This window comes from Dermacentor variabilis, chromosome 2 (assembly GCF_050947875.1).
Source record: "Dermacentor variabilis isolate Ectoservices chromosome 2, ASM5094787v1, whole genome shotgun sequence".
Taxonomy (NCBI): Eukaryota; Metazoa; Arthropoda; class Arachnida; order Ixodida; family Ixodidae; genus Dermacentor; species Dermacentor variabilis.
Window position 1 is genome coordinate 131,234,902 of NC_134569.1, and position 72,089 is coordinate 131,306,990.

General features: G+C 43.5%; 2 protein-coding genes across 2 annotated transcripts in view; one reads left to right on the forward strand and one right to left on the reverse strand.

The window, feature by feature from the left end:
* Positions 1 to 16,102: 16,102 nt before the first annotated feature.
* Positions 16,103 to 55,502, forward strand: Cog3 (conserved oligomeric Golgi complex subunit 3). Its single transcript, XM_075681984.1, has 20 exons — positions 16,103 to 16,290; positions 16,807 to 16,938; positions 17,020 to 17,081; positions 17,821 to 17,986; positions 18,072 to 18,146; positions 18,243 to 18,335; positions 19,126 to 19,373; positions 20,714 to 20,932; positions 22,573 to 22,678; positions 22,793 to 22,826; positions 23,343 to 23,503; positions 26,362 to 26,623; positions 28,996 to 29,081; positions 34,356 to 34,445; positions 37,324 to 37,444; positions 43,092 to 43,174; positions 45,122 to 45,256; positions 48,443 to 48,649; positions 52,094 to 52,192; positions 55,136 to 55,502. The coding sequence occupies exons 1-20, from the start codon at positions 16,117 to 16,119 to the stop codon at positions 55,169 to 55,171; spliced, it is 2,589 nt and encodes an 862-aa protein (XP_075538099.1). The 5' UTR covers positions 16,103 to 16,116; the 3' UTR covers positions 55,172 to 55,502.
* Positions 55,503 to 67,094: 11,592 nt separating this feature from the next.
* The window catches only part of LOC142572688 (small ribosomal subunit protein mS26-like), a 6,209-nt gene continuing 1,214 nt past the window's right edge, over positions 67,095 to 72,089 (reverse strand). The window contains exons 3-4 of the mRNA XM_075681985.1: positions 70,797 to 70,920; positions 67,095 to 67,356 (exon numbers count right to left, since the gene is read on the reverse strand). Of these exons, the coding sequence (XP_075538100.1) occupies positions 67,165 to 67,356; positions 70,797 to 70,920 (316 nt within the window). The 3' untranslated portion in view covers positions 67,095 to 67,164. The remainder of the gene's footprint in view (positions 67,357 to 70,796; positions 70,921 to 72,089) is intronic.

Below are 72,089 nucleotides of genomic sequence, written 5' to 3' on the forward strand. Positions count from 1 at the left end.
TTCTTTTGTGGGCACAAGTTCGCCAAATAAAAAGTTAGTTTTGTCATTTACAGTTTTGCCGCTGTATTATTCACCGTCACTACTACGTGACATCTGGTGGAGGTGCCAGTGCGTTCATGTGGGTTCATGTGCGTTTATGTTCATGTTCAAGGTCGCGAAGAAGGACGTATATCCCCTCCCACGGATAGACGACGCGTTGGATCGACTCTGCAACGCTAAATATACTGCTCGTCGATGGGTCTCAAGACTCGCTGCTGGCAAATATAGTCAACGAGAGGAATCGCGAAAAGACCGCCTTCGTCACACAGGACGGCTTCGACGAGTGCAGGGTCATGCCATTCGGACTGTGCTCACTGCTCGGTGTTCGGTACTATTCGGTGCCATTCGGTGCTCGGTGTGCTCATGGGCACGGTGTTAGCAGGATTGAAGAGGCAGACCTGTCTTCTTTACTTGGATGACGTCATCGTCTTCGCTGAAAATTTCGACGATCACCTTAGGCGGCTTGCGACAGTACTAGAGGCCATCAAGTCATCAGGGCTCACTTTGAAGCCGGAAAAGTGCCACTTCGCTTACGACGAGCTGCGGTTCTTGGGTCACGTCATCAGCAAATCTAGTGTCCGCCCCGACCCTCAGAAGACAGCTGCCATCGCAACGTTCCAGCAGCCCGTCGACAAGAAGGCAGTGCGTAGATTCCTTGGTCTATGTGCCTACTGCTTGCGCTTTGTCAAGGACTTTTCACTCATCGCTGAGCCGCTGACACATCTAACTAAATGTGAAGTCGAGTTCAAGTGGGAAACGCCACAGGCCGACGCATTTCAAGAACTCAAACGACGTATGCAGCTTCTGCGACGTATGCAGTCGCCGCCGGAACTTGCACACTTTGACGGGGACGCCCATACAGAAATCCACACTAACGCCAGTAGCCTAGTTCTCGGTGCCGCCCTAGTCCAGAGGAAAGACGGACTTGAACGGATGATAGCTTATTCTAGCCGGTCGTTGTCAAAAGCGGAAGGCAATTATTCTACGACCGAAAGAAAGGTCTCGACATCATTTGGGCTACAGCGAAATTCCACCCTTTCCTATATGACAGGCCGTTCAAAGTCGTCAGCAACCATCACGCGTTTTGTTGGCTAGTGAACTTAAAGGACCCTTCAGGACGCCTAGCGTGGTGGAGCATCAGACTGCAAGAATATGACCTGGTGTTAACAGCGCAAAACGTAGACGGGACACGAGACTAGAAGACGACACTGCAAGCGCTGACTTTCAACAACGTTTGTTTGAAAGAAACACGGCTTCTTATATATTCGCCCACACGTCACAGACACGTCCTTGCACATCATGTGAAACGGCATGCCTCATAACCGGAGCGTGGTTTTTGCACGTAAAACCCCATGATTTAATTTAATTTAGTAGTGGTATTTACCGAACCGGCTATACCTTTCACTTATCGCGCCGTTTCTTAACAGAATAACAGTCATAAATAGTTAGCCGAGTGCTGCGCTTCTCTCCTACACCGCCACGTGCCACATGTACACTTTCTTTTCTCGGAAAGGTTCGAACGCATTTGCAGCCTTGCGCATCGATGTTATGTACACGTATATCGGGCCACTTCTCTCATGCACCGTGGATCTGCAGTGAATGGACTGTGCTTTACCGTCGTGTAGTCCGGGGTCGATCGAAGATACCCGCCTCCCGACTCCGGAAGTGGTCGCAGCCAGCGAAAATGCAAATGCTCAACTGTTTGTCCAGCCCCAAGTGGACTCGCTGCTTGTCGGTCTATCCTATGCATTAATTAGCATTCGACCACCCCGGGCTTCAGATCGGGGCTGGGAGGGAGGGATGTTTCGGAACTACTATAAGCTTTCACACGTGAGAGAAAATTTGCGCGTGCCCGAGCCCGACGGCTCGAGCGATGCAGACCTCTGCGGTCATAGCACACCCCCGCCGGACTTCACAGAGCGCGAGCCGCCGACGTATACGGCTCTGTATGGTCGATAGCGGCGTGCGAGGCCTGAATAATCGACGACTTCGGAGGCTCGGAAGTGGAATATTTAGGGGCGAAATGCCCGAAGTAGACGAAGAAGTTTGCGCGAGCGAATAATTAACTTAGAAGCGAGCGCGTTTGCATTGTTTGGTAATTCACGGCACAACGACACGGCGCGGATATAGGAAGGTGTATATAGCCAATAAGAAAGCGAAAACGTTGGTTCAAATGGGATGAATGCAAATCCGAAGAAACGGCGAGGTGGTACAGAGCTCAAGTAAGGCCCGTAAAGGTGACGTTATTTACTACAAGCAGTAGGGGCAGTACGCGTGCGAAGCTGTTCCTAAGCTTGTACAGCTCGCCGACGCAAAGTTTGGCATCTTGCTCGCAAACGCTTACTCTACACATATAACGGCAGGCAGGCTGCAGAGCTTGATATGGACGCGTTACACCAGCATTGAAGTGCGTATAGGCTGCCTACGCAGCTGTTCAATAGGGCTGAAGGAGTTATTCGTCGAAAAGTTACGCATATACGTGGCATCTAAGGCGAAGTAGTTCAATCCGGGGGTGTAACCAAAGGGTAACCTACGCAGCCGGCGCCCAGCTATCTCTTCACTTTCCAACCTACCTAGCTATTCGTATAAATCCTAACTTCAAACACACTCTTTACGTCCCAGTGCAAGATGTGCAGCCTCTTCAGCACAAGGAATTCGTAACATGCAGTTCTTTTATACGCTACTGCAGGCCTCATGTGGTTCAAGCAGGATGGGAAAAACTAAAACATTCAATATTCGGAACGCCAAGAAACAGTACTGCAACTCAATAAAATACGGGCATGATCACTAACATCAGACAGGCACAATATGGAGAACATGAATAGAAGGACACGACTATACAATGTTGGCAACGGCACTTCCAAAATTTTAATTTTCAAACACTTCTTCTGCTAATGAATTGCATTCCGTGATTGTTCGCGGGAAATATGAATATTTATATTCGTTTGTTTGTGCAAAGTAGGGTGCTAAGGTGTATTTGTGCTTGTGGTGGGTATTCCGTGTAACTTAGTGCGTGACGGAATGGTCTGGAGAGATTCCAGGTTCCCTATGAAGCAGTGAATGAAGAAAGTTTAATCGAGAAATTTTTAGCCTTACGTGGAGGGGCTGAATTCAATTAGCAACCATTAGAGCAGAGGGAGAGTCAGTATGTCGATACTGGTTGTAAATGAAATGCACCGCACGTCTCTGCACTTTTTCCAGTTCTGGAATGGCGTGTGGGTCCCAGACTATTTCTGCATATTCGGGTTTCGGCCTAATGAGAGATATATATGCCATTTTCTTAACGCTCCTTGGTGTTCCTTAAAGTTTGTGCCTCACGAGGCATAGGTTTAGTTTTGCAGATGACGTGATATAGTTAATGCGGCCAGCCCAACTAAGCTGGGAAATAATCATCATAACACCTAAGTATCGCAACATGTAACATCAAAAATATGTATCTTATTAAGGGAGTAGTCAAACTTCAGTGGCTTTCCCCATTTGTCGCACCAGTTCATAACATCGTTCAGCGCAGTATTAAGTAAGGTTTGATCAGAAGGTGAGTGTATCGGTTTATAAGGCATGAAATCATCTGCAAACCAATTAATAGCAACACTGGGATCAATAGCAGGCACTGTATTGTTCACATTCGTGCACAAAATAAAAGTATGGGGCCAAGTGCACTTCCCTGAGGAACACCTGAGGAGACAGGAAGAACTGAGGAACAAGCGCCATTAACTTCTACAAATTGTTTACGGTGTTTCAAATAGGCGGAAATCCAGTTAATGAGGGCTACAGGGCTACAGAGTGGCAAGTTTTGTTGTGAAACTTAATAAGAGGTACAAAATGAAGGTTGTACAGGTCTACACCCCTACATCCAGTCATGATAACCAGGAAGTCGAAAGCTTCTATGAAGACGTGGAATCGGCGATGGGTAGAGTGAAAACGAAATACACTATACTCATGGGCGACTTCAATGCCATGGTAGGCAACAAGCAGGCTGGAGACAAGGCAGTGGGGGAATATGTCATAGGCACTAGGAATAGCAGGGGAGAGTTATTAGTAGAGTTTGCGGAACAGAATAATATGCGGATAATGAATACTTCTTCTGCAAGCGGGATAGCCGAAAGTGGACGTGGAGGAGCCCGAATGACGAGACTAGACATGAAATAGACTTCATGCTCTGCGCTAACCCTGGCGTCATACAAGATGTGGAGGTGCTCAGCAAGGTGCGCTGCAGTGACCATAGGATGGTAAGGACTCGAATTAGCCTAGTCTTGAGGAGGGAACGGAAGAAACTGGTACATAAGAAGCCAATCAATGAGTTAGCGGTAAGACGGAAAATAGAGAAGTTCCAGATCAAGCTACAGAACAGGTATTCGGCTTTAACTAAGGAAGAGGAACTTAGTGTTGAAGCAATGAACTACAATCTTGTGGGCATCATTAAGGAGTGTGCAATAGAAGTCGGTGGTAACTCGGTTAGACAGGATACCAGTAAGCTATCGCAGGAGACGAAAGATCTGATCCAGAAACGCCAATGTATGAAAGCCTCTAACCCTACAGCTAGAATAGAACTGGCAGAACTTTCGAAGTTAATCGACAAGCGCAAGACAGCTGACATAAGGAAGTATAATATGGATAGAATTGAGCATGCTCTCAAGAACTGAGGAAGCCTAAAAGCAGTGAAGAAGAAACTAGGAATTGGCAAGAATCAGATATATGCGTTAAGAGACAAAGCCGGCAATATAATTTCTAATATGGATGAGATAGTTCATGTGGCTGAGGAGTTCTATAGAGATTTGTACAGTACCAGTGGCACCCACGACGATAATGGAAGAGAGAATAGTCCAGAGGAATTCGAAATTCCACAGGTAACGCCGGAAGAAGTAAAGAAAGCCTTGGGAGCTATGCAAAGGGGGAAGGCAGCTGGGGAGGATCAGGTAACAGCACATTTGTTAAAGGATGGTGGGCAGATTGTTCTAGAGAAACTGGCCACCCTGTTTACGCAATGCCTCATGACCTCGAGCGTACCGGAATCTTGAAAAAACGCTAACATAATCCTAATCCATAAGAAAAGGGACGCCAAGGACTTGAAAACTTATAGACCGATTAGCTTACTGTCAGTTGCCTACAAACTATTTACTAAGGTAATCGCAAATAGAACCAGGAACACCTTAGACTTTTGTCAAGCAAAGGACCAGGCAGGATTCCGTAAAGGCTACTCAACAATAGACCATATTCACACTATCAATCAGGTGATAGAGAAATGTGCTGAATATAACCAACCCTTATATATAGCTTTCATTGATTACGAGAAAGCGTTTGATTCTGTCGAAACCTCAGCAGTCATGGAGGCATTGCGGAATCAGGGTGTAGACGAGCCGTATGTAAAAATACTGAAAGATATCTATAGCGGCTCCACAGCAACCATAGTCCTCCATAAAGAAAGCAACAAAATCGCAATAAAGAAAGGCGTCAGGAAGGGAGACACGATCTCTCCAATGCTATTCACAGCGTGTTTACAGGAGGTATTCAGAGACCTGGATTGGGAAGAATTGGGGATAAATGTTAATGGAGAATACCTTAGTAACTTGCGATTCGCTGATGATATTGCCTTGCTTAGTAACTCAGGGGACCAACTGCAATGCATGCTCACTGACCTGGAGAGGCAAAGCAGAAGAGTGGGTCTAAAGATTAACCTGCAGAAAAATAAAGTAATGTTTAACAGTCTCGGAAGAGAACAGCAGTTTACGATAGGTAGCGAGGCACTGGAAGTGGCAAGGGAATACATCTACTTAGGACAGGTAGTGACTGCGGATCCGGATCGTGAGACTGAAATGATCAGAAGAATAAGAATGGGCTGGGGTGCGTTTGGCAGGCATTCTCAGATCATGAACAGCAGGTTGCCATTATCCCTAAAGAGAAAAGTGTATAATAGCTGTACCTTACCGGTACTCACCTACGGGGCAGAAACCTGGAGGCTTACGAAAAGGGTTCTACTTAAATTGAGGACGACGCAACGAGCTGTGAAAAGAAGAATGATGGGTGTAACGTTAAGGGATAAGAAAAGAGCAGATTGGAACGGACTGGATTTCAAGGGAAGGGAAGCGTAGCAGGGGGCGGCAGAAAGTTAGGTGGGCGGATGAGATTAAGAAGTTTGCATGGACGACATGGCCACAATTAGTACATGACCGGGGTTGTTGGAGAAGTATGGGAGAGGCCTTTGCCCTGCAGTGGGCGTAAATAGGCTGATGATGATGATGACAGGGACACCAATTGTCTTAAGCTTGAGAATCAATTTATTGTGCGGAGCCTTGTTAAACGTCTTACTAAAATCAAGAGAAATTGTGTCTACCTCTCATGTAGTTACCTAAAGTACAGCTGAAATGATGAATGGCCGTAACTAATTGTGTGATAGTGGAAAACCTTCCTCTGCAACCATGCTGGTAGGGGCTCAAAGCTGCGTTGGTGTTTGATATCTGAATAATGTGTCCAGTGACAATGCGCTAAACAATGCGCTCAAGCGCATTGTCACATAACAATCGAATGTAAGAAAAATGGGACGATAGTTTCTGACAGAGAACAGGTCTCGTTTCTTATAAACAGGAACAACTTCCCCTGTAAGCCTGTCAGAAGGCAACGAAAAACATGAGAATGAGACATGAAAAATTATAGTTAAAAATGTACAAGAGACTGTGCACAGCGGCGCAAGAATGCATTTGGGACATTGTCAGGACCAACAGAACATTTGAGGTCTAACTTAAGCCGCATTTCAACCTCACCTTCATAGGATACAAAGAATCCATCATCAACCGATGGATCGCATTGGATCTCAGGATAATCATCTTTAGAAAACACGGAACGAAAGTAACTACATAAAATGTTCAGCAATAGATTTATGACATGTGACAACATTTCCGTTTACAGAAACCTAATCTAGGCTTATGGGAATTTCGAATGTCACTCCAAAATTTCTGCGGGTCATTTTTTTATAAATAGTTGCGTGTACTTTCTGCCCGTATGGTTTCAGCGAATTACATGAAAGTTTCGATGAACAGCAGCACTGATGGCGTGCGACATCCTGTAATCTTGTGGAATTGAGAAAAACTACTAGGGCAAACTCTGGTTCTGCGATCTGCCACTGGAATAATGGCTGTACCACATATGGCTTTGACCAATCTACATGCTTGTTGCTTCGGACATTGTTGTGACGTTCTTTATCACGCTTTACATTTCTCAATATTCAAGCGATCATGGCCTTCTAAGCACAGCAAACCAATTGGTTTATGTGTTGAGGCAGAACCCTTGCGAATTGTTGCATATATAAGATATCCATTTCTTTTATCTCTAACATCTTTCTAAGTACCCTGTGGCATGCAGCACAATCCTACTTCTTGAAGTGGATTATTCTCAGAGGCAGGCATTATATACTCGAGAAATCAAAATAAATATTTGGCTAATTAACGAATTAAGGCTTTGAAAAAATTTTGTTTATGTAGCACCTATAGAGCAACAAAAGGACGGCTCGTGAATTTTTAGTAATGACCAACAATTTGCTGATTGACAATATTGCTCTGATTGAAGCATTCGAGAATTTAATTAATCAATAATAACTAATTACGCGATCAGGCCAAGTACAAACAATAGTCTGATTGGCTCCAAACGACGGAAAATAACATTACTTGGGTTCTGTCCAGCTACGTGGCGTTTGCTTATTTTTAAGTCTTGGTGCATGGTCGTTGGGACACCATGTATGTATGTATGTATGTATGTATGTATGTATGTATGTATGTATGTATGTATGTATGTATGTATGTATGTATGTATGTATGTATGTATGTATGTATGTATGTATGTATGTATGTATGTATGTATGTATGTATGTATGTATGTATGTATGTATGTATGTATGTATGTATGTATGTATGTATGTATGTATGTATGTATGTATGTATGTATGTATGTATGTATGTATGTATGTGGGATAAGAAAAGAGCAGATTGGGTGAGAGAACAAACGCGAGTTAATGACATCTTAGTTGCAATCAAGAAAAAGAAATGGGCATGGGCAGGACATGTAATGAGGACGGAAGATAACCGATGGTCATTAAGGGTTATGGACTGGATTCCAAGGGAAGGGAAGCGTAGCAGGGGACGGCCGAAAGTTAGGTGGGTGGATAAGATCAAGTAGTTTGCAGGGACAACATGGCCACAATTAGTACATGACAGGGGTAGTTGGAGAAGTATGGGAGAGGCCTTTGCCCTGCAGTTGGTTTAACTGAGCTGCTGCTGCTGCTGCTGCTGCTGCTGCTGCTGCTGCTGCTGCTGCTGCTGCTGCTGCTGCTGCTGCTGCTGCTGCTGCTGCAGATGATGATGATGATGACGATGATGATGATGATGTACGTACCAACGTACATCATAAAATAAATAATAAATAAATAAAATAAATAAAAAATAAATAAAATAAATAAAAAATAAATAAATGGCAATGAAAGTTGACGAAAAAACAACTTGCCACAGGTGGGATACGATCCTACGTCTTCGCAGCGTGCGATGCTCTTACCAAATGAGCTTCCGTGGCGCCGTTTTTAGATCCATTTTCTGGAGTGTTTATGTTTTACTACTGGAACTAACCCTGGAAGTGTTAGCCAGCGCCACCACTCAAAAACCTTAGCGGTGGATGTGGAACATCCTTTCTGCCCCAGGTGAGACGAGTACGTGATCTATACGAGTTACGGCAACTGGTCAATAAACCCACACATATGCTACCTGAAGGCAGGCACGCACGCAGAATTATTTTTCGGGGGGGGGGGGCAACTCAAGGTAACTTTTCTATGCAAATGAGGGAGAGGGTACTTTTACTAGTACAAATGTGAATAATGCCCACCATTCGCCATAAAGACGCATAAACCCGCAAAATAGAATAGAAATAACGTGTATCTCACAAGTACGCCTGCGAGATCATTCACAGAACGCTCATAGCGTTCAGTGAATGATCTCTGGAAGAATTATAGCGAAATGTATATTTGCGGAACAACCACAGTTCTTTTGGATCCCTCCTTTACTGTTCTACCAAATGCCAAAACCGACTCGTATTGTTACTTGAGAAGTTGCGTAACGATGCCTGGTCACCAGTCTCGTACAACCGCGTAGAGCGCAGGACGCTCCGGTTCTAGACGTACTGCGCCCACCACGGAAGGTTAGAAAAACACCCCCATTAGCACAGCAGGGAAGTGGCTCCGTCAGGCGGCTCGAATGATAACTGTAGAAGAGCTCATTCAAAACACACGGAATTATTCTCCACATCCGGCAGCGTTTTCTCTACTTCCTTTTTAAACAAAAAGATGTTGATCCATAAGTATTTTCACGAACAATTTTCGCTTTTCCTCCCTGTTTGGCTGTTGCCTTGGCATTCTCCCTTAGTAGATCGCTTAATTTCTCATCTCCTTGCGACTCTTGTTTCCAGTTGCCAATTTTGCACGAAAGGAGCTGTACAATTAGGGAAAACAAGACAAGGTAAGGGGTGACAGTCATATTGCTTATTGGTTGAACGGTTATTCCAGGGTCTGATGATGGACGCTGTTTCGCAATATATTATTTTCCACCTTATCTAACCCGTATCGCGGATATATGGTTCCGAGGATCTGCCGGCGTAGCGGGGAGCCATTACTCGACGAAATAATGAAGCAAAAGGAAAAGTTAAACGCAACTGGCGTTTTCTCCGGCCGAAACTCGTTCCATGAGCATACACACCAGCTCACTATGAACCCAGTTTCTTTCCTGGCCCCTGGATCAGTCTAAACAAAGAAGGTTGGACTAACGAAGCAACAGCGATGCGCGTGATCGTTGAATAGATGGTGACATAAAATTGTGTTGGGCATTATAAATAAAATAAAATATTATAATTAAAACAATACTACGCCCTGACTGCTGCCATAGATGGTGACAGCTGAATTCATCTTGAGTTAATCGCGCGGGCACCGAATCGATGAGAAAACTGGCCTCCGCACCCCAGGAGATGCCGATAACTACCGCCATTCAAAAGGAGTGAAAAACTCGACAGCCGTTCGACTCTGTGAAGACGGAATGGCATCGGAAGCTGACGACAGTCAAAGCTCATAAACGAAAAGCAAAGTGCTTCACCTCCGTTGCGGGTCGGCCTGAAGATTGTGTAATATCGGGCCAACCCACGGCGGAGGTGAAGCAGGCATTAAGAACTACCCATACGTAGGCCGATCCCGGAAGCCCACCCGCGGCGGAAATGAAGCAGGCGTTAAGCATCCCCCTTACGTGGGCCGCTCCCGAAAATAGTGCAACACCGGGCCGGCCCTCGGCGGAGGTGAAGCAGGCATTAAGAACTCCCCATACGTAGGCCGATCCCGAAGATATTGCAATACCGGGCCCACCCGCGGCGGAGCTGAAGCAGGCGTTAAGCACTACCCATACGTGGGCCCATCCCGAAGATTCCGAAGTACGCGTTGTAGGTTCCCGAGTCCCCAGGCGTATGTGCCATTTATCTTGGACCCCTTTTGCACGATCACCAGGATCGGCCCACATTATGATTTTTTTCTGTTAACGGACGCCGAAAAAAACTACGGAAGTTAGCCATACACTGCTTTCGCTTTAAAAGGCTGTAGAATGTTGACCCCCAAGTAGATGAATTTGTCGGCGCTTTATGAATCTGTGTGAGGAGTGGTCGCGTGGGCGGATGGGGGGGGGAGGTATGTCACTTAATTTCGGGGGGGGGGGGGGGGGTTGCCCGGGCCTCCCCTCTGGGTACGTACCTGCCTGAAGGCATCGATGTTGCCGGATTCGAGACCCTTTTTATGTAATGAAATTGAAGAAAGGGAACCGAAGGGCCCGATTTTCATTACCTATATCATAGGAACACAACAAACAATATATATATATATATATATATATATATATATATATATATATATATATATATATATATATATATATATATATATATATATATACCGTCGCTCGTTTCGTTTACAAACGCTTTCAATAGCGCGATTCTTCACCTGTATTCACTTGGAATCGCTGTCCGACAAAAGAAAAACCGTTCGATTAAGTTTCTTGGTTGGCCATCTTATTATCTTTCGTGACCTTTGTATATTTTGTATGTTCACTTTTTCGGCTTTGTGTATAGTAATGTGGGTGTAGCACTTCTCTGTGCACACACCTGCCACCGCCATTTTTTTTTTTTTTTCTCTCGACTTGCGTCGTACAACGTCTTACGTCCTCGTGACATCGTTGGGTATTTCTCACGCCGTGCATCCGCCTGATTTGGTGTTCTCATTTCCGCATATTTTATACACGCATCTTGACTAAAGCTTCGTTTCCCATGCACTCGAACATATGCGCCGGATCTGGAGAATTTTTCTTTTTCTTTTTTTTTTTCTTTGCTTAAGCCGACATTGCCGCGAGTGTGACGTCATTCTATACTCGGTCGTTATGCGATGCGAATTCGGAAGGTATGCGCCGTATTGAAATGAACCAGAGACATTAGTACAGTCCTTAGAGCATTTGAGTGCACTGCAATATCTCACCTAAGTCATGTCAAGTATTCAGGCCATTCTAATCAATCATTGTTGTGTGACGTACGGGTGAAAACAAATGCGAACAGACAGAAAACATATTTGGTGACATTTTTTTTTTTTTGGTATCCGCAGCGTCCAATTGAAACATAAATATTGACAGTTTCAGCCCAGGGCAAAGTACTGACCGCGATAGCAAGGTTAAGCGTAGTGCTTGAACTTCTCGGACGATGTTCTAATTGTACGCAGGTCCTCCAAACGATGTTCCAAATATACACGGGTCCGACTAACGCGGACGCGACATAGGCGGGTGCGGCAAAACTTCTGGCACCCTATAAAAGCTTCAACGTCCCGTGTAGGGCCTGTAACGACCTCGCACAGGCGCCAATACGCTGCCCGTGAAGAGCCGCGCCAGTAATATCGCATCACTTTCAAATTTGAGCAGTGGCATCGTCCTGCACTTTTGGTATTTAATACTCGGAGAAGATTGATGATAAAGAAAGCAAGCGCTGTGAATGTTATGCTTCATGACATTTGCTTGTGGGCTGCCATTCTCAAAATTCTGAGGAATAATTTAGTCAAGAACGTAAGACCTGATATGAGCAACTGTAGTGATTGATTAGTACACGTACCAATATATGCAATCCGCGTACGCTATATAGATAAGCGTACAGCATGAATATACCAAAATATATGCGGATCCCCACAATGTCGCTGATGGTGAAGGTTTGCTTGGAGTGTCCACAGAATTCTTATGGCAGTAAAGAAAAGATAACATTTTCAATGTTTATAGGATGTGTTATGCAGCGCGCAGACAAATCTCTTCTTTTATTTATGCAGACACTTCTTTTGTTGTGTGCCAGAGAACTTGCTGCACTCTGCCATTAACATTCAATAACGTGTTTCATCCCAGCGTAATGCGCACAATCCGCTGTCGCGAATCGAGCTTGCAATGTAGGGTGCCATGTACGCATGCACTTGCTCTTCTCATGAAGCATGAGCACGTGACCCCTTGAGGCTTGTAAACAGCGTTACTTCCACCCGCAGATGCATGCAGCATGTGTGCTCGATAAGAAGCGGGTTGAAATAGCCTAAGAGAAGCCTTTGCTAATTAAGGAAACTGTACAAAGGGTGTAATCGTGCAATTGCACCGTAGATCAGCCTGACAAACAAATAAAATTATCTTCGCAACCGAACTGTACAAAGAATGCCTGTGAGTACGGCTATCAACACTTTTTGTTGTCTTCCCATATATATCTGAAGTTCACAATTAAAGATTTAGTTGACAGTTAGACAATCTGTCACGTTCTTCTTCTGTGCATGAAGTTTAGGCTGTGTTATAAATCCTACAAATATTTTGTCTATTTTTTGGCCTTCTTCTAACTACTGAAAAAAACGAGTTCAGAATAAAAAGGTAGCGAAAGTACCAACTCTTGATGCTCGTCCAAGAATAAATACACTAACTAAAGCGGAAAAGCAAGGACCTATCGTAGGTTTCGCGCTCAAGTTTCAGTGGGTTCTATGTCACATCGGACACTGGTGAAAATGATGCGCTTACAGCATTCTGACATTCTCACTCCACAAAAGCTAAGGCTCGAAAGAGCCATCAAGTCACCAAGTCCAACATCCGTGGCCACTTTCAGTCTCTTTGCATCCCGTCGCATGAAGTCGGTGATGTGACGAAGCGGTTTCGTCGAGAGGCAGCCCGAGTGCTACATCGTATAAGGACAGGATCTGCATACACGACAGCGCAGATATACATTACGGGGTATATTACCTCAGGCCAACATCTCCGCGTTTTCTCAGTAAGTTCTCCTGTCTCGCTTTCTCCCCTTTCTGTTGTGTGTTCTTAATGTCATGCAGAATGCAGTAAACATTGAACGCTTCCTTTGGTTGTGCCCATGATGCTGGGCTGAAGTGGTGATACGCTTCTTGAGAGTACAAAAGAAAACAATTTCACGTGCGTGCTTGCAACGCCTGTACCGCCCAGAACGATCCTTCGTAGATAGCAAGGAAGTTTTGAGTTTCCCCTTTGCATTCCTTAGTGATACCGGTTTGTGGCAGACCAAACAAGACAAGTGGTCAAAGAAGATGGTGAGTTGAAGTGATTAACAGTGGCCGGGCGATAGATGTCGCTCGCGCTATCCTTGGCTCCAGCGACGTCCCTTGTTCGTACCACTGTCTTTTAAAAGTTTGTTGGCATGCTTCAGGCACACTGCAAGATACACTCGGGCATGGAAATTGCCGGCCTCGATCGCCAGGCTAGACCGCCTGTAGCTACCACCAACATCTTAGGTTTTTTTTTTTTTCTTCACACAGCAGTCCTAACAAATATTGCTTTCTGAGGCGTGAAGTATATATCATAAGAAGCCAACAAACAAAGACACCAAGGTCAACACAGGGGAAATCACCTGTACTGACTAATTGAGATAAAGAAATTATAAATTAATGGAATTGAAAGTGGATGAAAAAACAACTTGCCGCAGGTAGGGAAGGATCCTACGTCTTCGCATTACGCGTGCGTTGCTCTAACCAACTGAGATACCGCGGCACCGTTTTCCCATCCACTTTCTTGGGTATTTATGTGTTACTACTAGTACTAACCTTGGGAGTGTTAGCCAGCGCTACCACTCACAAACGTTAGCGGCGGATGTGGAACATCCTTTCTGCCACAGGCGTCACGAGTGCGTGATCTTTCTGGGTGAAGGCAACTGGTCAATAAGCCCACACATGCTACAAGGTAAATATACCTGGTAGCGAAGCTTCCATAGGAGCCCATACGTTCAAAACATGGCGGTCCATCGGTGGTCCATGGGGCTTAGCGCCATCTGTATGTGGTGGGAACACTTCCGGCGGAAGAAAAAATAATGTGACGCCATGTCCGTTAAAAGCACAAGTGACGTCATTTTGTTTTCGAAGGCGCGAAATTTGTTTTGTTGTTCTTCCTTTGGAGCTATATATTCAAATGCCCCGCCATTCGACTTGATGAGCGTTTCGAGCTTTCAGCGTTGAAAGCGATGCAGGAAAAGGCCAGCCGTACGCTTGTCGAAATCGCATCCCTGCACAGAACATACTTTCTTTGGAGGCCGACGAAAGCTTTAGGTGTACAGTGCTGATCCTATTGCTGGATGCCAAGCCCGTCGGGCAGCGCAGTCGCACGAAAACAACTACACAATTATCTGGCGGTCGTAACTCACTACTTTTGACTGAACAGATTAAGAAGCAATGAAGCTACCCGCGTCACCAAATTCAGACAAACTTCGACAAGCAAGAAAGCACAAACTGTGAGGGGGGCGTATTTCAACAGCTGATACGAGTGCGCCTTTCTGCCCATTTGAATACGTGCATGGCATTGCGAGTGATAGTGGCGTCAACGCCCCCTGTAGCGATGGGCGCTGAAAAGAAATGCATTTATTAATAATAATAAAATTAAAATTGTATTTTCTTAACTCGTCACGAATATATAAAATTGACTAGGAACTTTATTTTCCTTGAATGAATCCAACTGTGTCTCGTTTGAATTAAAAAACGCGTTTTTCTTTCCCAATGTTTGTTCCCTCCAAACCTAGTCGCGCTTCAATCGCTGCTCCCATAACCCCCCATGCTGATGTCGGTGACAATCTGTACTGAACCGCTTTTCGCCCGAAGCTTCGCGACCTATTTGAATCGACCTTGCATGCTATCTGAGACATCAATGTTGCCAGATTCGAGACCCTCGTTATGTAATGAACGAGAAGAAAGGGGCTTAACCAAGGGTCCCGATTTTTATTAATCATATAAGAAACGAACAAACAAAGACGCCAAGGACAAAGTAGGGGAAATTGCTTGTACTTACTAATTTAACTAAAGAATTGCGAAGACGCAATGCGAAGACGTCGGATCGTTCCCCACCTGCGGCAAGTTGTTTTTTCATCCATTTTCAATTCCATTAATTTATAATTTCTTTATTTCAATTAGTCAGTACAAGTGATTTCCCCTGTGTTGTCCTTGATGTCTTTGTTTGTTGGTTTCTTATAATATGATTAATAAAAATCGGGCCCCTCGGTTAACCCCTACCCACCGTGGTTGCTTAGTGGCTGTGGTGTTGGGCTGCTAAGCACGAGGTCGCGGGATCGAATCCCGGCCACGGCAGCCGCATTTCGATGGGGGCGAAATGCAAAAACACCCGTGTGCTTAGATTTAGGTGCACGTTAAAGAACCCCAGGTATTCCAAATTTGGTGTTCCAAAATAATCAGATTGTACTTTTGACACATAAAACCCCGCAATTTAATTTTTTTCGGTTAGCCTCCTTTCTTCTCGTTCATTGGCACAAGTAACAGCTTTAAATCTCGCGCTGTAAACGTGATGGCAGTGGTGCTGCCATCTCACGACATATGAAACAAATTCACTAGAGCACTTTAGTTTTTAGACAAATTGTTTACAGTTTGCTCACGTCTACGCCTATTTGAGCTTATGACTTTTTATAAAAATGTTTTTTTGTAGCAACAAGATCTGTATTCTACATTTAGAACCCATCGCCACGCCCCCATCTCTAACCAGAACCATAGTTGCCGTAATGCATACATGTGGCAACATGGCATCCGCGATGCATGTAAACATGAAGGAAATCAAGGATAACTTAGAAAACTGGGAGCACCCGTCTGAACCTCTGGCACCCATCACCGAAAAACAAGCTGAAGGCGTATCTCAGCTTATGGCCCATGTTACAGAGCGTCCTATGCCCGTTGGTGTAAGTACGTTTTTTTTTTCAGTCTAATTATGCGATGAAATGATGTCGTACGATGTTACTCTGCTGGTGCAGAGTCGTTTCTACGTTTTTCGACAGCATTAGACGCCTACAGAATCGCGATAATCAATGCGTCACGTGTAGCTAAGGAATCCTTGTATTGCAAAGAATGTTTGTCAACATACGCAGCTGGCACTTCAAAGAGCTCACTGCAAATAGCTACGCACTCCAAGAAGCGCGATCAAATGTTTTCAGACCCTTCTTTCGCTTCTGTGTTTTATCTCTCCTGTTATAAAGTCCTTTTACAACTCCTTATAGGAAGGATGTGTCGATCGCGCAAATAAATAACGTAGGCATTCTGAGTTAAGTGTACTACACCGATTCCTTGTCACTTGGGCTGCTGCCACTACGTCAGTATAGTTGGCCGATCGTTGCTCAATACCTTCACAAATCTTTCATTTTATTGCTTTTGAATCGTGACGTTTCTGTTCGTAATTGCATATAACAAAAAAATTACAGATGCCACCGAAGTTGTCAATGACGCCAGACCACAAACGCAAAGCAATGCCACTTGTTCCAGAGCTATCCGAGCTTCCAGAATGCTTGCAAAATGTTCTGAAAGGAGACGTGGTGATCACAAATGCACAGCAGGTATGCGGATAACCGCTTCAACGTTGTCACACCTCGTGATTGCACGCCACATTGTGTGTCACATTAAATATTTTCTTCTAGTTCCTGACCTGGTTCTCGGAGGTGGAAGAAAAAATGATGGAGGAGAGTGACTGGGAATACACGTACGGATTCGCTCGTTTCTGCTCTTGAATTTTTTTCTCTCGGACGACATATTTTACCGCGAATTTTGTTCCTCGACTAGAGGCTTCACTTTGTCCCTTTCATGGATGGGATACATGGTTGTTTAGTTAATTAGGCACAAGGTCACATTTTTCTTGAGTAGAATATATCTGACGTCACATCTAATCGACCAAAAGAGATGTGCACGAAGCTATAGAGTTTCCTACAACGATTATTAGAGGGAACTGGCGTTGCCGACCTTCTGCTGCCATGAGAATTACTGGTGGTTAGTAAATAGGCTTGTCTCTATGTAATCCTTGTGCTGTGGCTTCAGTCATTTTTGTGACATTATTTATTGCTCCTTAGATTTTTAAATTTCCAGCACTCACAGTTTTCTAAACACAGGAAGGCAACTAGTCTCTGCGAACATGTATAGTCATGGCAAATAGTGGCATTCATAACATAATACCGTGTTGAAAAACAACAATTTAAAAATTCACAAATGTATTTGAGGCCAGTAGGATGTAATTTAAGCAAATTTATTTGCTGACCATCATCACTATGCTGCCTTAACTGCCATAATTGTGGCTCCCAAAGACACTAGCACCACAGTTCCTCTAGTAGTTTTTCTAGGAAATACCATGCAGCAAAGAAACATTACTCCAAATCGACTAGTGAAATTCACAGTTAGCTTTTACAATGTCCAGACATGAAGTTGTATTTACTTGTGGTTCTGAACAGGAACTACATCGACGTGGTGGCATCGTACCGGGAAAAATGTTGCGAACTCCTGCGGGAGATTGATGCGTCGATGGCGCAACTGAGGTTGCTGCAAGAGGAGTATGAGTTTGTGTCCAACAAGACAAATGCACTACATGAAGCCTGCGAGCACCTACTGGATGAACAGGTACCTTAAGACAATTCTATTATCTTCTGTTTCGTCTACACTAGCTTGTCCATTATTAATGGCATCTTGTCAATTTGTTTTTCAGTCAAAACTGATGAACGCTGTTGAAACCATTGCTGAAAAACTGCGGTACTTTACAGAATTGGACTCATTATCTCAAGTAAGACCCAAAGGTTCCTTTCTTTTTTTTTAGAGCGAATAACCATTACCTTACTGTACTGTGTCTTCTCTCTTTTTCCATATCTTCTTGATTCAGAAAATGGCATCCCCGGATATTTCCGTCCTGAGTGAAACTTTCATACCTATGTTGACAAGACTGGATGAGTGCATCGGCTATCTCGAATCAAATGTAAGTGTGCCATGTCATCTTGTCATTTACATGCTTTATGTGTTATACAGATCCAGTAGTTATGAACATAAAATGTAGTGTATTTATGTCTGTAGCCTTTGAGGCATTCATCAGGGTTCGCCATAATGGTCAAGGGTTACTCTCTTTCCGTTGTTGGGACATCTGTTTCTGTTGCTCCTTTCACAAAGCAACACTTGAAACACAGAGAAGTCATTGTTTTGTTCCCCACTATTGGCAGGTTTTCTTTTATTCTACCCTTCTTTGCAGTGTAAACTTCAGAAAAATACAATCACGCTTCTTGCTTATCTCAAAACTCTGCAGTACTTCCATGCCTTCTGTGTTGTCAATGGTGGCTGGCCTTTTTAGTAGAATTCACCTAGGCAATGCAAGCAGTGCACTAATTGAAAAACGTGCCTTTCATGACTGATTAGTTGGTCTTAGTGTCCAAAAGTTCAACCTGGGTATGAGGGATGCTCTATTGGGATGCCGTGGATCAAGTTTGATTATACAGCGTTCTTCAGTGTGGGACAGTTTCGGAGTATGATTGAGCAGAATGTGTTCGATGGAGCCCATAATTGAACAAGTAACCTCATGCTCTATAGTACGACGACGACGTAACTACCGACCTACCCATTAGAAACCATCCCACACCGCCCATTCGAAGCATTTTGTTCTTGCCTCATTTCGGAGACATGTGCTTTTCCCTCTGTTTGGCCTGCAATTAAACACTTGAAGAGACCTTGATTTACATTAGGCTCTTAAAAACTGCTGCTGGTTTCTGCTCTTTCAGCCACAATACAAAGAGGCAGGAACCTACTTGGTCAAGTTCAAGCACATGCAGTGGCAAGCGCTAGAGATGATTCGTTCGTATGTGACAAGCACTCTGGAGCACACGACACATCAAGTCTTGTCCCGCAAGGACCCGCTGTGCTCTACCGACAATTCTTTTGCTCTCCTGTATGGCAAGTTTAGGACTCATGCACCAAGAATTCACTCTCTGGTGGGCCAGATTGAAGAACGTGTGGAACGAAATGCTGAGTGAGTGTCCAACTTCCTTCTTTTTTTTGTATCGCCTACTCTTGAAAAATATAATGTTGCCAGAGGTTGCTAGTTTTAATCAGCTCACTTACTACAGAGGAAAAATTTGTCAATTTAGGCTGATGTATCACTGTTTCAAAGAGGTGTACGTAGTATTTGGCTCAAAAAGGTTGACCACTAGCGAAGAAAATGAAGGTTGATCGTCCCTTCTTTGAATTTCATGTACGAACCCGCAGTGTCACCAACATCATTAGCTTGTCATGAATTGTTAAATTTCACACATTGGAGTATTTGTTCTACAGGGAAAGTCCCCATCAGTTGTGAGATTAAGTTTTTGTCAGCCCATAGATGATCTGTGATTCTATTTTTCTTATTATTAATGATCATATAGCCAGCCACTCTCACATGAGGTAATAACGTACATCATCACAGAGTAGTGAAGTGCAAATTTCAATATGGCAGTGCGATCTGTGTTTTGTCTTTGCACCCTTTCTTACACACCTAGCCTCTGCTCTGGTAAGATGGCTGTCAAGTTCACCATTTCAAAATTGTAAGTTCTTGGTGTAGCTTCTCTAAGCCTTTCTAAAAATCCATGCTCACAACACATGTGAGCTGTAAGAGACCCTGCAGCGAGAGAGGCCCCAGGTAAATTTTAGTTACCTATGGTCATTTAACGTGCGCATAAATATAAATTCACAAGTCTTTTTGCATTATGATCCCATTAAAACGCAACTCTCATGACTGGAAATCGAGCCTGTGACCTCGTGTTCAGCAAGTAAAATGCTGTAGCTACTGAGTCATCAGGGCAGGCAACATATAAGGCAAATCTGAGTACCTTTGTATTGTCACTTTCATCAAATGAGTACTGTATAAACTCGATTAAGGCCTACACTCATGAAAGATCTGCACGCCCAACTTGGCCGCCCCACATTTGAAAAAAAAAAAAGAAAGAACATTTGTTTGCTCTTGGATTCTGATTGCAGGGCATGTTGTGGCTTCGGGCATGGTAGGTAAAAAGCTTGAAAGTCAGGGGCATGTGTAATGCTATAGATGGCACAAGGACGACTATAATTCACAAGTGCACTTCCAAAGCAAGCCTTAGCAGCAGTGATAGTGTCAACGGTGAGAACTGTAATAGGTGGGCACCAGCTAAATGCCATGCATGCATAAATAAATGCTCATATTCGCAATGTAAATATTAGCACTTGCTCTTTTGGTACACAGGTATTGTGTCTATGTGGCTTGACCCCATCTAAGGGCCGCACCTTGTCGAGATCATGAAAAAAAATAAGCTAGGTCCTTGCACGAGTATATTCAGCATATGTCTTGTACGCATCCAGGTATCGAGAGCTGCTGGATGCTTGCCATACCTGCTATTTTGGGCAGCGAGAGACTTTGCTCGGGCCTAGTGTGTCGACAGCCATGAAAGAGCTTGCAGCTGCTCACCAGCGCGACCACTGTGCTCTAGTCAGGAGCGGGTGTGCCTTCTTGGTGCACCTCTGTGAAGACGAGCACCAGTTGTACATGCAGTTCTTCACCAAGGCCTCTTCCCTCTTGGAGTAAGTCAATGGGCACAACTTCACAGGCAGCTCGCAAAATGTATCAGATTTTGCTTGCAAAATTCCCTAGGAGTGGAGAATGCTTCACACTCCGTCTCGTGTAGGCTGTTTGCTGAGCTGCAGCGCACACTACTTGGTTCTTCAATTCTTAGTCAAAACTCGTAATGCGCAAACTGGGGCAACAAGCAAAACTTTGACAGAGACGGGACAAGTGTGGTGTCAACTTGCAAGTTGGTAATCGTATCTTATGGCTATTCATCTGGGGGAAGTGTAGTTCACAGAAAGAGCAGAAAATATTTAGGAAAATAAAGGCAAGGATCACTGCTAGATTTACCAAGTTACGTAAGTTCAAAGAATGTGTTTTAAAAAAGTGCTATTCCTACTCTGCAAAGTGCGTAAACGTGGGCATTCTTTCTATGGTGTCACATGTTACCTCTTTGAATTTGAGCTGCTGTTTTGAACAGTGTTCTCAAATTGAATTTGCTTGATTAGACATTTATAGCAATCCTTTGTTTTATTCTTATTGAGGTGCTGTATTTTCTGTTGTTTCTGTACGTTGCACTCCCAGCCTAACATTCCTGTAATCACGAAGCGAAGTTAGTTACAAGTTTGCATTTGGCCCTGTCTCTTTTGCTGGGGTGCTGTCCGTGCATTAGAAGTTTCTAAATTTTTTATATTTTTTTTTTCCATAGCTGGCTTTGTTGTTCAAAATAAAAAATGAATGTATCGATGATTATATTCTAATGCAGTCAAGCCCACTTAAAGTGACCGCACTTGGTGGGAACTCTTGCAGAGTCTGAACGGCTACTCATTGTCTCAAATATTTTCAAAAGACCTCTGACGCATTACCCGCTTACAACAAACTGGTTTCCACACCAGTTCACTTAGAATGTTTGGAACAGACCAGAGCACAGCAGCATTGAAAACCATCCTTCATGAAAATCAAGACATACTTACAAACCAGAAAGGTAGTAGAAAAGCACTTTGATGTACAGATAGCTGCTAAACAAAACCTCACCAAATTCCAAGGTCACTTACCTTTCATGCTGAATGTTCTGGCAAAAATAGAAAACTCTCTGTAATCATGTTGCTACCTATCCTGCCCTGTGAAAGCCAGCCACAGCTTTGAAAAAATAAACGAGTTAAGCTTTAAATTAAGCAAAGTGTTACAGTGAGCTTCGTGTGACAAAAACTTCACGTTGGATTTCAGTGCTGTGCCTCTGCATGTTCATGGCACTAGGCCGCATTGATTGAGGGATGGTTGTCCTGGGGAATTGTTAGAATGTAATTATTGGGTAAATGCTGCAGTCAGGTAGACCTCACTAAAAAGTTCTTGAGAAAAAATAAGTGTGTGTGGTGTTATTGCATGTGAGGCAATGATTCTGCAGTTTGTTTAATGTGAACTTAGTCAATGACTGTTCTCAAAGCAAGTACAATTATAACAAGTATCTCCTGCTGTGAACACTTAAGGACTTGAGGACAGCATGACGCTCGTCATGCTGAGCAAGATCAACTGCAATATGTAGTCATTATCATACAAACGATACTGAGATATCACTTATTTCTGTAACTGCAAAAAAGATGTCATGTTTTATAACATAAATATACCTGTCATTGTTTCTTTTTCATTTTTTCTTTAGTGACTTTCTGAGTCACCTCTGCGAGAGATTGTATGATGTTTTTCGTCCAATCATCATCCACATAAATCACCTGGAAACACTTGCAGAGCTCTGCAGTATATTGAAGGTACGATATATTGTGCATCTACATATTCCATGCATTGTTCCCCTTGAATGATAAGCAATTCTGTCATTGTCTTGCTACTGGTAGGAAATTTATTGGAATAAGTTTTGTTTCCAGGTTGAAATGATGGAGCAACACGTCGCTGCAAACCGTGAGTGTTCCCAGTTTCACGCAATAGACCACTTTTCTCATTCGCAAGTGCGCCTTCTCTGCATTGCACGTTTGCCTGACTAACAGCTCTAACACTCATGATTCAAATGAAAACAAAGTGCTAGCTGCACGTGCCGGGGCTTGTCTCTTGCACATGGTTTCGTAAAGAAAGCCATGTTGAGTTTTCTCATGTCATGAGACAAGCGTGCTGTTTGCATATGCATTGTTTGCAAAAATGGCTGTGCCCCCTTTAGTTTGGCAAACTGTCTCATGGGAAAGCTATCTACAATTATGAGAAAGGTCCGTTGGTGTTTGTAGCCATTAAATGGTCTCAACTGCGCACTGTGCTTAGTAGGGCTTCAGTGAAATGGTCAAATTCAACTGTGATAAAAAATATTGACTGTATGTACAGATGTGTTCAGGGGGACGAAACTTGTCCAGTAGACGTATGATTGCTTCTTATTTTATACTCACTTGTTCCCTTTTTTTCCCCCCATTTTCTCTTTGACTGTCACAGCGAACGAGCTGCGAGCGTTTTGCAAGATCGCCCAGCAAATGCTTGAAGATGTACAGGAACGGTTGGTCTACCGGACATTGGTCTACATTCGCACGGATATCTTGGGCTACAACCCCGCTCCTGGCGATTTGGCATACCCGGAAAAGCTTGAGATGATGGAGGCATGTAAAAGTTCAAATCATTTTTTAATGCAGTGTTGCTAACTTTACTTGTTTTTGTCTTTTTAACAACTTAACCTCTTTGGAGTCACAGCGACTTCTTTAGTGACGTTTTCCTGATCTGTTAGTGTTTTTGGAAGCATTGTCCCAGTAATCACTGCTCAGTTCATTGAAGAAGTCAAATGTAAATACAGCTAACTGCTCCACCAGTGCAGCGGACGCTGCACTGGTGGAGACAGCCATCTTTGCTTTTAACTTACGGTGTTTCTGCAGTCGCTTCAAAATTGACATCACATTAAAAAAAACGTACAGAAAACAATATTGTGATCCGTCTGGGTGCCTTAAAGCTGCTTCTATAAGTAAAGTAAAACCTTGAAATGTGATGCCCTTTTCATAAATTAGAAGTTATCTTGCCTTTCGCATTCTGACCATTGACTGGCCACCATAGGAGGCAGTTTAAAGCTATAGTAAATAAAATAATAGGAAAGATATGTGGGAAAGATAAAGAACAATCAAAACATTGAAAAGATAGATGTTTTGACAAGTCAACTCATTATCATGCTTATCACTTAAGGACATTTTTCTAAAAGGAGCGAGCATCTTGGGCTGTGACCTGGCCACCCCCAAAAAGATTAACATTATTTTAATGTTTGGTCTAGTATGACAGAAAATATTGGCATTGAAAACAAAACTAAATGTCAGTTCCGTGCTGTAAACTATAATGTGTGGCTTGTTCTCCCGAGTAGGAAGTCCCAAGCAAATTTCAACAAGTGAGAGTTGTGACACACAAGCTGGTTTTTCGCTAATATTGCATTGTAATCTTTGGCGGCCATGTAGTTGGTGCAAAATGGCTGAGTGTGAACACAAAGGGGCCATGAATGCGCTGCCCAGAATGTCATGACGTCGTCAGCTACATTCTTCTCTAGGCTGCCCCACTGTAATCCCCCTCACTTATCAGGTTGCAATGCTATTGCCCAACAGGCAGAAGAGGGCAGCCAGGAGCAGTGCTTACATAAAAGAAAAAAAACTGGTAGGGGGGGGGGGGGTATGCAAAGAAAGATAACCCCAAATTGCACTGTGCGGCAGGTTGCTGCGCAGTTAATGCAAGTTGTACGTGGTAGCATGCATGCCTTTTCTGGCAAATATCACTGCGAGCTGAGAGTCAGCAGGGATTCCTTCAGGTCTTAGAAAGCAGCACAGGAAATAGATGAGCAGGTTAACACACATGCATGAGCTGTTGTTCATTGTGGTGCTGCCCTCATTTATACAGTCCTAGCTGTGCTGACCGGCTGGCCATTATTTGCATAGTGTTTAAAAAGCTTTCATGTATATACGTGTCCCATCACTTTCATCAGAGAATTACACAATGTAAGGATACAGAATGATACAGAAGGCAGCCTCCTTGCGTTGTAAGTGGAAAATATGAAAAGGCAGGCATTCATATTTCTGGCACTGTTTTTTGTCCATCTTTTCCTTTTCTCGTTGGCTGTCTCCGTACTGTAGGTTCAAGGTGTGCTCCTGATGTTTCTCGCTTCCTGTACTGGTGATAATGAGACGGCTGCACAACACGTGGCTCGCGGGCCACATGTGACTTGCCGTCGAATTTTTAGCGGCTGCTGTGGCCAACTTTAGGCTTCTGTTGTGTGCTCGTGCTACAGTCATTGCACCGGGCTATGATGCGAAAACAACAATTTTGTCACCAAACATGACACACAACGTGAATCAGTGGCATCAGGCACATAAAAAGAAATCTGTGGCAGCATACAATTTTATGTTAGTAGCAATTACTTTAGTTACCAACCCCAAGTTCGCATTATTGGCACAGTGTTTATACTTGAATCGAAGATGTGCTTACCAAGCATGTATCGATTTAATGATAGCAGGTGGTAGCACCTGCAAGACGATATGTTTATAGGTTGTGCTTGTCTTTCTTTTCAATCGAAAAATATTTGCGCGGATTGTGACGCAATGGTACTAAGCATCAGTCAAGGTTATTGGGATCTAGCAACATCACCATCAATGATGTCGTTTGAGGGTTTCTACTTGGCCAATACAGGTAACATGCCTCTCTTCATTGAAACATTTTAAGGCGTTTTCAAGAATGCAACCCTACCAACTTGCCCACCTGTCCACATTATTAATATATTCATGCCTTCTGATATCCATCAAGTTACTTTCTCGGCATAGAGTGTTATATTACACGGAACAGTTTAGCCTTGATGAGAAACCCCTGTACTTTGCTGCCACATTATCTTGGTTAGGCCTCATGCTTTATACATATGTACTTAGCCTCCTCAGACCCAACAAAATCCTAGTCGCACGATACCTTTCCTAGTCACTTCTTATTGTCAGCTGGTCTGGTACATTTCTGAAAAAGTACTTGCTTGATCAAATTGCACGTGCACATGCTTGCTTCAGTACTTCCATAAATGTGGATAGAGAGGTCATTTCTCCACTTTGTGCAGGTAAAAGCGTATTTTGTTTTCCTAAGCATATTGATACAGCATTAACATCCCATGACGGTTCCTTGGCTTTATTTTCCGTGATGGATTGCCGTGTCATCTGGTGGCCCTCAAAATGTACGACACATTCATTTCTCATCGTTGGGGACAATGCAGCAGCATGTCTCTCAGATTGTATATAAATTTCCTAGAAAACCAGTAGCAACGAAATTATTACACGCTTGACACGTGGTGTTGCCTGCATCTAGTCTTATGTTACACCAGATTTCTTTAGCTTATCATTCCTGGTTTAACTTTGAAAATGGTCAAGACTGTTGTCCATTGATGTGGGCAACAGCTTCTGTAGAGGTTAATAATTATATGTACCAACATTAATCCCTATTTTTCACTTCTGTGCAGAGCATTGCTGAGAGTCTTGCGCAGAACTCTTTGAGCCGGTCGAGTTCTCGGGGCTCCCTGGTGTCCATCGGTTCATCCGCCTCTGGAAGCCTGCCCCATCTGCAAAGCAGCACCAACTCTGGCGAAAGGCCAAACGAGGTGGCCGTGCTCCAAGTGTCGTCAGCGCAACACATCACCGAAACCAGTGGTGGCAGCACCACAATGCACACAACCATTTCAGCGCAGAACTCGGATGCTGTGCCTTCCACAAGGCACAAAGGATGTGAGCTGATGTTCAAAGTACTCTCAACGTTGCACGGTGCCCAAACATTGTGGAGCCATATCGCTTGACCATTCTTAAAAATGTATTGTTGCATATTCATGCCTGTTTCGGCTAGTATACTAACCTGGAAGATAACGAACGCACAAGAAAGGAAGTTGAGGAGAGCACAAAGAGCAAAGGAAAGGAAAACAATGTTCATAACATTAACAGATTGAAAGATGACAGTGCAGATTTGGCTTCAGATGCAGATAGACTTTCTGGTTTCGACAAATAAAAAATAAAATAAAAAAAGAGAAAGAAATGGACTTTGGCGTGCCATGCAGTATGTGTTAGAAAATTAGACTACAGCCAAACTGCGTAACGAAGTCGTATCCAACATGAAAATACTTTTGTTATAGCCAGTATTGATAATGACCATATACTGTATTTATTTAAATATAAGGTGAGGGTTTTTTCTTTTTCCATAATCCTTAGCCTCAACTTCACCCTCCACCCTATAGGTGAGGGTGATAGATTCAGTTACTATTGTGCTACATTTCCAGCGATCCAGATTTTTGGCAGCTGTGCAAGCTGTTAATAAGCCACGGCAGGTTAAACAGTTCAGTCTATCTATCCCACTATCCAGTCTGTTGTTGACAAGTTTGACTTCGCCCTGCCATCTGCTAGCCGCCTGGTTAGCTCAGATGGTAGAGTGGCTGCCCCGGAAAGGCGGTTGTCCCTGGTTCGAGTCCCGGACCAGGACAAATTTTTCTTCAACTGTGAGGCTTTTCTTTCAAGGAAACCGTATGGGTTTCCTTTGTAGCAATTTTCTACGGTTGGTTGGATGTCTCATTTTCCCTTTATTAATGTTCTTGACACCCGCCGTGGTTGCTATGTGGCTATGGTGTTGGGCTGCTGAGCATGAGGTCGCGGGATTGAATCCCGGCCACGGCTGCCGCATTTCGATGGGGGCGAAATGCGTAAACACCGCATGCACTTAGATTTAGGTGCACGTTAAAGAACCCCAGGTGGTCGAAATTTCCGGAGTCCCCCACTACGGCATGCATGCCTCATAATCAGAAAGTGGTTTTGGCACGTAAAACCCCATAATTTTATATGTTCTTGAGCGTATAACCTGCACCGAGAATTCAAAAAATTTAACCCTAAAGGCACTTCACAGTAGCCTGGTGAATGCTGCCATAATGCCACACCAGAAGGCAAAATTTGCACTGCCGTGAAATTGCACCTCAAGGCAAAATTCAGTATATAACTGGCACTGATTATTAAAATTATTTCAAAGGCTCCTGATTATTCAGTGTTTTGGGCAACCCTGCCAAGTCTGAATAATCCGTCAGCTACTCTGCATCGCTTTATATTATGCTGCGTACTTAAGTTCTTTTTCTCAGGTCCCTCAAGTGGTACCCTCGCCTTATAGTTGTCACCACCTTATGATCGACTAAATATAGCATTCATTGCAAGCTGATATAAGCACGAAACACTTTAGGTTTACTTTAGTATGCATGTATACAACATACAATAATTCAAGACAGTAAGAGCAAAATTAGTCAAGAAGAAATAGGCTAACCTTCCCTGGTCACCTAGTTTCATCCTGAAATCAAATAGCCCTAAATTTTTGTTCGAGCTTAGGCATCGCCTGAACATAGACACTGACCGGCAGATACGCTCAAACAAAAAAAGCATTTGAGAATCATATTTGTCATGCTAAATTCCAAAATAAAACATCTCATTACACGCGCGATCTTACGGTACTTTCTTTGTTCATGGCTCTTTAGAACTATGTTACATAAAAATACATCTGAGGGGAATCATGCTATACCTTTTTATCATGTTCATTTATGGCGATGTGTCGTCGAACAGAGAAAGGGTGGAAAGAAATGGCTTTATGGTGACTTTACCAAACGGTGCACTCTTAAAGGGACACTATCCCAGAAAGCGTTTAATTGAGAATAATCTTCAAAACTTCCTGTCTCAGTGTCTTTTCCAAACACATTTAGGGCAAATTTCATGCAATAAAGTTGGGGCTTAATATGGCCAACAACTTCATGGCAGTACCTTTACTGTCATGTAGCCAAATGCACTCAGCACAGTTGTGCAGTGATTACTACACAAGCTTTGTATCAAAGCTCTTGTTAGTTTAAACTCTGCCTTACTTATTAAGCTTAATTGAAGTTCTCGGAGTTCAGGTTAGCACAGTTCCACTGTATTATATATCATTGCAGGCAGCATGCATGCAATTAGGTCAACGTCGCTAACGAAACAACAGTTATACGAAATTCAGTGAGGAATGCTTGAGCATGTGAGCGCGAAAAGGAGCAGTTTTATCACAGGATTGTCAAAGCTGTAATAATGTGGGGTCACGTGTATTTTCATAGATTCCCCTGCTGACCTGCATGGAATGTGGTACCCTACTGTTCGAAGGACGCTGGTGTGCCTTTCGAAGCTCTACCGCTGTGTTGATGTGAGTGCATTGTGTTCTTTTCATTTCTCCAGTGTAGTGCAACCTCTCTTTAATTCAGGTACGAAACATTGCATGGAGAGTGACATAAACTAGATGCGTTAGTGACATTAATGTTAGTGAATTAACATGATGCAATCTGTATTATCAGTGTTCCATGTGGAAAAATCCATGATCTGACTGAGATTGGGACTGAAGAAGTCTGCAAAGCATTTTTGCGTACTGTATTATTGCACGTATAATCCGTACCGAAAATTCAGTAACGTTAACAGTGAGGTAAAGGTGAGAGTTACTGTAAAACCATGTTAATTCGGATTTCACGGGACTGGGGAAAATGTCCGAATTAACCAAATGTCGAATTAACGAGGTTTCGACAATAATAACTCAAAAAGTGTCTAAAACATCAACATACCTTTACTTCATAAAATAACTGGTCATTGTTGCTTGTTGCGCGCAAGAAATTTGCCCGGAAAGCACAATTTTTTGGAGTTTTTGTAGGTGGTGCAGTCTGCCACAGACGTCCTCCAAAACTTTAAGGGTGTCATCGGCCTCGTTAGCAGTGCGGCGCGGCACTTCACATGCATCCATGACGGGCGCATTTTCGCTATCAGAGTCGGGCTCTTCATCGCCTAGTACATCCAGTACTTCGTCGTCGTTGAGGCGACCGGCAACGGTAACATTACTATCGATGTAGATGTATTCGTCCAGTGGGACGTCCGGAGGCAGAAGTCTGTTGAAGCGACTGTCATCTTGCTCGGCGTTTTGTTTAACATCCACATCCCCGGCTTCCAAAGAATCACCGTCACGGACAAAGCCGCTGTGTCGGGAGCAGTTCGCAATTACTGCGGGCGGCGTGTTGCTCCACACATGCGCCACCATGTGCACTGCACTGAGCAGAGTTACATCATATTTTTTCTTTGCCTCCATACAGAGCAACATGCGCTCAAGCACTTGACTTCTGTATCGGCCTTTCACATAATGAATGATTCCCTGATCGAGAGGCTGCAGGAAAGCCGTTGTGTTAGGCGGCAAAGAAAGCAGCTGTATGTTTGTCAGCCCCAACACATTATTGTGCACACTACAGTTATCTATAACAATAAGCGCTATGCGCGATTTTGCACAAAAGCGGCGGTCCAGTTCGTGCAGCCAGGCCTGAAATATCGCTGAGGTCATCCACGCCTTTCGATTCGAGCGATAGTCTACGGGAAGTTTCTTTATGCTTTTGAAGCATCTCGGCTTTTCTGCTTTGCCGATTATCAATAGCGGTAGCCGCTCCGTGCCAGTCATGTTGGCAGCCAGCAAAACTGTTATTCTGTCCTTGTTTCGTTTACCGCCAATGCAACGGTCCCCCTTAAATGTGATGGTTTTATCCGGCAGGGCTTTGTAGAAGAGGGCCGTCTCATCTGCGTTAAAAATGTTGCAGGCATCATAATCAGCTAGGCGTGCGGGTAATCTGGCCCTCCAATCTTCGACAACGCCTTCATTCACAGCCCCTTTCTCACCGCACACGCTTCGGAAGGCCAGGCCGTGTCTTTTCTTGAATCGGTCGATCCAGCCTTCCGATGCCTTGAAGTCTTCGATGCTGAGCTTCAGCGTATACTTTTCGGCCTGAGCACAGATAAGGGGGCCACTCAAAGGCAGCTGTGCGTCGCGCGAATCGGCAATCCATCTTAACAATGCTTCTTCGAGTGCGCTGCTGTTCACAGTCTCTTCCTGTTGTCAGCGAACTTGTCGCTGTCGTACGCCTGAAGAATCTCCGCTTCATTTTTCACATACATGCTGAGCGTGCTTCTCTTCACATTTAATTTATTCCTTATGACCTGCCAAGGCACCCCTGCCTTTACGGCTTAGTGCCAAGCGCCAAAAGCGACTGCAAAGCCAAAAGTACATCATTGCCGCCATTTTTTTGAGACGTAGGTTTGTCTGCAATGGTAGCAATAAAATAAACATGATGGCATTGACGTATTTCCAGCCTTTTGGCACTCCCAGCATATGCAAGCACGGCCTTTGAGATCAGTGCACACTAATCCGAGATGCTCTCGCTGGCGGTGCGATTTGAACACCCCCTAGTGCCACCCGATCCTATATGCCTCATGTGCCTCCGAGTTCTGCGAACTGTCTGAATTAACCGAAGTACGACCAAATATGTCCGAATTAACTGGAGTTTAGTGCCATTGGGTTATGTACATGTTTGACGGGACCTGTCGGGGCGTACGAATTAACCGAATTTCCGAATTAACGGGGGCCGAATTAATGAGGTTTTACTGTATATGCAAATTTTGCTTTGAAGTTCAGCAAGGCTGTTTCTTGGGATAGCGGGTACGGTTTACTCATAATGGCAAAGCCTTTAGCGCAATTCAAAAAGACAGAGATTTGACAGAGACACGCGCTGTCCTGCGTCTCTGTCACGTCCCCGTCTTCTTGAATTACGCTGACGGCTTTGCCATTATGAGCTTGCCTTGAAGTGTGGCTTCATGGCAGCTCAGCGAGCACTGCCGTGGAGCCACACCTCAAGGCAGTGTTCTCTACCATTCAAAGTTTCGTTATCTCCTAGGGAACCCCACCCTCTTCCCACCCTTGCGTGTTGAAGCTCCCTTTGCCCTCCTTCATGGTCGTCCATTCTCCTCCTCGTTACGGGTTATCATAGCGCACACGGCGCCGGCAAACTCATACATCACCCATTCCCATGGCGTTCCCACAGTCACGATAAGGTGATGAGCCAAAACACTGTTGGGATGGTCGGCTCAATTGCATTTGCACCATCACCATTGCCAATGCAACGGCTGCTCCATCTGCGCTGTCATCTTCTTGTGTGTGAATGCTAGCTGCGAAGTGATCCATTTCGTGTCGCATATCATGTGACTGGTTTGTGCACGATAATGTTCGTCGTGTGAATCCAGCTTTATCAGCATCGTCGAAGAATGAGGGAAGAGAGCTGCTGGCAGAAGATGCAACTTGTACGAGGCATGCATCTGCAAATGGAGACTGTTCTTGCAAAAAATTTGAGCATTGTTGTATTCAGTTATTTTCACGAATTTCGGTGCAAATAATTTTTTTTTTTCCGGGCTGTTGTAATTGGGGATGGGAGTTATACATGGTCGCAGATTATATGCAGAAAAATACGGTATACCAAGAGCTTGTTGAAGTCCGAACCTTGGCTTCTGCCTATGCACAGCTCACGTTGATGGCAACACTCGGTGCTTCAAGGTTGAATTAACAAGCTCATTGCTTCACGTGCATGTACCAGTGCATGCAGAATGTCAAATTAACCGGTACCAAATTAATGGATGTTGGCTCTTATTCACCCTTAGGTGAGCTTGGTAGTGCCACCATCGCCAGCTATCAGTCCTTTGAAGAACACCAGATTTGAGCTGTATTAACCAATTGCCTTTCTGCAACGGCAAAGCGTCTGTTCTCTTACCATGAGAGCATACCTTATGGGCGAGAAAGGATGCAACAACAAAAGATGGGTGGCAATGCCACCTTGAACTTTCCACACCAGTTCGCCAAGACTTTTGACAATGACTATATGGGTCTAATTAATTACTTGTTGGTAAGCGGGAACTAAAATTGCATTCTAAAGAAACAAGAAGCTCAGGGTAGCAAGTTTCAAAAATTTTTACTGTGCCATGACAGCACAAATATGAAAAAATAATTAGATTTTTGTACATCACATTCAGTGCACACCACATTCACATTCAGTGCAAAATTCAAGAAAAAGGAAGTTTGGCCTTTCTTTTTGTTAACAATAATAAACTTTTTTGCCAAATGAATGAAAAAAGTAGTTTTCATGGAATATTTTACTAGCCTAATTTATTTAACGTTGTTCACTAGCATCCCTTTAAAGGGACACTAAAGGGAAATACTAAGTCGGCGTAGACTGTTTAAATACCATTCCGGAAACCTCGCAACGCTTGTTTCATGCCAAGAAAAGACTTAGCTTACGAGAAAATTACATCTGAAGGATCTGTACACCGTTTTCGAATTGCAAATCATCTTCCGCACAACCGGGGGAGTGGTGATGTTGCATACGCCGTCGCCACCCTTCGCTGCCTCAGTGAGTAAAACAGCGCCCGACAGACGGTAGTACCAAGCCAACACAGAGCAATGGTTTCACTGCTGCAGCTGTTTTCTGGTCAAGTGGCGTAGACTGTTCGAGCATCCCGCGACATCACACGGAAGGTGAATTCCCTACTACCTGTACTTTGTGTGAGTTACGCAAGCCAGCGAAACCAGCGCAGTGCTATCCTATAACGAAACTATTGAAATGCGAAAGCATGGGCGGCACAGAATCAAATGAAAATGAAACTTTTCAACCACCTGCGTCATTGCCAAGGATAATATCAATTGTTTTTTTTTTTTCTAAGAATGAAATGGGAACTGGACAAGTAGCATTTTATTTTCATATTATATAATACAATACAAGGTTGTCTTTTGCAACGAGTGGTTGAGTGCTAGTGACAGATTTTAACTGAGGAGTGCTCTCATCATCAGGCAAGTGCTTGAATGTCCCGGGGATCTCTATTATCGTGTACTGCCTTTACCTCAATTTCTCTATTATTAAGGCTCTGTTCACGATAATATTGAGATTTTCGAGCACTGCTCTATCACTTTAGCTTAGCTTAATATTTGCCTTCAGTGTCCCTTTAAGTTGGTGGCTCCATTGCTTACCTCATTTTCAATTTTATAACCTTCTTCTGCTGTCAGCCACTGTACTATACTTACCTGAATATGACTCATGCCTTTGTTCTCAAACTGCGTCCGAAAATTACCTGCACATTACAATCAGATGCCAAACCAAAACTGCATTCACGCTGTTGGCAACAGCCTACCGTCAGAGCTATCAAACGCAGTGCCATCACCATTGCAAGATGACGACAGAACACGTTTCGTGAAGGTTGCTGTGGATTTGTTTTGTGCTTGGCTACAGTCTGGAACAGTATTTTCTATCACTTTCATGAGATTTCGCATTACTCTGCACCAGATACGTTGGCATATATGTGCGGCCACATTCCTGCTGCTGTACCAACCTCGCTATCTTAACACAGTGTCAAGAATACCCGTGGCCAGTGAAGCGCAAATGGCGATGCTCCGCTATCATTATGAAAGCTCATTTCTAACAAAATTTTCCCTTCAGTGAAGCTAAATTCTGCATGTCTCAATTTTTCAGATCAAGAACAAGGGGAGCATGCTGTATTTTTCTTTTATAAATGGGGGCATGTTGCATTCAGGTGCACCTTTCTTATTTCCTTTATTTCATAATTTTTGGTTTTCCAGAAAACCATATTCCAAGGGCTCAGCCAGGAAGTGCTTGCAGCATGCATCCATTCCTTGTCCACTGCTGGGAAAGAAATCTCAAAGAACAAGGTTTGTGACAGTGCTGCATTTTAGAACGCAGTTGATTGGGTTATTTCGCAGTCATTTTTACGCAGTGAAAGCCACCATGCAGTGGCTTGCTCAGTATGAAACAGCTAGGAACACCACCTACGTCGAAATCGCAAGCATTTGCTTTGAGACATAATTATCGGATTACAAAATGAAAGTTACCTTGTGTACACCTCATTCAAATAAACAAATTTGTTGCGTTTTTTTCTTTTTTTTCTTTTTTTTTTAGCCAGTAATTTATTATTATTTTCTCATGTCACATTTTGCCAGCTCGAAGTTGGAGGTGAGCTAGGTGTTTGTGCAGCCGTAGTAATGAGAGTCGACAGTGCCGTCCTGTAGTGCAGCTTGTATGGAAACCCCATAGCAGCCGTATGACCAGGACATCGGTGAGAATGTACTGGCAGCGTCGTTGAAGAATTGTCACTAAGACAGCAAACAGACCCCTAAGACACTTAAACCTCAGTATAACTTCAATATGACTTCAGTGTAATGAAATTCCCAATATAATGAAGCTTTTAACTACATTAAAACCTCATTACACCGTACCCGCTTAAACAGCACTTTCGTTTTAAAAGTAGTAAAGTCAAATCCCCAACTCAGCGGCTATTGAGCATAATGTGTTTTGTATCCGCATAAACCGTACCAGCTTATTGTGTACGTATCGGTTAACATGTAGTGTTTGCACTTTTCTTAGCGCAATCACAGCGGTAGGTCGATCAGGCAGAAGAACAAGCCTCAGAGGTCAGAACTGCCTCCAAGTGCAAACGCAGAGGGCACTTGGAAAGGGGAAGCCGCATTGACATCAACATCATTTCAGTGTCGAGCCAGAGAGTTTTGTGACTAACTAGTGGTGGCCTGTGTTATGGTATCATGCCAACTAGGACTCGTGTCATACAAAAGCTTGGAACAAAAGCCTGGTGCTCAGTATAAAAGAAAAATTAGACATCATTCGTACTATCAAACATGTCACAAGTTGGCACTGGCACGCAGCAGGGATCTACCATTAACTACAGTGTGTGGCACTTGAAATGCGAAGGAGAAGATGCCCGGCAGTGCTGCTGGGACCACGAAAAAGTGTCAGCTACGTGGTTCAACTTATCACTATCGTTGCCTCTGTTATTGCCGAAGTGTCGCCTAACGACAGTGATGAGGGCGACACGAAAAGTGACAGCACGGGCGATTCAGGCCGACAGTGGCAGAAGCTGTGCCTTACGTCAGCCTCATGCAGGTGTTTGCTGAAAACAGGGGACTGGCAGAAAAGCTGGCTTGCAGCTTAAGAGAGTTTGGGGCCGCTGTCTTCGCTGCTAGGCCGCCGTGGCATCAAACAAAAATAAGACTATTGTCGCGCAGAATGAAGAAATGCTTTATGTTTTTTTACCCTTTTGTCGCACTCTCTCGCTGATTTCACACTATTTCGGTCAAGCAGTACTACTGTTTAGTACATACTTTTTCCGAGCTCTAGCCAACTACAGTTTAACGGAGTTTCACTGTAGTAACTTGTTGTTCATAGAACACCATATTTAAAACCTCAATATAACGAAGTGTGTCTGTACATGATTTCTATACAGTTAAACTTCGATATAAAGAAATAGGTAAACTTGGCAATTTGCTTCGTTATACTGAAGTTTCGTTGTATTTAAATGCGACCTTTTATGCAAATAAGCACAGCCACCTATCGATTTTTCTTACACAGAAAGAGGCCGCTGAAATTTCCAAATTATTGGGCAGTCGAAAAAAGCAAATTTGAATGAGAAAGCAATTCATTGCAATGAATTTGGGAGTCGGTGAGGAATGATACGGTTTCATGACATGTCAACGATACCTTCACGTCGGCAGTACGAATTTGGTAAAGCGAGCCACGCTTTCGCGTGCACCCCACCCCCCGCGGCTGATAGTGTCGCCCGCACTGAGACGACGATATCATGAAAAGCGCCGATAGCGGGGAGTGGATGCTTCGTCTGCCCCTCACTTCCACGGGTCGCCAAAACTCGAGATTACGCAACCTCCAATCTTAAACGCGCAGTAAGACAGCTTACATGATGCCACGCCATCTTGGCACATCTGCTCTTTGCACACGAGGCAGATTACCTCTAAAGCAAGGTGCGTGGATGCATATGCGCTCAGCCTCACTTACAGCCACGCGCAACCACGGCCAAGATGCACGGCAGAAATCGTGATGCGTGCCAAGCAAGTGCGGCTGGCTTTGTGCTGTGCTGCTGATGTGAACAGATCGTCGACATGGCACGAAACTGTGTATTTTGTCGCCAACTCTCAAATTGAACAAAATTATATATTTTTTAGTTTGCTTCTTTTCTGACTGCCGAATGATTCGATAGATTTTGCAGCTCCTTCCGTTTAAGAAAAATCCATCGGCAACTGTGTTTATTTGCTCAAAGCATAGAATTTCGATATACAGTGGACTCTCTTTAAACGGAACCTCAAGGGACCAAGAAAATGGGTTCCATTTATCAGGAGTTCCGTTTGCTGAGAGACAAAGTTGAATAAAATTGCACGAATACAAAACCAACCAACCACGAGGATTGTGTTCCATTTAAAAAGCAGCTCCTTTTAAGTGAGTTCCATTTATTGAGATTCCACTGTGATGAAGCAAATTGCTGATTTTACCGACTTCGTTATACATTGAGGTTTAACTGTACTTAGAATTTGCTTATACAGCTTTGCTGTCTTTGATGTAACAATTGCTTAGATTGGTACGCATCAGTGAAGGATTTCTTGTTTTGTATTTGTATTTCTTCATTTTTCCTGTGTTGTCAGAGATAAAGTGTATGCTTGAAACATTGCAAAGATTTTTCAATCCAGGATAATAATCCCCTGTTATGTTGTTGTCTTAATTTTACAGGCCACTTTAGATGGAGAACTGTTCCAAATAAAGCACTTGCTCATCCTTCGAGAACAAATTGCACCTTTTCAAATAGACTTTGCCATCAAGGAAACGTCCCTGGACTTCACAAGGATTCGAGGTATGTATCATTAGATATAACCCACCGTAGTGGTGTAGTGGCTTCGGCAACTCTCTCCTAAGCCGAAGGGTACGAGATTGAATCCCGGCCGCCACAGCTGCATTTCGATGGGGGCAAAATGCAAAAACTCCATTGTACTTTTCTTCTTAATGATAATGGTAAGCTTCCAGTCAGGATGTGACAGTGTCTGCCGTATGCGCTCCAACACGATTTTATTCTGTAAATTTCCCCTCTCATGGGTCAGGGTCCCCTGTGAGTAATTGGCCTAGGTAAACAGTCCTTGACACACTCTAGAGGCTGACTGGCGATCCTAAACTCTTGTTCCCTTGCCCGGCTGTTGATCATTATCTTTGTCTTCTGCATATTAATCTTCAACTCCATTCTTATGCTCTCACTAGTAAGGTCCTCAGTCACTGGTTGTAACTCGTCCCCAGTGTTGCTGCACAGGACAATGTCATCTGCAAATCGAAGGTTGCTGAGGTACTCACTATTGATCCTTACTCCCAAGCCTTCCCCGTTTAGTAGCTTGAATACTTCTTGCAAGCACGCAGTGGATGGCATTGGAGAGATTGTGTCCCTTTGTCTGACCCCTTTCTTTATAGGCATCTTCCTACTTGTGCAGAATTAAGGTAGCTGTGGAATCTCTGTAGAAAGTTTCCAAGATATTTACGTAAGCATCCTGTTCTCCTTGATTATGTGATGCCTCTATGACTGCTGGTATATCTCTACTGAATCAAATGCCTTTTCATAATCTATGAAAGCCATATAGAAAGGCTGATTGTACTCTGCAGATTTCTCGGTCACCTGATTGATGACATGAATGTGATCCATTGTAGAGTATCCCTTCCTGAAACCAGCCTCTTCCCTTGGTTGACTGAAGTCCAGTGTTGCCCTTATTCAATTGGAGGTTATCGTGGTGAATATTTTATGTAATACGGGAAGTAAGCTAATGGCTCTATAATTTTTAAATTCTTTAACGTCTTCCTTTTTGTGGATTAGTATAATGTTGGCATTGTTCCAGTTTTCTGGGACCCTTGATGTCGATAGACAGTTTGTATAATGGGCCGCCAGTTTTTCAAGCATTATGTCGTCTCCATCTTTAATTAAATTGACTGGTATTCCATCTTCTCCTGCCACTTTTCCTCATTTCATATCTCGCAACGCCTGTCTAATGTCATCACTAGTTATAGAAGGAGCCTGTATAATGTGTTCATTACTACTTCGAATGGAGGTATCATGGCTGCTTTGGGTACTGTACAGGTCAGTATAGAATTCTTCCGCTGCTTTTACTCTATCTTCGAGATTGGTGATGATTTTACCCTGCTTATCTTTCAGTGCATACATCTTGGTTTGTCCCATGCTAAGTTTCTTTCTCAGTCATTTCAGGCTGCGTCCATTTTTAACGGCTTCTTCAATCTTTCTCACGTTACAATTTCTAATATCACTTATTTTCGCCTTGTTGATTAGTTTTGACAATTCCGCGAATTCTATCTAATCTCTTGAGTTGGACACTTTCATTCTTTATCTTTTCTTTATTAGGTCCTTTGTTACTAGGCAGAGCTTACCTACTAGTTGCCTTGATGCCTTACCCCCCACTTCAATTTTTGCTTCTGAAGCCAGCCTAGTTACGGTTTCATTCATTACCTTCATCTCTCTGTTCTAAGGCTGCATATTTGTTTGCAAGTGCCAACCTGAATTGGTCTGCTTTTACCCCTACTGCATCTAGCTTGGCCTGTTTCTTCTTGACCACTTTTACTCTTTCTGTCTTCAGGGAAACAGTTTACAGCTTGTGATAAAAGCCTGTTTTACTGACCAGTTTAGCTGTGTCATTTCCTCTTTCTTTTGTAATGTGAATACAACAAAGTAAAAACATTTTTCTAAGACAGATATAACTTGGTTAAGCACATATTTTTATGCCAATCATGCATTTGACCATGAAGTTTGTGGGAAATTTTGGAACAGCACTGGGGGTACGTTTCTAATCTCTACGTACACAGCTTTGCCTGACAGCAACCACCTTAAAAGGACTAACAACTGGCCAGAATGTGTTGAGACATTGGTTGAAATGAAATGACCATGATTTATAATGATAGAATCTAGCATGCTGTTTGCGGTTTAAGTAGGAATTATAATTTTAAGTTTGCAAAGGAATTCTCAAAAACCAGTAAGTGGCGAGGCCTGGCAGTGAAATCTTGGTATTTTGGATGTAGTCTACGAGATTACTGTACGTAAGTCGGCTGTTATTAAGTACAGCATAACTATTGTCTAAAATTGCAGCAGCTGTATTATTAGACACTTTGGCTTTATTCTATGCTTCGTAAATCAAAAGCGCAAGCAATGGCTACAGCAACACACTGAACTGCGTATCATGTGTAAAAGCATTGTTTCGTTTTCAATCCGATTGGTTTCATTTCGACTGGTTCGACCAAAGCAGTTGGACAGGAAACCATGAAAACACGCAGCTCTTATCGCAGAAATACTGTAACACTTCGGAAAACATTAATCACAGGAACATTGACTTGATAAACAAAATAATATTTTCTCACACTTACGGCCACACTTGTCATCTGGCTCCCACTAATGTGGGGGTATAATCGCTGTCACGCTCACCTATCACCGTTTTCAGCATGTTTCCAGTGAACAACTACATCCTAACTGCAGATCAAAAAATTCTGATAGAAAACGTTACCACTTTATGATTAGCCACTCTGCCGGTACACTTTCCATTGCATTAAAAAATATAGGTACCATGAAAATTGGTTGACAGTCCCGTTAAATACTGTTCAAATGCTGCTGTAGACGGCAAATAAGACAGTTTCGAGGAGACTGCATCGAAGTCAAAAACAATGCAGACTACATTGCTCTCTAAGCAAGCAGGTCACACGAATGAGTGCCGTTATGGGGAGCAGCTGGATGGAGTCGACTATAGAGCTCGCTTAAGTAGACTTGCCAGTAGACTTGCCATTGCCCCTAGACGTGTATGGTATGTGAAACTGTGAGAGGGCTGTTTAGGCTAGAGGCAAAACGTATGTGTAGGAAAGCATTGTGCGCAAATTGTGAAACTTCACAAAACTGTGCTTTGTCATCTGCAATGATACAAATTGCACAGCACCATAGTATCAAATAAAGTGAGTGAAATAACAGACTTTCTTAGTTTTATTGAGTTTTCTTTAAAAAAAGTTACTCACATTAACATTACAGTTTAGCTTTGCATCAGAAATTGGACGCCAGGTAGCAAACAATGTCTAGACATGTTCGTGTTCCAATGCATGGACTGGTGCAGTGAAAAAGCTGTCTTCTAAGATGTCAATTAAAACAGCTTCGCTTGCTGGAACAAATTGGAACACAGCCTGGGTTTAATTCTATGAACAGAGCATAATTAGTATGTAGATGCATAAGTATACATGTAATATATGTGCACATTTCATGTGCATGCATTCTTGTATAGATAGATGCATAGTGAGTGAGCAAACTTTATTTCAAATCAGAACGATTTGCATCTGGCGAGTTAGTGGGCTAGGGCACCCGCCGAGGTTATGGCCAAGAGTTCTTGCCTCTCGGGGGCTTCCTTGGCCCACTGACTGCCCAGAGTTGGTATTCCAGGTTCGAGCTGAGCAGCGCGGTTTGCCATCGTCCATTGCATCGTTTCATTGTCCTGTATTAGTTTCTGGAATTCCCATAGCATGTATTCTAGCGTGGCTCTGGTGCCACACACTTTGCACCTATCTGTTGTGTATATGTCTGGATAAATAACGTGCCTTAGTATCGGGCTCTTGTATGATTTGGTTTGTAGTTGTCGCCACTGGACAGCTTGCGATATACATAGTAATTATACACGATTGGTTGATTGCAGGGAAATGATGAGAATAACAAGGACCCTCAAAGCCCTCTTGTTCTGTACGACCGCACTCACTGATATAATATTTAATTGCCTGCTGTCTGTACAGCAGAGGAAGAATCAACAGCACTCATGCACTGAGATTTTGGCGCATTTTACAAAAATCACAGAAAGTCTAAAAATCTTTTCTTGCCCTCTGGACTACAGCTTGTATATCATCCTAAATGTAGATTTGGGACATAAAATTATGCCAGTTATTGTGCATTGCCAAGGGCATTTAATTTGTTTGATCGATAAGGTGTTGATATGATAAATAATGCTTGATAACACAAGTATATATTATAGAATTGTTTGTGTAAATCTGATTTAATATACACTGCATTAGAGTAATGTTTGGTTTAATTTGCTTGTATGTATACGTACGACAAGGTGTGAATTTGTGAAAGAGTACAGTTTTTTCGCCATCTCCTCCTCGTTCACCACTGTAACGAGTGAGACGGAATAAAATTTATTCATTGATGTCGCAAAACTTGTATTACATTTCTATGTGAAAACTTTGCACTCTTGCTTTTCAATTTATTCTGTTGCAGTTTACTTGCAAAGCCATGGGGTGCATTGCAGCATAGGCGTGCATTTCTTCTAGATCCCGTGTGTCCACTATGTTTACAGTAGCAGAACAGAATATAGATGCTCGTGCATTCAAGTTACTATTTATTGGAAGCTAGTTTAGTGTTTAACGTAATTGGGCAGGCTGTTTTGTTCTCTCTAACTTGTTTTGCATCATTCTGGTTTTTGCTTTGGGTACGAGCTGTGTCACTGTGAATCGATCTCTTGTAATCTGAAGCATGGGAAAAGTAGGATCGGCATCAATACTTTACGAGGTGTGGGTCCTACAGAAAAATTGGAATTCCTGAAAAGTTTGCGCCCGCAGTCATTAAGATGATAAACATTATGTCATTCACACCATACAAAGCGTACTTTTTTCAAACGTTCACAGAATTTTTAACATAGCCTGTAGAATATAGCACAAGTCTATCATTGAGCAGAATTACTCAAAAAGGCGAACATTACTTGCACTGGAAATCAAAATGCCTAATTTAATAATTAACATAATTTTACTAATCGACTTTATAACTAATTCAGTGCACTTATTTCAATGTACAAATTGTAGCCAGTGATTTCATGAAGCACGTTCACTCAAAACTAAATTGGAAACTAATGCTAGTTTGAGATAAAAAATGCAGTGTTATTGCACTTACTTTTTTAACCACATGCCTTTTTATGTATTGAATCTGAAAAATCACTGGAACACCAATGCATTTTGTCACAAACTTTGGGAACACGCATCTCGAAACAGGTGTCATACTCAGCATTCGTTCAAAGTGGAAAGCGGATAGTATGACTCTTGAAGGCACCAGCTAGAATTTCTAAATTGCAACAAGTGCTGTAAAATGGTGGGTTGAAGGCAGTGAGCCATTGTTAATTAGTGATATATTCATTTTGATTTCTTGTGCAAATAACGTCTGGCTTCCAGGGTAATCCAGCTCAAGAAGTAGACTCATGCTGCATGCCAAAGGTGATACTTTAAGATTCTGTAAACTAAAAAAAATGCATTCTGAATTACTACGCTTAGGAAATCCAAATAGTACTGGCTGCATGGTCAGGCTGCATAAATACTAAGCTTTTTTGCAGATCCTGTGTCTCATAACATTTTGATGCCGATAGTACATATTATTTTTGCTTTGTGTAGTGTCCTTTTTTATCTAGTTTTTGTCCGTGCTCAATCTTGTCTACAATGCTTTGTTGCAGATGCAGCACTTAGCCTGTACAGCAAAAAGTCTAGGCTCTTTTCGCTGGGAACAAATAATGCCTTGTTAGAGTTTGTCCTTGAGGTGAGACACATCTTTTCATATCCCTTCAGTTTTGTTCTCTCATCCAAAAGCACAGAGGAAAAGAAATTGATCTCGCCTTACCTCCTGCATTATTGTGCATATTAGCCATAGTGGAGTTAACTAAAAGTTACTTGTTTACTACCACTGTTTATTACTCTAGGTTACATGAAGTACCTGGGAGAGCAGCTTTGTGCTTGCTTCAGTCACTATGCTTCCTTTCTTTATTTTTCTCTTTCTGATAATAGAGTTATAGCCAGAGTTTTACTAGTCAGTCATGGCCAAAGTTTAAAAACCAGAACCTCATTAGGTAAATTTAGTTGCTGGGAAGCGTTCTCCAGCAACATTGAGTGTGTTTATTGTCATTGTTGTGACTATAGTTTGAGTACAGTTGTATATTGCATCCTCGTTCTGATACTGTTAAGGATGGAAACGTGTCAAACACAAAAGGCTCTTTCTAAAGTAAAAGTTTCTGCATGCAACCAGCCACGGTGGCGTAGTGGCTTCGGCATCGCGCTGCTAAGCCCGAGGGCACAGGATCAAATCCCGGCCGCCACGACTGCATTTCGATGGGGCTGAAATGCAAAAATGCCCATTGTACTATGCATTCGATGCACGTTGAGAAACCTTGAGGTGGTCAAAATTAATCCAGCATCCCCTACTACGACGTGCCTCATAATCATATCATCGTTTTGGCTTGTAAAACCCCTGAATTACTGTATTTACTCAAATCTAGAGCACACTTTCTTTCGGATAAAACGGGTCCAAAAATTGCATGCACGTTACAATCAAGTACAACCCTAAATCTGCGTTAGCGTATTGCTATCGGAATTTCAATATGGCCGCCTCGTACGCACTTCAAGCCTAGCTGCCGTAGCTTTCTCCGTGTGCTGTCGTACATGTGCTTAGGCAATGCTTCCTTTGGCTTAGGTTAGTGCACAGCCTGTCTTCCCATTTTTTGCGTTTGCTCTATCAGTATGGAAGTGCCGACTGCAAATTAAAAGGGAAGCGATCACATGTGCGGAGACGGGCAGAAATCGGGCCACATCACGGCCGTGCGGAGTTCCCGAAACTTTCGTGCGTGACTGGTGCAAACCAGAGGGGCGTTCTACTCTGGCAGTTGCTACGTAAGGCGTGACCGCACGGCCCCTATTTTGAAAGCGATCTGCAACAGAGACCAGAGTCTATGCATCTAAGCACACCGCGCTGTGTTCTCCTCGCTTAGTTGGCATCGAAGCGAGAGGCTGCACAAAGCTCAATTCCCTCGCTCCTGCTACCCCACTTCCTCACTCCAGTGTTTAAGGAGTTTCCACAGTCACTGAGTGAGACGTGTTCATGCTTGTGTGCACACGACACCATGCTTGTTAATTTAGTTAGTAAGCGAATGTTTAAAGGTTTACACAGCTGGTAAACCTACTATTCTTACTTTTTGTATAGCTGTCTACTAATTTACTATCGTAATCGATGCTTTGCCTTTCACGTGAAACTGCGACTTTTTTGTTATCTATCGCAACTTTAGTGCGTTGGGTGTAAATCTTTGTTTCTTCCAAATGAGAGAAAGTTGTATTTCTGTATGAAAGAATGAGGTGCACAGTACTGTAAAGGACTTTTTTTTCTTTAGGTCACGGCAAACGGGCGCGTGTCACAATTGAGGGTGGTTTTTTTTTTCTTTTGGTCACAATAACAGGTGCACATTATAATCGAGGGTGCATTAGGATACAGTAAATACGGTAATTTTGGTTTCAACAGTGTCTGCTTGCAGATTTCATCTAAGTAATTAATTGTTCCTTTTAATTGTAGTACAGAATCCTTTTACTGAAAGAAGGTCACCACGCAGTTCTGTGCTGTGGGGCGTCCTCCCGTTTGTGTACTCTGGTTTCAATGTATGATATTCATTTTGCCAAATAAAAGATCCTTGCTGAAACTGAAACTTGCCTTGGTTCTTTCTAGGGGACGTTGTCTATGAAGGAGAACCTGATCGATTCCAAGAAAGCAGTCGACAACCAGTTGAAAGCTCTGTGTGAGGAGTTTATTGCAAACTCAGCTCGAATGCTTGTTGGACCACTTCAAGAATTCTTGGACAAGGTATGAAAGTGTTGAGGTTCAGTGGTAAAACAACACCAGGATTTAGCTGCTTTCACAACTATGTATGTATGTTCACAAATGTGTATTGCTAATGTTGTGCTTGTAAAGCTCTAAAGATAAGATTAGGTTAAAATACAAGTGAAGTGTACCCTTCAGGCGCCACTTAATTCTCTCTATTGTTTGTTTAGATTGAATGCATTCATATTGTATTCAGTACTAGAGACAGGTAATAGCAGAACATATTTGCAGTCCTTAACATTTTGAGTGAGTTTTGTTGCATCCATAATAACGGACTTCATGCCTGAACTCTAAAGTAATTGAGTTTTAGAAATCACATGGACTATTTCATATGAATTGTGTTTAGAAAACAGCAATTTTCTTCACCGATTTGCCTAGTGCACACCATTACTGTCAAGACAAATAAAAGAATCTTCCTACAAGGCGTTAGAAAAAATATGAAGACATTTAACTTCTCGGTAGCGCACTTGGCACATATTAAAAGTAGGGGCTGGCAAATATTCAAAGTTTCAAATATGAATAGAGTGCTACACGTTAATTACGTATTTGTATTCCTATTAGGAAAGGAACTACAGTAAATCCTTGTTAATTCAGATTTCACAGGACCAACATGAATGTCCGAATGGACCAAATGCTATCAAGGGTATCAAGATAACAATAAACAAATACTTACTCCCATCATCATGCTTTTAGTTACTGTTGATTTTGTTCTGCATGAAAGCAGTTCGAAAGCTGCAATTTGTCATATTGTGACTGATTAGCGCTTGAAGTGGCGAAGGCCTCGCAACGTCCTTCACAGGAAGGCTGCAGCGCAAGACCCGCATCTTTATCCTAGACATGCATTTGACTACCGCGCACATGTGGTGATTGTCTTCTTGCAAGTGAGCCGGACGCCAACAAATCGTTCATCTATAGCGATATAGAGAGTAGGTTTAATGCCAGCGTGCAGGCCACAGTGGAATAGCTCTTGATCCTTAACAGCTTCTGCCTTGTTTGACAATGCACATGCATTACACTAAGCAAAAAATTTCAGTGGCGATTTAGCGCTAAATGTGAGATAAATGCGTTTGAACATTATGTTGCAGCTCATCAAGGTCCCAGATCCATGATTTTCAGTCAACTTAAGTGCAAGTGAAGCAGTTCATTGCAACCTCATTAGCAACATTAATCATCACGAGCTAAGACAAGAAAGACATCAAGACTTGCCCGGTACCATTCCAAATGACGCATTCCACCAAACAACTACGCGGCCATTACCCGGCATGGCTGTAAAAAGCCCTAGAGCGACAGTAGTTTTTTGCTGTTTTTGTTTCTTGGAGCGCAGCTTTTAGGCGCCCATTCCTGCATCGAGCGTCGGCATTACGGGCGTAACCGAGCGAACAAGCACTATAGATAAAAGAGTGAATGCGGAGCGTGGCGGGGGATGAAAAAAGTGGCGAGAGTGCGAGAAGCATGGTGGAGGAGGAGGGTCAGTTAAAGCATGAGGGGGAAAGCGGAGGAGGAGGGTATGACGAAAGTATGAGAAGAAAAGTGTAGTGCTGCGCAAAACGCACACTGCATCGTCTGGGAGGTCTGTCTGCGACGGCTGCTGTGAATTGCGCTCACGCGTCATCCATGCATTGCTTCTCGCGATCTCCTGATTAACGAGGTAGTCGCGTCGCACTTCGCTCCATTTGCAGTGTGCCGCGCAAGACAGATTGTCCACGCCAGCCAATATATCGCGAAATGAAAACACGTATAAAGCTGTGCTCAAATTTCGCATTAGAGAGTATTGTAATCATCGGTGAATTTTTTCTTTTGCACTGTGGCACATTTTATTACCTTATAATGTTAACAATTCTTGTTAACAATTGTTAACGTTAACAATGATGGCGCTGCGGTATTCGGTAGGCGCTGGAACTGATGTGCGATGCGTCGGCTCTTGGCTTGTTCCATACGGCGGCATTTCTTAATGATGGCGTTAACAGTCGTAATTTTCATAAACATAACCGAGTTAAAGGCATCGCCGGCAGTACCTTTAAGGACGTGCGCAACTTTGTCCGCTTCGGCCATGTTTTCGTCGGCTGTGCAGCAGAAAGCTAAGACGTCTTGCATAAAGGTTACATATGGCTCCATTGACATCTGCACGGGAGTTCATAATTCCTTCTTGGCAGCGAGCTGTCGACCCAAAATTACTTCTGACTCTGCTTTCAATGCTAGTATTATATTACTTTACTTATTTTTTACTCATTGCTAACGAGGCTACACACTTCATCACTTCGAAGTTTGTTCGCCGAATACACTCGCCAACAAGTTTGCTGTGCAGTAAGTGTCACTAAGTGTTCCCCTGTGACAGCCTGCAAATGACACTAGGAGCAAAGCTCAGCCACTCAAAGTACACTTAAGTTTGCCCGTGTGACAGGGGTATGACTCGGGCCACATGAATATCGACCTAACGATAATGATGCTTGAGAGGCCGTTGTTCCCATGGTGGAAGGACATAGATGGTCGTTCAAATCGTTGAAACAGTCATAATGCATGTGGTGCCTGCCGCATGGACAATTGCGCAAGGATGAGAGTACCACCATCATGGCACCTGATATCGCACCGGTGCTTGCCCCACGCCATATCTATGCTGTACACCTTACCTTGAAAGCGAATGACCTTCTTCATGACTTCCAAAATCTGCGCATTATGATTGCTTGCTCATCTCGAAGGCCGTATTATTGTCGTGGTCGGACTGGAGTGGGGCATGCGCTGCTGTGTGCCCAGTTTGGTCAAACTTCCATGCTTTGGGACTTTACATGCACCCTCTTTTTATTGTGACCGGGTTCAAAGTGTTCGTTGTAACAGTACAGTAATTTTTCATTATTTCATGGTTTGTGCAACAAATGACTGGATTAGCTGCAAATATGATGCCACAATAGCTTTTGCGTGTTGCTACGTTACACCACTAGATTTCGAAGGACCGAAAAATTCCCTTCTTGACTTTACAAACTTCCTGATTTAACAAAATAATTTGAGCGTGGTCATCACTTCGTTAAATTGAGTTTCAACTGTATTTTGTTTAGTCATAAAGGAATAATTCGTTACTAAGGGCAGCAACCGTGTAATCCTTAGAAAATTCTTTTATAGGTGTTCATTTGAGAATCTTCTTTTAAAAGGATGCTCTGTACTGTTGTTGCGCAGGCAAACCTGATTTTGCAGGTGAAACAACAGGAGCCAACACGAACTGTGTCTCTGCGAAACCAGCCATTTGCAGCTCCTGACTCAGTTGGCGCAGTGGCAAGCAGCGCTTACCGTCACCTAAAGAGCAGCCTAACTGCACTTGGCCGGAGCATGGCTCTCTACCTTGCCAACAAGGACACTGAGCAGATCCTCTTCAAGCCCATCAAAGTGAGAATTGCTGTTTCACTTTCTCGTTGTGCAGACGTGTACAGGCAGATTCGAAAGTGACAGAAAAAGTGAAAATTTAGTCATTTGGAAAGTATAGACCATACCTAGATACAGCTTTCAGAGAAATGCTTAGGAAACCAGGGAATATATTTAATAGGAGAAATGCCACAGTTTTGCCCGAAAAGTAAAACATCGATTACAATAGCAAGTTGTTGGACTGCTAAGGATAGCAGTTTTATCAGCCGCGTAAACTTGTTAACATCTCTTTACTAAATAAATTAACAAGCATGGTGTCACGCACGCACCGGCAAACATGAACACATCTCACTCGACGAGCACATGCAATCACTGTCAAAACGCTGGCGTGAGGAAGAGGGGCAGCAGCAGTGATCAAATTGCCTTTCGTGCTGCCTCTCGCTTCAGTGCGAACTAAGCGGCGAGAACACAGCGCACACAATGCCAACAGCCCTCGGCGCACCTAGACTCTGTACCCACCGCCGATGGTTATCAAGATAGAGCCCGCACCACGCTCTGCCGCACCATACGCAGCCGCCGCTGGAGTAGAACGCTCCTTCCCCTCTCCCCTGCGGCCTTGCGCACAATGGAAGATGACGCGCTTCCTTCGCCCCTTGTGCACGCAAGATTGAGCCACCATCCTTCTCGGCCTCGCACTCGCGTGCTTTCCCTTGCACCCACAGCGTACGGCAAGCAGCCACAATGTTGTTGCACTTGGATTTTGTATGGAACATCACGGCGACAACGGAGATATGCCTGGAGTGTACATATAACTGATAAGAAAGTTTCCAGAGGAGCTAAATTTTTCACGAAGACGTGGCACTTCAATTGTGTTGCAACTTGGATTTAAAGTAGGTCGAAGCATCAACCAGTCAGCAGTCAGCAGTCGAATTATGCAAGAGATGTTTAGAGTATTGGTGGAAAAAAAGAAAAAGCAGGGAAGAGATTGATACAACCGGATCCATTACAGGCATAGGTAACTGTGCGAGGTAGATAGAGAAGTTTTAAAGAGGAGAAAAGAGATTAAAGAGATGTATAGGAAAATGCTAGAATCAAAAGCATGTACAGCATACCTGATTAACTCGAAACAGGCTAGGTGACCATTTGTCTCCACCCTGTTTCAAAGGGGATGCCAATAAATCATCATCATGAAGTTCAGTTTCACAAATGTCCATTCCCGGGACTGCAGGTCTGCCAGAATGCTATTATACTGAGCAAGCAGATCGAGGAGCCATACCGTGATACAGTTGAATCTCTATATAGTGAGCACAGATATAACAAATTATTGGACATAACAAAATAAATATATTCTTTGGTTGGCCGTGCTTTATGTCAGTGGCCATTCCTGCTGCTCTAATGACACAAAAATGTAAGAGCCAGAACAACATAGGTTATAGTGAAGCAAATTTTTTTTTTGCTCTGTGTGCGACATAGTGTGTATATTGGTAGCAAAAATAATGAATATTCTTGCTGAACGATTCTTCAGACGCCTGGTTTTTCGGAAATCCGTGATTATTTGGACATCCCCACAGCACCATCACCTGCTCCTAGAACACAGAAAATTTTTTATGACACACAGTGTGGTGCTAAATTTTTCTGGCATGATCAGCATGTGCTACTCTCCTAACATGGCCACTGTGAAAATGTCGACTCAGCACCAAACCTCAATTTTAGTTGCCAACTAAGTGGCATGGGTTAGGCCTGGTGGCCTATACTTGTGACAATTTGCCGCAGATTTGCAGAGTGGCTGGGGACAAGTTGTCACGGAAACCTCTGTGTCAGTATGGTTGTGCTAGTAGACATTATTGTTGATCGAGCATGAGATCACACATTCTGGACACACATGGGTGTTTTGGCCAGGAGATTGACTTGGTTAGACTGCAAGCCAGCACGTTGATTCTGTAGGAACACATTGATCACCAGGTTGCATATTAGCAGCAGCACAGCACGCATGTGTGTAATTTATTATTGTTCTCTGTTTTACGCATCGGCACGGCAAGCCGCCAATGGGCCATCAAAATTCACAGACCTTTGCTAGCCTGTCGAAGGTGTCATGCTTTCTTTGCATATATACCTGGAGGGGGGGAGGGGGGAGTATTCCGTAAGAGTGCACTAAGTGCTCTCTTACAGAGCACTCCCTCTGCCCCCTGGTCACAATTTTTTTTAGATGATATCAGTGTGTATGCTTGTAAGGGTTATTGATTTCAATGAAGATATTTTTGTGTTGGTTACAACTTTGTTATAAGGAGTTATGATTATGTTGCACAATAATCAGCAACGTGAACACATCTTTTTAAAATGTGCCACTGCATTGATAAATGTAAGGAGTTACGTTTGACAAAGCAAGTAATTATGTATGCAAGGAAATGTAGCCCAATATAAGTTTACTATTCGCTGTTTGGTACAACATGTAGGGTGAGAGAAAAAGTCACTAAAGGTCAGCTTGACTGGACTCGAACCTCCTTTAGCATGAGCAGCAGTGAAGCACTTGGTTCTCAACAGCATAAATAAGGGGATCGCGTAAACTACATCTTCTCGTTACACAAGATCGAGCATAGCTAACAGTATCGCATAGGAAATAAAAAATGGGCAAACAAGATTCACAGAGCAAGAGCCAGAAACAAGTAAGCACAAGCCATAGCATTAGGTTCTTAAAATAACTTTATGAAATAAGCTCAAAAATTTTTTTTGTTAAACACAAATAAAATTAAAGTCACTATCGTAAAGTTTATTGAATATTCATGTACAACATTTCATCACCATGTCCTGCTTTGTGGCATATTCCAATTTCACAATGCATTCTGGCAAAAGCAGCTATATTTTGACCAATTGAATTTATCGATTCCATATCTTAACTCATTTTTTAACGCTTTATCTAAGCAATAATAATAGAGGTTTTCCAAATTGGTAAAACGGGGCTTTGGTCAAGTTGCTTGAAATGGTACAGGGAACAATAGGAAATGATAAGGATTATTCAATTTTAAAGCTTAGTAAGCAATGTTTCAACATGTTTTGTTTGCCCATACATCAAAGCAGTTGAGTACTTTTTGAAAGAAAGGAATTATAAGTCATTATTTTTGTTCTCGTTGGGAGTATTTCTTGATGTGGTATATATTAACCCTACTTTTCTTACTAACTTCGCAAGAACAATTGGATGATTATTAAGAGAAAATGTGCAGCTGCTTGTTACGTGCTTACCCTTTTGCACAGAAGATGATTGCTGTAGTTTTTGCAATGTTTATTCGCAATCCAATAGAAGATGCCCAATGAACTAGTTTCTGTACCAAGAAAGCCATTAGACTTGGCACTTAGGTATTTACTTCGGTATTCATTTTACTGTCAGTTTCCATGCAATGTTTCAGAATTTGAGAAATCATCTGGCAATATCACGCAGCAATAGTCAATGTTTGGTTGTGCTCTCCCTTTCAGACAAGAGTTCTGGTAGCTTATGAGAACTTCAACCAGATAGTGAAATCAAGTTACTCGGAAGAGGACCAACAAATCATCGCCTGTCCATCTGTTGAACAAGTCAGTTGCCATCTTTATTGTTGAACAACCTTTATCCTGTAACACAGCATTAAGAGGTTGACTTCAGGCCTTCACTTGCATGTTGCGGCACGTTTCAGTGGTGATGGGCACCCCAACATGGAAATAGAACATCAAGTTTCATTAGCATACAGAGTTATACAGATCTGCCTCATTAATACGGACGTTTTGGTTCTCACCCAGAAGGGTTCAACCTTTAGTGAGAAAAAAAGATTAATTAATGAAAGTATATATTTATTAAGCTCTGTTTCTGTAGAGCCAGCCACAAAAATTTACAGGACATGGGATTTGCAAAATTGTTGAATTCCTGCGAAGGCTGGCCGCATAGCCTCGAATTCAAAGTTCCTGTCTATAGTAGTTTTTACAACCTCCATAGCAATCCATGAAATTGGAAGTTTGATGCCCAGACAGAGCATAAATTCGCATTTGTCATGAAACCAATGTCCTATAAACTTTTGTGGCCGACTGTACATTGCAGTCCACTTTGAAAGGAAACACAATAATTGTTCAAATAGCAGTTACAGCTGAATTATAGTATGAATGCATGCAGTCTATTTTATAGTATGTATATGTCAGTCTAATGCATCCTGTGAGGTATTTCTCGTTTCTCTTGCAAAAATATGGGTGTTTCAGTTATATTGGCATTATTGCCAGTTAGGTATCCCGTTTATGAGAGGACTGCACTGTTCACATTTAGCGCATTTGGCATTCAAGTCTGACGAACCTTGGCAACCTGAAGGCTAGTATTTTCAACATGCTTGTCCAGTGCATCTGTGGCGTGATCATTAAAGGCCAACTGCAATTACATTTAGGCCACATTAAAAGCCTAGCTTCAGACAATGCACATATAGAGCAGCCTCCATGCAAGGTTTTACGTTTCAAATGCAAGTGGATGCATCACGAAAGGCTCGCAAATGTAGATGTTTCTGATACTGAAACAAAACAAACAAAAAATGTCGCCATTACTGCTCGCTGACACTGGCACATGACCAAGAATGCGTGGCTCCTTGGCATAACCTCTGATATTAGATGTTGTCAACAGCTTCCCGCAGCATAGTAAAAAAAGTCTTGGAGGCTATGTGCTGGAACTTATATCTGCCAGTCAATGTAGTCAAACTCATTTTGAAAGCTTTTGCTACTTAGACCTTAGTGAACACGTATATACTACAATTGTGTTTGTGGTGAAGGTGTTGCTTCCTGTCCACTCAGGCAAACGTGAACTCATATTGACTGGTGTCAATATGAGCTCACATCTGGCTATATAAAGACATCTGGCTATATAAAGCCTAAAAAAAAAACAAGAAAATAAGAGATTGCACCCGTCCATTCAAAGCTCTTCCGCACTCAGAATGCAGGATGTGCAGAGCTTGCTTATGGCAGTCACAGTTCAGTTTGAACAATTGCTCTTGGCATGAACGTATGATAATTGTTGAGGATGTTTGCATTCACTTCACTTCACTTAATTACCTTAAAGGCCCCCAGGATTGGGGGTGTTACATAAGGGGTGGGTAGCAAATAAAAGAAATTGAATACACAAGGAAAAGATGTTTAGGTACAAGTTTGCTCGCTGTTAATGTGTTAATTATACAGTTCAAAAGCGTGGATGGGCAGATTGTGGCGATGTCGTGTGGGAGGTTGTTCCAGTCGGAGGCTGAGCGTGGAAAGAATGATGAGGCAAAAGTGGTAGCGTGCGCACATGGCCGGGCGACTTGAAGGGGATGACCAATGCAGAGTGAAATGCGTGCAGGAGGACTAATGTAGGGTGGATGATGAAGTGAGCTGTAAAAGAAACCTATGGAATAAGTACATAGTAGCGATACGGCGCCAACAAGCCAGGGTTGTTAGGCCGGATTCTGATGTCAGTAACTGCCTTAGGGAGTGCTCAGGAGGTCCCTAGAACTCTTGGGCTGACTGCACATTTATCGTAACACCATGCTTTGTGCAGAAGTTAGAATCCTTGTCTTCAGTCTGTCCATAAGTTGCTTGTGAGCATTGGAGCTTTGCAGTTGACTTCCATTAATTTGGCCTCAACAGGAGATGTGAATTTGGTTTATGTATTTTATGTTCACGTTAAACATAATACTATTTCAAATTTTGATCTATGCAATTCAAAATAGACCGTTTCCCTAATTTTCAAGTGCACATTTACCAACTAACGGTGGCTGAGGTCATAATTCAAATGAAGGCTGGGTGCTAGCTGCCTACGCTGTGGCTTGTCTCTTGCGCATTGTTTTGTCACAGGAGCCACAACTACATTTCCCATGTCATAATACGAGTAAACTGTGCTTGTAAACACTGTTTGTGAAAATGACTATGCTATCATTAGTTAAGCAAACTTCCTTGCAGGAAAGCTAGCTTGCTCTGCTTGTTAATGCATTTTGAAGTCACTTTAAGTGAAGCAAGAATATCTGTTCACTTAGAACTTTTTGGCTTGCCAGGGAAAAGGAGCATGGTGAAAACTGGCTATGTGAGGACTTTGTGAGACAAGAGTAGCCAGAATGTGCCCAGTTTTTTATGTTGAGGCCACTGTTAGCAGCTACATCCAGTACTATAAAATGGGGCCCGACTGAGTACAATCGTGTGTATTATTTGGTATGACAATTGTTCCGGTTGTGCACCTCTTTTAGCATTAGTGGGTGTGTTGCATGCCTGTGTAGTAAGCCATAAATCTGTTCTAAATTATGTATATTATTCAAGCAAAAACCCGTGATCACCGGAAGTTTTAACTGAGACACAATGACCATACTTCAAGAACCATGGATGCTTTTTCAAATACAGTTGAATTGCACTTGCACAGACTCCCAAGTTAATGACTGCACTAAATATAGCTCCATTACCATGCACCTCTCTGCATGAGCTGCTGTTATATAATATTTCAAGTGTAATGCACATTCATTAATGCTACTTTTTGTGCCTTTATTTCAGATTAACGTTGTGTTAACAGCATTCCAGACAAAGTGAAATGATTTTTGCAAGGAGCTGGCATGAAGCTCCAGAAGCATGGCTTTATATTCACAGATGCAAGTACCAGTGCCACTCAGAGTGGCCAGCCGATGTCATCGAAGCAGGGCACGCTGTGAATGCCCTCGTGCGCCTTCTCTTCCAGCAATTGTGCATTGTGTACACCTCAGGTGTCGGTGTGAATGCTTCAAATGTGTACATATGTGTAAAAATGCTAAGTTATTTGGAGAAGCAGTGGTATGAAAGAGTGTGTGCTGTTTTTCTACATTTTATAGTGAGAGAGGGTTGTTATTCTTTGAGGAAAGTATTAAAGGGTTGTAAAGAAGCCTGTTATGACTGTCTTCTTGTTTTACTTTGGGTGGTAATTTGCTTGCCCTATTACTATTCATTCTTTGGTGCCGCTGAGACAAACTGGAAGGGCGCCTTTTGCATCAGCTTTGTGAGTGCGCGCATGTGTAGTACTTTATCTTGTACAGCAAAACAAAGCAGGGAGGACTTATGACACATGCATATGCTTTCTCAAACATATATTTCAACAATGGGAGAAGCTCACACACGAAAAGAAAAAAACATTAGTATAACTCACTCAGCTAACTTACTGTTACTGAAAGGTGCTGATGCATGGTATACTACGGACCAGTTCTCGCAGAAAGTGGGAGCCTCATTAATTGACTTTTGGCAACTAAAATAACACAGGAACTTTGTTTTCACACAGCTGTCAATATATACCAGCTTTTTTACATCACCTAGATCCATGATGGTTGAAAAAATTGCTGCATAACATGGCATGAAATGACCCTAATTGCTACAAACTGTGGGCATTTCTTTTTCTTCCAATTCTCAACATACTACAATAGTATTGGTTATTGACACAATATGTTTCGGTGCAGAGAAAATTTTTATGGGAACTGGTTCAATGTCTCAATAAACTCTATATTGTCACTACAGAACCAAAGAACTTGCTGCTCCTAACTTGGCTGAGTTATGCCGAATACTAAACTGGTTCTCATCTGATTGGCAATCCCTTTGGAGGGAAAGCTGCATGGTAGCGCAGTGTTGCTGATGCTTCTTCCTGTTGTGCCTTTAAGTACTCCAGGAGTTTAGGTGTGTCTACTTCGGCTGTGGGAGGACATGGGTTCAAAACCACACTGCTGCCACTTACCCACCTATCTATCTATCTATCTATCTATCTATCTATCTATCTATCTATCTATCTATCTATCTATCTATCTATCTATCTATCTATTGCGACTAACGAAGTTCTCACCTTTAGCATTTCTTCTTGCAGGGCACAAAAATCAGTACTGCCTTCAACATTCGAGTCTCTCTCTATGCACTACTTATAATTTAATTACAATGTCTCTTTGTTTTATACTTGCATCGCTATTCGCTGCTGTCGGCATATATCTGAGGAGGTCTAAACACCTGCCTGAATTTCGTCAGCGCAACTTCGCCCATCTGAGATATCCCGCGTTAAAGACATGGAGCGTAGCAGGAACCTATTAGCATCCCCGAGCGCCGTGGCTGAACAAGCACAGATTTAATGCCCTCATATTACTAATGGGCGCTGGCTGCTTCTTTCCGAATGAATCCGGGCCGACAAAACTACAGCGACGCCGTTGCTGTACCCTGTCTACGTCTGATGCCACGTCAGCGCACATACGTGTACATCTGTCTGTCTGTCTCTGTCTGCCTGTCTGTCTGTCTGTCTGTCTGTCTGTCTGTCTGTCTGTCTGTCTCTATCCATCCATCCATAATATTGGGCACAATCTACCTCATGTGGGTGTGCACAGTCTTCACCTAGCACTGAGGCAAGATTATAATCAGGGTACCTGTGGTACCAAGGAAGGGAAGCGGACTCTAAGATGGTAGAAAATTAGTTGGGGTGATAAGATTAGGAAATTTGCAAGTACAAGTTGGAATTGGCTAGCACAAGATAGGTAATTGGAGATGGCTGGGAGAGGCCTTCGTCCTGGAGTGGACATAAAAATAGGCTGATGATGATGATGACCCGTGACCATTGGTGTGACATGTTTCCAGGAATGGACAAGACCACGATGGTGGATGCACAACACACGTAGAAATTTCTGTACAGTGTTCTGGAAGATCCCTAAGAGGCCTCATTGCCTGCGCAACTTTGAGTTGCCTTGGTGCGTCATGCCCTGTTCTAGTTACAACAACTTGCGGAGAATTAATGGAAGCACTTTTGTGTATCCAATAAGCAATGTACTGAACTTTGGTCGCAATCATAAGTGGTGCGGTATCGCCACTGGTCAGAGAAACATGTCACTCTCCTCATTCGGTGACGAATAGGTTTAGATTTGTGGTGCTTTCCATGCAGTAAATACATCATATTTTGTGGCATAACATTGAATTTCATAATGAATACGTTTAGTAATAACATGTGAAACGATATTTTTTGGTCGAAAGTATTAGCAGTGAGAGAAGTGGGTGAAAAAACAGCATGAAATAAACAGGGACTAGGGAGAAACACAGGACAAGCACTGTCCTTATCACGTCATGCTGTTAAAGAAATACCACCATGACAATTTTAACTTGCCATTTTCTTGCACTAAATGAAGGTAGAAACCAAAGTGTCAAACCAAACCGAAACTGGAATTCTAGCTGAACCTGAACCCAAACCAATATCTTTAGAACATGCCTGAAGCAAAAGAAATTAAAATGGTCACTGGTTTCGCACAAAATTGCTCGAGCATATAGGATACAAACGAGTGATCAATAGACAAGTGATTTTTCAAAATAATTACTTTTCATTCAGTGCAACCAACAAGAATATTATGACTCATGAGCTGCATTATGCGCCTGAACTTGGCCATGCCATTTGTGTTGCGCTGCCGAAACATTGTTTCAGGGGTGCTGCAAGGTCACTGTTTCCGTTGAAGCAACCACTTCAGCCGTTAAGCCAGCTCACCACTACAGTCGAACCTCGATATAACGAAGTTGCACTTGCAGCGAAAAAAAAATTCGTTGAATTGCAAATTTTGTTCATTTGATGTTTTAAGGTTTCAGCAATAAAATAAATTTCGAAAATTTTCACAGCATTCCTCATGGATAGCATCTTGTCAGTAATCACTTGTAAACAAATCCCAAGGAGATCGGGCCATAGTAACATGGGAATGAGCGCCAACGCGTGTGGCGCAGATCACGCCGTGAACAATGCATCAGCGTGGCTCACGGCTTCAGAGATTAGCTTGTCATGTTGCCGTAAATCTTGGATGCCATGGCTGACTACGCTTAGTGCCTGCAGCCGTCATTGGACATCACCCTAAAACTAAAAACAAAAGTGCAAAAAGACATGCATATTCGTCCTGAGAAAAAAGGCGGAGCATTGATGGCGATAGCAAAGAGATAACTACACGAAGCAATGTTCGTAGTTTTATCGGTGTCACTGCGCGCTCAGACAAAGATCACTCGAACAAAAACACTTGCTGTGGTAATGCGAACATACGCTTTGTACCGTGCCTCGGAGAGTTGAGATTACGCGTTTGCGAGCACGCGTGAGAACAAAATGCGCATGAAGGCACCAACCAGCTCAGCTCAACCTTTGCACTTGCCGAAGATTACCTTCATGATAAGGCACGTGGCCCGCATGTGGACAGCCATGCAGAGCAGAGGTAGAGGAGACGCGCAAAGAACGAGGGCGGATAGGCAGATGACCCTTGTCCCTCTCCTCCCTCTAGTGTGTGCTTGATCACGTTACCAGACGCTCGCCCCTCCACTACCCTCCTAGCTGCCGTGCGCCCCGCAGCCTCTGCAAGTTGTTACGGGTCGAATGGTGCAGCGCTGTTTCCTGCATACTGCATCGCGGCGCGCACGCTTCAACGGCGTTTCTTCCACTCAAACTTTTCATGCAGAAGGTCGCTTACAAATAACTTCGCCCTCAGCCGACATTTTATATTTCGCTAAATTTACCAGCCATACAAGCTCCATTTACATGCTTGAACTGGCCGAAAACTTCATTAAGTCAAAACCGTGTCACGAAATAACTTACTGAAATCCCAAAAAAGAATAGACGGTTTTCAATAGAGCTAAGATCGGGAAATAAATATAGTTACATCACAGATATCATTAAATCAAGGTTTGACTGTACTACTAGATAAATTGTCAAACGCACACACCAGATCCACAGAGAAAATGTTGTCCTTGAGAAAGGAAAACCAGCTATTTCATCAGCACGGCTTCTTGTAACACTAACATGTAATGGAAGTCGCTGATGAATGATGCCATCACCTTCTCACTGCAAGGTAAACGGAACAGCAAGTCTGCTTTTCTTGTGTTGTGTGGTTTAATGCACATTTGCCCGCTTCTATTGGAATACAACATTCTGGCACAATGTGCATGACTCTGACAATTTGGTTGCGCAGTCAGCGCAAGGTACAGTGCCATGTGCAATTGCACAAGATTGTTTCAGTATTTAGCACAAACTGCTTTTTATGCGTATGGCTGCAGTAGCTGTACAACAGTGAACTTCACTGATACTTATGTAAAGACATTCATTTCTGTTTCTCATGTACTAGGGAGCCCCATATTTCCACCTCTTGACAAAGCCTGCGCATGCGTCACGCAGACAAGTCGTTGGCACTGGGCAGTACTATTTTGCCATAGGGCAGGATAGAGTTCACTGTACTGAACAGGTTTCCTAACTGGTTCAGTATTGCAAACCGGTTCGTGAACCATTATAAATATTCATTTCATCAAACCGCAATGAGAGAGAGAGAGAAATTTATTTACAAAAAGGCAGAGAGGTCGGCCTGAGTTATAACTTGCTCTGGCCTGCTACTCTATACTGGGGAAAAGGGACAGGGAGGGAAAGGGCTGATGAATGATGATGATGGTATAAGGAAGAGATGCGTACATACAAATTCACATAGTTGTAGCATCTCTAAAGCCGTGCGTCCAGCCCAGTGTCTTGGAGAAAAGCTACAGTGGCACTTATTACCAGGGCTGCGCTGTATGCATTAGGCCAAGGACCTAAAAGAAAATCTGATAGCGGCCTCTTATGAATCTACAACGGAAGAGACCAGTTGCTTTCATTCTTGCGCGTACGCGGGACACGCTCAAAATATATGATAAAGTGTTTCTGGCACCTCACATTATTCACAGTTTGGGCTAGTGTCACTGCCACCTATCATGTCTATAACGGTTGGGGAATGCAACACCAAGGTGAATCCAGTATGCCATGCTCGTTTGGCTTCCTTTGAGCTTGTGAGGCATACGAAATTTCATTTCTTGGTCCCATTTGTGTACTCGCAGGTGTTGTCGATCAGATTGGGTCCAGTGTTCCAACGTATGATTGCGTATTACGTGACGCAGTAGGGTGTTTGTGTCTGTTCGTGAGAACGGAATGCGTACTTCAGAAGCATTATCTAAAGCAGTTTTCGCTTCAGCGTCTGCCTGTTCGTTTCCTATCACGCCACAGTGGGAAGGTACCCACTGAAAGGTGACATTGTGGCCATTTCTAGTTGCGTGGTCGAGATGTTCTGTAATTTCTATGGCCATGGAATAATACAGGCCTCGTCTGAGGACACAGTCAATCGTTTGAAGAGCTTGCTTGCAATCGCAGAATATCGTCCATGCGTGAGGAGGCTCCTCGGAGAGAAATCAAAGTGCCTCCCAGATAGCTGCAAGTTCTGCGGCAGTTGATGTTGATCCATGGTCCAGTTTAAACCGCCGAGCGATGAACATATGTGGAATGACGAAGGCTGCAGTGGAGGCATATAGTGTGACAGAGCCACCGGTATACACGTGTACAGTATCTCCGTAGTCTGCAGAAATGTGCAACAGGGTAAGTTGCTTGAGGCCAATAGATGTAACGGATGACTTTTTAGTAATTCCAGGGATCTGCAATGTAATGAAAGGTTTAGGCAGAACCCACGAGGGTATTCTGGGAATACAGGCGGGAGAAAATCTTGATGGTAGAAAACTCGGATGACGTGATATAGTCCTTGAAAAGCTGGAACCTGGGTGGGTGGCAGGAAGCGATGACAGAGGATGGTGCCTGTGTCGGGTCAACACGCGAAGGTACATTCGAATAGGCTTGCAAAGCAGGTGTATACCCCAATAGGACCAGCACGAGCTTCCGCTATTGTTCCATTGGTTGACGTGCATCATGGGAGGCCCAAACATGTGCGCAATGCTTGAGCTTGAATGCTCTCCAACGTGCGCACACAGCTAAGTCCAATGCTTGAGAGCGCCGGCAGGCTGCACCTTATATACCCTACAAATAGTGCTTGGTACAATTGGAGTACATAAGGACGATTCGGAGGGGCCCCATCTTGTTCCTGCAACGATGCGAAGGACGTGAACAAAATTCTTCAGCTTTGACTTTAGTGCAGCGACGTGTCTTGACCAAGATAATCCCAGGTCTATGACTAAGCCAAGGAATATGTGGTTCGTAACCACAGGTATCGCTACTCCGTTAACGATTATCGGATACCTGTTCATTCATTTTCGCGTGAATGCAATCACAGAAAATTTTTCTGTTGAGAGCTGGAGGCCTTGATGCCACAGATACCTAGCTGTGATTTTCACTGCACATTGAAGAGAGAGAGAATCAACTTTTGTCATCATCATCATAATCATCATCATCAGCCTGGTTACGCCCACTGCAGGGCAAAGGCCTCTCCCATACTTCTCCAACAACCCCGGTCATGTACTAATTGTGGCCATGCCATGCCTGCAAACTTCTTAATCTCATCCGCCCACCTAAGTTTCTGCCGCCCCCTGCTACGCTTCCCTTCCCTTGGGATCCAGTCCGTAACCCTTAATGACCATCGGTTATCTTCCCTCCTCATTACATGTCCTGCCCATGCCCATTTCTTTTTCTTGATTTCAACTAAGATGTCATTAACTCGCGTTTGTTCCCTCACCCAATCTGCTCTTTTCTTATCCCTTAACGTTACACCTATCATTCTTCTTTCCATAGCTCGTTGCGTCGTCCTCAATTTGAGTAGAACCCTTTTCGTAAGCCTCCAGGCTTCTGCCCCGTAGGTGAGTACTGGTAAGACACAGCTATTATATACTTTTCTCTTGAGGGATAATGGCAACCTGCTGTTCATGATCTGAGAATGCCTGCCAAACGCACCCCAGCCCATTCTTATTCTTCTGATTATTTCCGTCTCATGATCCGGATCCGCCGTCACTACCTGCCCTAAGTAGATGTATTCCCTTACGACTTCCAGTGCCTCGCTGCTTATTGTAAATTGCTGTTCTCTTCCGAGACTGTTAAGCATTACTTTAGTTTTCTGCAGGTTAATTTTTAGACCCACTCTTCTGCTTTGCCTGAATGGCAGCGGTGGCGTAGAGGTAGAACACCCGCCTCGCGTGCAAGAGGTCCGTGGTTCGAATCCCAGTGCCGGCAATTTTCCACCGGATTAAAAAAAAAATCCATGTGTTGATAAAATTGCACAAACAGGCCTGGAGTGTGGCCTGATCCCGGTGACCAGAACCGGTAACGCACTCCCTCACCAGAGCAGGATTGGCCACCCTGGTGCAGTACTTGGCCACAACCTCCTATATGAACACAACAATCAACTTTTGTACTGAGCCGTTAGTGACGGTTGGTGCGCGCTGGCACCAGATGGGGTGGAACCTTCTTCTCAGGTCCCATATGTGTCCAGCAATTCCTGGCCCCTAGCCACCAGCGCGAGCTGGGTCGGTCTGGGTCGGGCTGGGTCGGGCTGGACAACAAGGTCTCCCATCGCTCGGGGGGGGGTTGGGGCTGGGGAAGGTGGGGGGCAGGGATGGTGGGGGGTTCTTGAGCTTAGTGCACTCTGCAACGATGTGTGCTAGAGTGCCTTTTGACCGTATGCAAAAAGGACATGAAGTGCCATGCTCTGTTGGGAACATCTTGTGCAAGAGCACGGGATGCGCTAGCGACTCCGCTTGCATGCGTCGCACGATCGTTTGCTGCATTCGGCTGAGTTGCGGATGCGGACGGGGAAGCCTACATCTGCCGCTTCTGTACATTTGCGTGATTTCTTTGTAACTTGTCACGGGGTGCGGTAGCTCTGGCTCGTCCTCGGCTCGGATTGACAGTTCTCGGGCATAGTGGTCGGCGAGTGCGTTGCCTTCCACTTGCGAGTGAGCCGGGACCCATACGAGCTCAACGGCCCGTCCCGGTGATTTGCATTTGGTGAGGATCGCTAGTGCCGCGGGAGAGATGTTCCCCTTGCGGTAGCTTGCATAGACGGTCTGGGAGTCTGTGACCACGGTCCTCACTCCCGGTTGTGCGAGTGCGAGGGCCACGGCCACTTCTTCTGCTTCGGCTGTATTCGTCATCCGTATCGACGCGCCTGTGACCAGCTTATCGATGGTAGTGACGACCGCCGTTGCTCTGGTTCCGTGCTTGGGAAGCGAGGCGTCCGCGTAGAGGACCTCGGGGTCCTCTTCCAGCTGTCGAGCCAGTGCCTTGGCCCGCGCAGAGCGTCTCTCGTTGTTCCTCCCCGGCTGCATGTTCCGGGGGAGGGGCTTGGTCTTAATAATGTCTCTCCACGTTGTGGGGAGCGGCTTCGTTGTCGGTTGCTGCTCAATTTGCCATCCTATCTTGCGTAGGACAGCCCGACCGTGCTCTGTCCGGCTCAGCCTTACTCTCTGGTGGGATAGGTGTGCTTCCACCAGCTCTTCCACCGTGTTGTGAGCACCCATTTCCAGCAGCTTCTGCGTTGATGAGTAGACTGGGATGCCCATGGCCAGTTTGACTGCTTTCCTTATTGTCGTGTTCAGCGTCTCGCGGTTCACCTTCGCAAGCTGGAGGTACGGGGCGGAGTACGTAACGCGTGACACGACGAATGCCTGCACCAGGCGCAGTGCGTCTTCTTCTTTGATTCCTCTGTTCCGGTTGGTGACTCTCCGGATCATGCTTAGGACCTGCTCTGATGTTGTCTTGATTTTGTTGACGGCTGCGTGCGCCTTGCCGTCGCTGCGCAACAGCAGGCCCAGTATCCGGATCTGCTGCGTTGGTTTGATCTCTGTGCCGTCGATGGTGATGATTATGTTCGACGGCGGCTCTTTCTTTGGTCTTTCGGGCTGTACCATGAGCAGCTCCGATTTCTGTGGAGCGCAGCTCAGGCCGCAGGTCGTGGCATACTCGTGGACGGTCGTTGCCACTCTGCAGGGCTTCCTCCGCCCAGGCATCGGACCCCGCGTGGTTCGTCCACACCGTTATATCGTCGGCATAGAACGCGTGGTCCACGCTCTCGATCTGATTGAGTAGTTCGGGCAGGGGCAGGAGTGCTAGGTTGAAAAGCAGAGGCGACAGGACAGACCCCTGTGTACCCCTGTCTCCAAGCTCCACAGGCTCTGACCGTTCATTTCCTATCCGGATAGTTGCAGTTCTATTGGTTAGGAAATCTTTAATATAGCCGTAGGTCTTGCGGCCACACCCCGTCTTGCGCAGGTTCTCGAGCACGCTGGCGTGGGACACGTTGTCGAAGGCCCCTTTGAGGTCCAAAGCCAGTATACCCCGGGGCGCATGCCTGGTAGCTCTTTTAATCACTAGTTCGCGTAATTGGATCAGGACGTCTTGGGTGCTCAGGTGCTGGCGGAATCCATACATGGTCGCCAGCATCTGATTTGTCTCGTCCAGGTGTGCTTGAAGTCTTCTGAGAACCATGCGTTCCATGACCTTGCCCACACATGACGTGAGCGAGATAGGGCGCATGTTCTCGATCGTCAGAGGTTTGCCGGGTTTAGGTATGAACCGTACCTCGGCCTCTTTCCATGCTGCGGGCAACTTTGAGCTTTCCCAGGTTCTGTTGATGTGACCCAGGAGCCCGCGTGCAGCCGCATCACTCATGTTATTGAGCAGCCTGTAGGTAATGGCGTCCGTTCCGGGTGCGCTCGTCTTATTACTCTCGTCTATGGCTGTTAATACTAACTCCGTGATGGCGAACGGTTCATCCAATGCCAGATTTTCCGGTCCCCCGTACTCTTCCGGTATCGGAAATCGCCCTCTCTCCATCTTGAGGTAGATCGCCTTGAGGTCTTCAATGAGCCTTCAATGTGAAAAGGGATGGAATAGGCATAGAATGCTTCAAAATCCCGGCATTGCTCCCACCGCATCGAAAGAGTGCGCGCAAAGCTATATTTCACACCAGAAACTTGCTTCAGACCAAAGCCAAATTAAAGTCACTGTTTTATTTTTCACGAAAATCTATACGTGCTGCAAAAACCGGTTCGTGTCAAAAAATAAAAACAGACCAGGAAACAACTAAATCGTAGAGACAAGGCAAAACCGATGCGTCCAAGAAGGTAAATATACCACTTCTAAATGAGCCGAATTGGCAATCAGGATGTCTGCATCATACAAAAACGTCAGATTTCAGTGTGCCCTTATTATCCATGAATTCGTAACCTCTGTTGAACATCAGCCTAGAGGACATGTTCGAATAGGTCTCCTTTTGCAGCTACGCAGTGTCCGTTTTATCACATCTTCAGTGGCTTTCTTGATGACCGACGCCGGAATTCTACAGCCGACATCCTTGCCTTGAACTAATCTGACCTCGATCATATAAGCACGATCTTTCACATAACCCTAAAGAAAGAAATTGAGCGGACAGAAGTCAGGTGACCTAGCTGGCCAATTTACAGGCCCGTGCCTTCCAATCTATTGCACATGAAAAGTAGCATCCAGCCAGGTTCATGCTCGGCTGCTGCTTTGTACGGGTGCCCACACAAGCAGAAGATGTGACAGTGGGACTTCACTTTGAAACTCATCCACCATTCCTTCAAGGATTTCGTTGACGTAACGCTGTCCAGCCAGTGTGTGATTGAAGAAGATGGGACCGATTATAGCACTGGTGTAAATTCCATTGAACGACCACTAGTACTGGCGGCGTCTACACTTTACCCAGTGTAGAGTGGAGTTGCTCCAATAGTGTGTATTATGCAAATTTACCTAGGCGTTTCTGCAAAAATTTGCTTCATCTGTGCACATGATCTGGCTCAAAAAGTACGCAGACTCATTGGCTTTTGTGAGGACCCAATTAGAAAACTCTAGACGATTCTACAGGTCCACATCTTCCAAGCATCGGTGCTGGTTAAGGTGGTACAGGTGAAAGGCCGTCATTTGGAATCCCCCAAACTGGTGACCCGGAAATTGGTACCTGGGCAGCCAAGTCCCGCATGCTAGCATAAGTGTTTCAGGCCATAAATGCTAGAACATCCGTGCGTAGGCTAAGACTCAAAGATGGAGTCCTCTGCTGCTGTTTCTTGAAGCTGCTGGTTTGTCTCTTTCATAATTTCTGATGACAGTCAATGCATTTCGTTTGCTGCCACACTTCCATGACTGATATGCATATTTGCAGCCTTTCTTTTGTTGCCATTTGCAGATCCCAAGGCAAGGATCATGTTTACCTTGTACTCATTAGAGAAACACATGGAGACTGGGGCGAGGGTCCCATTGCAGTCTTTGACTTTGGGACCCTCGTCTGTATGTTGTCTCTTACCAATTCATTGTATTTAAAGAATAATAAACTTAACTGAAACACAATGCACCTTTAAACCTTTGCACTGACGTTGTCAATTCCTTTTTTTGGTGATAGGTATTGCGGCAAAAAGATCCGTGCACTTTATCTACAGTAAGACAAAAGCTATCACAGCTTGTTTCCAACTAACACCAAATGTGACGTGTTACTTCGGACGGGCGCGGCAGGTAAGGCACCAGCTCGATCACTATGTTTTTCGTTATTTCCTTTATTTCGTTCTGGATAACTCAGAGTGAGCCTGTTCGAGAGCGCTACTTTATAATGAAATTAAAATAACTTGCGTTTTTCCAACCTTCATACTTGCTAAATGTGATCTTTCTATGTGTCAGGAATTTTGGTACAGTTTTTTACTAATTCGACAGAATGCATCAGTATAAACTTTTAAGTTGCAAGAAAGAATCAGCAGAAAACAGCAGTGAAATTTCTGCATAGTTTAATACTCATTCTTTGAACACTACAGCCTCATCAATTCTATTTGTCTCCCAGTTAAAATCGTTTCCTTGTGGGTATTGCATAGGCGTGTGCAGGTCCTTGTTTGTACAGTTCGTAGTGAGGTGTTCCATCCCAAATTTCCTTTCCTTGTGGATCAATGGCATAGCTGTAGCTGATGGGGTTTTCAATGGCAAACTCAATGACTTCGTCCAAGTTCTCAAGGGTGACATAGGTGGAACTCCTCTCCTGCAACAAAAGAGGATGGTGGGAAGCACACTTGGAGTCACAAAGTGCCGTCCACAGAAGCAGCTTCACAATATTACACTTTCAAGCTGCCTATTCAATCTAGTACTTTCACTATATTTATCTCAACTTTGTTATTTGATGTTTCATATATAGATGTGACCTTATATTTTTTCCATCACTGCCACTGACACTGCGTTCCATCAACATAATCTGAATTGCAAAAATGTGGCACAGGAAGACGTTACCACATTTCCTTGTCGGCGCTTTCATGGCTCCACAACATAAAATTCTGCGATACTATATTTGGCAGACATCATTCTAGCTGTGTGCTCTATACCCTGCACTTGTTTGGCAAAAATTTTCAAACCTGATTAGAGTCCTGTTGAGGCCAGAGGCTCCCATCTACAACCACAGCAAGTTGTGCTTGCAGTACTTATTGAAATCTAATCCTAGCAAAAAAGTTCTATCTGGACAGGTTCTAATTTAGCCATAAGACTGACAAGGATGTGACCCATGGCAGTTTTCAACTTCAACCACATTGAATAAACTGCACTTTGTTGCCATGTACTTATTGGTCATTGGTTGTATACAGAGCAGAATAATCATGCGATCCAAAGCTCCAGTAGTTTTTATTAAACAGCAGCACTAGCTTTCAATGTTGGCAATGTTTATATGCTGGCTGTGTGCTTAAAGGGCCTCTAAGGCACGACTTAACAGAACAACAAACACTTTGAGTTTAAGAAGGCATCGCTTCATAAACAGCGTCCTGCATGAATTTTAATCACAACAGTAATCTAGAGCTGAGAAGTGTCTGGCAACCTATTGGCAACACAAACTTACGTAAAGACACCTTTGTCAGTTGCCCTTACTGCTAATCTGCAAGTGCATATTGTTTCGGAGTGGTTTGTTTTCATGAAATGAAATACAAAGTCCTGCATATTTTGCTGTGCCTGTTTAAAAAAAGGTTCTGTGCACATGTGAAAAACCAGGCAATTAAATGTATTAAGTGTTATACTAAACAACATGAGACTCCAAAATGCGATCGTTCAGCAAAATTTGAGCAATGGTGAGTTCAAAATGTTTTTTCTAACAGGCACAGCGAAATATGTAGGACCCTGTATACATAGTTGAAGCAGTAATATGTACCGTACCCCCACCTGTTGAGCCATAAAAACTAGCTAACATGGTAGACAGATACAGTTTTGAGCCAGAAATGAAAAGCTGACCAGTATGATGATTTTGCAGTAACACATACGTTTCCACCACTTTACATTTTTTAAAGATGGCTTACTTAACTAGGAACTCCTTCGGGGGCTCCCTGTGTACCAGCAACAAATAACACAGTTTTATGTACAAGTGACATCGTTGGTGAGCAAGCTTGAAACTATGCCCACGCTACACTTCTCACAAATACAAGGAATGAATTTTACAAACTCACTCGTATTAAAGAGACACTTATCAGAAAAATAAGTTCAGTTGTATTAGTAAATTACCTTTCTACAATCTCAAAAAGGCCACTCTTACCAAGAGACAAACAACTACTCAGAACACGGCATCAGATGTTGGTGGAAATGAAAAGACCATGATCTGTAGTGAAGGAATCAAGCCTGCTGCTTGTGATTTAAGTAGGAATTATAATTTTAAGTTGGCCCAAACTTCTTGGTAATTGAGGTGTATGCGATCATGTTATGGAAGTCAACATTATTAAATGCACCACATTTACTGTTTTAAATTGTAGTCTTTATATTACATACCAGGGCTCAAAACAAACACAAGACAAAAGCGGGAGCCAATGTTTCGAAAGTGGACTTGTCTTTTTCAAGACCTTGAAAAACTTGTCGAAAAGTTGGCTCCCGCTTTCACCTTGTTTATTTATTTCCTCAAAGGTCTCTTGTTGAGACATTACATGAGGGAGTGGGGGGTTAGTGACAAAGAAAGATACTACAAATTACAAAGGGATATTTTCGAGTCGCTTGAATACAAGTGGGTCGATGATAGTGGCAACTTCGGCAACTTCACATATTGCTAATCATCTTGAATTTGCTTCTCCTGCCTTCTCCGTGCTTTCCCTGGATACCAGATGCTCGCGGTTTATTCTATGCATATTCCAGTCTGTAAAGTAGTTTTTAAGTTATCTGTACTGTGACTCTTACACTAACAAAGGTGTAAACAGTTAAACAGTTAGCAATTTAAAAAAAAATCTATGCTAACAAGCTGTGCTGCCTTCAAGGCAAGTGGAACAGCACAGCACATGAGTGCTTTTACATGAGCACGACTCTGAGAGTGAGTACCCCAAATTCTGTGGTCTCCCTGTGAGATGCAAAATATCATTCACTAATTGTGCCGTAAATGGGTGCCAGCACTGCATAGCCCCAATGGCATATCCTACTGCTTCTCACCAATGCCCACGTGCAATTGCTGTTATGCTCACCTATCAATATTTCCAATGTACATCTTCATGACGACGATCTCGACGGCAAATCGAAAAATTCAGATAAAAAATTATCCATTTAGTTTTCCACATCACCACTGCAGGTTTGCGCACTGTGACCGGTATGCTTTCTGTGGCACTAAAGGAATTGTGTACCGAAAAAATTTGGTGCCGGTCTCTTTATTGGGAGAGGAGGCTTGGTAAGCTAGTAAAAGAGTTAAAATAAAAGACCAGTTGCAACACCGCCTTGAAGTTCAAGCATCAGTTTGCCTCAATGTCATGGATTTTGAGATCATCTCTTTAGGCCTTGTTAATTCTTTTATCAATAAAGAATAGTGTACATCGTATTGTAATAGAGCCAAGGACTGAGCTTGGCAAGTTTCAAAAACTTCTACTGCACCACAACAGCCCGAAAATGAGAAAAATTAAATAACATCCGTGGCATTACATTGACATACCAGCGCTGAGGTTTAGTTGAAAAATCCAAGAAATGGAAAGAAATTAATTCTGAGATTTCACTTTCCAGAACTCTGATCTGATTATGAGGCACACCATAGTGAGGGACTGCGGATCAAATTTGACTACTTTAACGCGCACCTAAATATACATTTGTTTATGGGTTTTGCTCCCATCAAGATGCAGCTGGGATTTAACCCCCAACCTTGAGCTCAGCAGCACAACACCATAGCAACTGGGCTACTGTGACAGGCAAGAACTGAAATTTTGGCCTCCGTTTTCTCCTCTAGTACAGCAACATCTTACTGCAAAATTAAAGAAAATAGTGTTTTGAAAGAATGCTTCATCGTTCTGAACCAGTTTAGTGTTTCTATTTAGCACAAAGCAGAGCATCAAGCTTGGGCAACAAATGACTGATGCACTGGTCCCAGCAAATTATATGGGAACTTTTGAGAAGTCTAGAGAAGTGCAGGGAGTGCGAGCAGGCTTCAATACATGTGCACAGAAAAATGCTAAGAACATGATGCAATGACATTTTGTAGCACACACACACCTTTTCTTGCCTCACAATCTCGTCCACTTGCTCTTTCAGTTGCATAAGCTTCGCTTTTGCATCGGCTTCCCTCTGTATGAGTTCCTCCACTCTCTTCGCTTCTTCCAACTTGTTTCTTTCCATCCTGAGAGTATTTGTAAAGAAATCAGACACCACAGGCACAAGGCAGCAACTGTGTTGCAATGTGAATCAGCGGTTGAGCCAGCACTTAATTCCAGAAAACAAGCTACGTGCCGAACGTGATGACACAAGGCAACGACAATGGTTACTATACACAGATGAGAAAGAGGTGGTCCACATAAATGCTCACACTAACTGCCCTCACGGATAGAAGCATCCAGCCTGGCCACAAGTTAAGCCATCATAGAAGAACTAGCTTAAGGCGGGAGACATGCACAATCTGTATCGTGGCAGCATCAGTCGGTTAGCGCATTAACAGATGTACCACAGCAGTATATAGGAGAGAGTGCTTTATGACTGTGTAGGGTCCAGTGTACCCACACTGAAGATTTTCAGATAAACTGGGTGTTCAAATGGGCATCCAGAGGAGCACATCGTTGCCAGGATGGCGTCTTGCTGACATATGACCAATGCTGCTGCGACACCATAAGTCAGCCACACTAATACAGCTAAGCTGATCGTTTTAGCACTTCAAACGTTATAGCAGCACTCAAAGGGCTTTACTTGGGTGACATGAGAAACAAATGAACCCAAAATGAATATCTTTACTGAAGGTGCTCACTGAATCTAAGTTTGTGCAGCAGCTGCAAGGCCCAACACCACACTCTCAATGCCACAAAGCAACTACAATTCCAAAAGTGGGTTCTGTCAGCTATTCCGAGTTATAGATTAAAAAAGATAACAAGGAATAGAAAATTTCCTGAAGGCATACAAGAAATTATAAAGTCGCCCATCAATTAGCTGCTACTGAAGACAGTGAAAGCAGTCTTTGAGGAGCCATAAGAAATGTTGTAAGCTACTTCGAACAACTCTTTCTGCACTTTTTCTAGCTTTCCTAGAGCACAGGTGCACTGGATATTTCTTTCTCATTGATCTGGCACAAGTGTTAACTATAGTCGATATACAAATATCCATGGCATAAATAAATAATGACGGCAAAATGAACAGAGGCAAATTAAATTACCACAAAGGCATTTATTGCTGTAATTCGCAGCTGGGCACATAACCTTGGCTTGACATTTCTCTTTCAAAACTATGTAAGCATTTCTTCTTCTTTCTTTTGTAATGTGCAGTGATTTAGAAACACACAGTAAGTCTTTCGTGTGTGCTTTA

What these genes read in the sequence shown, in the direction of transcription:
- Cog3 (XM_075681984.1), top strand. Translation starts at nt 16,117, where the DNA reads ATGCATACATGTGGCAACATGGCATCCGCGATGCATGTAAACATGAAG. An exon ending in AGCGTCCTATGCCCGTTGGT is followed by an intron (nt 16,291 to 16,806) that starts GTAAGTACGTTT and finishes AAAAAATTACAG; the next exon opens with ATGCCACCGAAGTTGTCAAT. An exon ending in AAAAGCTTGAGATGATGGAG is followed by an intron (nt 23,504 to 26,361) that starts GCATGTAAAAGT and finishes ACTTCTGTGCAG; the next exon opens with AGCATTGCTGAGAGTCTTGC.